At 43.4% G+C, this 72,089-nt stretch overlaps 2 long non-coding RNA genes and 1 pseudogene across 5 annotated transcripts; 2 read left to right on the top strand and 1 right to left on the bottom strand.

Annotated features, from left to right (window-relative positions):
- Positions 1-16,825: 16,825 nt before the first annotated feature.
- Positions 16,826-46,113, top strand: LOC105464857 (uncharacterized). 2 transcript variants are annotated; one of them, XR_003014180.2, is made up of 4 exons: positions 16,826-18,012; positions 43,233-43,458; positions 44,450-44,536; positions 45,039-46,113. It is a non-coding gene; the product is annotated as an uncharacterized lncRNA (long non-coding RNA). The 2 variants fall into 2 exon arrangements; XR_977087.2 differs by having other exon boundaries at positions 16,827-18,012; positions 44,450-44,541.
- A 3,801-nt stretch (positions 46,114-49,914) lies between these two features.
- On the top strand, positions 49,915-57,341 carry LOC105464858 (uncharacterized). 3 transcript variants are annotated; one of them, XR_011611622.1, is made up of 4 exons: positions 49,915-54,321; positions 54,547-54,658; positions 55,715-56,080; positions 56,643-57,341. It is a non-coding gene; the product is annotated as an uncharacterized lncRNA (long non-coding RNA). The 3 variants fall into 3 exon arrangements; XR_011611620.1 differs by having other exon boundaries at positions 50,236-54,321; positions 57,059-57,341; XR_011611621.1 differs by lacking the exon at positions 54,547-54,658 and having other exon boundaries at positions 50,373-54,321; positions 57,059-57,341.
- Positions 57,342-65,426: 8,085 nt separating this feature from the next.
- On the bottom strand, positions 65,427-66,606 carry LOC139357817 (serine-threonine kinase receptor-associated protein pseudogene; annotated as a pseudogene).
- Between the last annotated feature and the right edge of the window lie 5,483 nt (positions 66,607-72,089).

The raw sequence follows: 72,089 nt of genomic DNA, 5'->3' as shown, positions 1-72,089 counted from the left end.
TCAGCCTGGGTGACAAGAGCGAGACTCTGTCTAAAAAAAAAAAAAAGGCTGGGCGCAGTGGCTCAAGTCTGTAATCCTAGCACTTTGGGAGGCCGAGATGGGCGGATCACGAGGTCAGGAGATGGAGACCACCCTGGCTAACATGGTGAAACCCCGTCTCTACTAAAAAATACAAAAAAACTAGCCAGACGAGGTGGTGGGCGCCTGTAGTCCCAGCTACTCGGGAGGCTGAGGCAGGAGAATGATGTGAACCCGGGAGGCAGAGCTTGCAGTGAGCCGAGATCCGGCCACCGCACTCCAGCCTGGGCGACAGAGCAAGACTCCGTCTCAAAAAAAACCAAAAAACCCAAAAAACCCAAAGGGGTAAGTGGTACTAGAGTTACCTTCTTGGCTACAGATTCATCTGAAAGTTCCAAGCAAACATTTTTGATGCAATTTTTCACTGCCTTCTTAGCAATTATGTATACAGTTGTAGTGTGACTAACCTGATGTATTCATTTTTATGTAGCAGCAAAGCACTGATGTTTAAATGAGAAATTCTGAGCATTTGCTTCTGTTAGTTCGCTGACTCAATATTCTTTTTTTCAAATAATTGCTTTGACTTTAAACTTCTAAAAAATTTCTCACCTGTAAATGCCACTTAAGTTCAGATGGTTTTATTACATTATTAGCCAGTACTTCTCTGCAACTAACACTATAGTTTTAGCACCTCATCTTCAATCTGGTTACAAAATTTATAGAGATTATACTTCAGACTAAAACGACATGAGGACCTTTGATTTTTGTTTCTTTGGAATCACTTCCATTGTTATCATCTGGTTTATCACTACTGCCACATTCAGCACACTTTACTGAATGTCCTTTACAGGACATATATATCTATGTATAGAAAACAGCATTTGGCAAGTGTATTGTTAGATTCTAGGAAACTGGCATTTTTTATATTTTCCAAATTTTCTACAATAATCATGTATTTCTTGAATCAGAAATTGTGATCAATTTCTTAAAAAAATACAGCCTGGAAAACTTATTTCACTGCTTATCAATTAGGGTAAAAAATAGTACAAATTTAACTTCTTTAATTTAGTGAACAACATTAGCTATAAATTACATAATAGGCTTGACTAAAAAGTAAAATGATAATGAAAATAGCAAGTTAAAATACCCAAATGCTGATTTTCTGAAAACTTTATGCATTGTTGGCTTCTTGTTGACTGCTTGTTCTCCCTCCCACATCTAGCACACAGCTCGCGCCTGCTGTGACTCAGCGTGCGAGTGCGACAGCAGGTGAACACGTCTCCTCCCTGTTTCACGGGATGGCTCCATAGACCACATGCTTGGATGTTACAACAACGTCAAATTGCCATAAAAGTGTCTGAACAGTTACTCTCAATTTCCAACTTATCAGACAGTGCAGGGGAAAAGGGTTCTGCAGGACATCCGTTGATAGCGCTGACCTGTATGGATTTACGCTCCCTCATCCTGGGACAAGCACACCCTTACTAAATATTCTTTTACCTGGCTGAATGTTTCTGAGACACCCAACCTCCTCCCGCTCCCACCACACCCCAAGGTTGCAGGAGTGGGGGGTATGAAGGAGAAGCTTGTGGTCTCACCTGCCCCGTCGGCTTCTTTCTCTTTCCTACACCTTCCTGGGACTAAATAGACTTTCCTCTCACCTCTTTTTATTTCCTATATAGACTTTTGTGGTCCCGTCTGGATTCTTATATATTAAAGCAGGAGATCAAAGCATTTGGAAGAACTTTTTCTCTCTGAATAATGCCTAGTTTTCAAGTTTAGTGTTTTGCTACAACATCCTATCCTATCCTGAATAACTGTTAGCCAAAATACAATTTTTTTCCACTTTGCATTTCTACTGTAACAATACAAGAGACAGATGATGAGGGGGAAGAAAACGTACCCCCGAGAATGTAAAAAGAAAAGTACATTGACATTTTTTCGGGTCCTTTCTTTAGAGGGCTCTATCAGTTGACTTCTACAGAAGGTTGTGCAGGGCACTCCATGACTCGCAGTGTTCCTGAATGCTGTACCGGCACCAGCCGTGCAGTGTGGTGGCTGGCGGCTCTCCGAGGACTCTGTCTGGGTTGTCCGTCATGATCAGTGTTTCCCTCATTAAGGCTCCAGCTACAGTAGTTCTGGGCTTTGATCTTTAATCTCTTCCTGCCCGTTGCCACCAGGGACACTCTCACCTACCACAGGAAGTCTCCAATTCATAAATGGTCTATGTTCTGAATGTCTGTAAGTGTAGCGCTTGAAACCCAGAACTCATTTTTCTGCAAACAGAATGTTATAAGTGTGTGTTGGGTCTCCAGGTCAACCCACAAAGGCCCATTCAACTTCTACTACAGGTAATGAATTTTCCCTTTGCTCCTTTTATATATCGTAGAAATATGGAATGTCAGGGCTGGAAGAGAATTTAGAACATCAGGCTACACAGTGGTAACAGGGCTGTCTTCCACTGTATTCTATTACAAGTGCCCCACGTTCCGTCTACGTGAGACATTAGGTAGGGTCCTGTGGTCTAGCCTGGAAACCCAGTCACCTTTCACAACATTGTAAATCAAATAGTCATGAACAGAAATAGTCTTCCACAAAGAACTTCATCTTAGCTACTTTTCTTTATGCATTTGAAGCACACTGCAAGGAGCAGGTTTTTATCAATGAGGTCTCTCCATCTATGTGCAGGCATGGCCAATACTTACGCACCTAAAATCAGTATCATCACAGGAGCCACCATTAAGAAAACCAAAGGGCTCAGGTGTGGGAGTAGAGGTGAGAAGAGACCCCTCTTGGCTTTTATTGAGTCAAGCATACTTCCATCCCAGGGGATCTGTTTCCTGTCCTTTCTGTCTGAGATGCTTTTGTCCGGGCATCCCTACAGTACACTCTCAGTTCATCTGCCCTGTGCTCAAGAATTACTGCTCGGTGAGGCCCTTAATGACTGCTCTATCCAAACCAGCACCTCCTGGCACTTCTGCTCTCCTGCCTTTCTTTAACCTTTCTCTGTAGCACTGTTCATTTGCTTACTTGTTGAATTTCCGGCCTGCCATTCTGCACCTCCTGCAACCCCCATGTAAGTTTCATGAGGGTAGGATTTTGTCTCTCGTTTGCTGTCGCTCCATTAGTGGCTAGAACATTGTCTATGTGGCACATAGCAGGAGCTCTGGAAATATATTTTTGAGTGAAAGAATGAGGTGAGTAAGCACTATGCTAAGTGTTCTGTATATGTTAGTTTATTTAATACTCAAAACACTTCTGTGAGGTGTTTTTTTTTTTTTTTTCCCCAGATGAGGGATGTAAGAGGGACATAGCACTCTCAGGTTTTTTTGTTTCATTGTGTTTTGTGTTTTTAGAGATGGGGGGTCTCACTCTGTTACCCAGGCTGGAGTACAGTGACTTGATCATAGCTCAAGCTGATAGCTCATCATTGCAGCCTCAGACTCTTGAGCCACCATACCCAACCAGCACCCTTGGTTTAAAAAGCAACTTTAAGGCCACACACAGTGGCTCACACCTGTAATCCCAGCACTTTGGGAAACTGAGGTGAGTGGATCTCTTGAAGTCAGGAGTTCGAGACCAGCCTGGCCAATGTGGCAAAACCCCATCTCTACTAAACATAACAAAAATTAGCATGGCGTGGTGGTGCCTGTAATCTCAGCTACTTAGGAGGCTGAAGCAGGAGAGTTGCTTGAACCCAGGAGATGGAAGTTGCAGTGAGCTGAGATCATGCCACTGCACACCAGCCTGGGAGAAAGAGCGAGACTCCATCTCAAATAAAAATAAAAGCCACCTTAGCAATACAATTTTGTGACTTATATATACATTTTATCTGTTTATAAGTGTTACTATTGTTGAATCTCAAGAAAATCTTAAATTCTCTAGAGAAGAAATTTGAATTTTAAAAATGCTCTTTGGATTTAGTTTAGGGGAAAGACTGGCACTCTAAAGTGGGCTGTCTTTAAAGAAGTATCTTGAGGGCAACGTCTAGTCAACTTGATTCAACTGTAGTCAGTAAATCTCAAATGGATAATCACTACATGCTGGTGTAGGGAGAATTTACGGTCCTTGTCTTCAAAGGCCTTGTGAAGACCTCATCTCTTCATACTGGGAAAATAATACGTAATCACTTTTCATTCATCCATTCATTCATTTATCAAGCATGACTTGTGCCCTTGAGGAATTCTATTCCAGAAACAGAGACAGCTTTGTTAAAAAAAAAAAAAGAAAGAAAGAAAAAAAGAAAGAAAGAAGAAAAGAAAAGAAAAGAAAAAACAAAACTATGATGACATGGCAGGTAACAGTAACAGAGAATTCTGTATAAAATGCTGTGAGGGCTGTAAATCATAACCCAAGATGAAAAGCTTTATCATCCTTTTCATCTTGGGTTATGATCAGGGTTGCATGTAAAATCCTGAGTCTTCCTGAGGTTACTTTCTTAAATATAGCATGGTTAGGCAAACTTGGCACATCCCTACAATGAGCTACACACATCAGACCACAAAGGCTGGAGCCCATATAAATATATGAAAAGCAGATCTTCACCAGTGGGCCTAAAGTGAACATTCACAGATATGTATCAGAAGGGGATTCATAGCCATGCTCTGTGAGACAGCAGAAACGATAACAACTTTGAAATCAGATGGAAAATTGGACTTAAAAATGCTTCTCATTTAGTTGCATAATCTTGGACACAGTACTTGCTAGCTCAGAGCCTCTCCAGCTCACAGGATTGCTATGAAGCAAGCCCCCGGCAGAGGCTGATATCTAGCGTGTGCTCCATAAATGTCATATAACCATAGAGGCCTTGATCTGCTAGCTTTGGGGTAAACTTTACATATATTATTTAATCAACAACCTTCTCAGTATAATTGTTCATATTTTGCAGATGAAAAGACTGAGGGTAAGAGAAATCACGTGGCTATTAAGTGGTTTAGCTGAAATTCACCCCATTTTTATCCTCTTCCAAAGTTAGTGCTCTTAAGAATTACATAAATGATTATATATTAAGTTCATTTTATTCTCCCTATAAGCTGCTTATAGAATACAATAATATAAGATGAAAATATGTGTACTTGAACCTATATTTATCAGTAAGTACTGGGGTATAAAATTGTCTTTCCCTCATTAAGCCCTAATGTTCATTGACGTAACAATGCGTCACGATTTCATTTCTTGACAGTAGATGGCGCCGGTGATTGTCAAAAGAGACAGATTTTCCCACACCCCTCTCCTTTCCTTAGCCATTGAAAAACAAAACAAAGAGCAGGTGAAAAAAAAAAAAAGCAAAAATTTTCATTGTAATGAAGGGTTGAAATTAAAAATTTGGAACTGTCATGTGATTAAGCAGAATGTGTAAATGATCCACACACATTTTACTTGGAACTCTAGGGAAAATCTCCTGAGCTATTTGTAAAATTTCATTCTCAGGATTAAAACAAAATATAGTAAAATTTGATTATCCAGACAAACGATGGATTTGTCTACTAGACAGATTTTATTTCTGCACCTTAATTTTAGCAAGAGATGAATATTAAGATAACTATGAATTTAGTTGACAAAAAACTCACATATATCTGACTTCCAGAGTCCTGAAGGTGGTATAGAGGAGTATGGTGGGGAAGATAAAAACAAAACAAATTATTATGTGACCTTTGAGTACATCACTTAATGTCTCAGGACAGAAGTTTTCTCGTTTGTAAAACTGAAATATTTCTTGCCTAACTGACATGACAGTTGTAAGGATCAAATACAGTAAAGTAGTATAAATACCTTGAGAATTGTCATGTTCTTTCCAAATATGCCTTTTTTCATCTTTACCATACAATCAACCCAACCTTTTATTGGTAAAATCATAACACAAGGAAAACTGGAATTCAGAATAAAATACTTGAGCATTAAATTTCCTCATTGGTTCAAAAGCACTTTAATAGGCTTTGGTGAATTAGATTCATGCAAGAAAAGGGACTAATGTATTTTCAACCGTAAAAGGAGTGTTTAGCTTAATAATCAGCTACCCAGATAATGAAACAGAAAAACACTTGAATCCAAAGCACTGAAGTGAATTGAAGCGGCCTCCACCATCCTCCCCTAACTGTCCGCAATGCCTGTCCTCTGTGGGAGTGTCCTTGTGTGTGTGCGTGGAGGTTGTGGATGCACATGTCTAGGGTTACAGATGCTCTACAGACTTAACTCAGTATAGTGAAGCTGCAGAGATGGTCATAGCCCTAAAGACGCCTATCTGGGAGCTTTCCTTTGGGTTTTATGAGAGACATAGATATTTATTCCGCTCTTCTTTTAACAAAAGACTCCCAAATATTTGCTGACGATGTCGAGTATTGCCATTTCTGCTTCCAAAGCTCTGAGCCTCTCACGGCACCTGTTGCTGCTGCCCTAAGAGCGGAACACACCCTCCATACCAGCGGCCCCGGGGCCACATTCGGCTTCTCAGTGACACGCTTCCATGCTCCACGATGTGCTCTGGGCTTTGGGGACCTAAAACATCGCAGCCATGGCATAACAGAGATGGGTCAGCTTTTAAAAGCATAGTGGGCAGATTCTAGAACCCTGACTCTCTCTCCTCCTGTTACAGATTCTATTGGCCTCTGGAGATTCAGAGAAGTCCTTCCTCAGGAAGGAACCTCTGCCTGGCCTTCAGCAGGGCCACCATCATGTGCGATATTCACTTAGAGCCTTATCACATTTGTGGCTGTAGAGGTATTTGCGTGATTTGTTTAATTTATCCCACTAGACTGCAAGCTCAATGGGGATGGGGGATAAGTCTGATTTTTTTTTTTTTCTAATACTGTGTCCCCATGCCGGGCACAGACCTAGCACAGAGTAGGTGCTTGGCAAAGCGCTTTTCAGTGAATGAATGACTGGCTGTAGTCTTCCTCGGAAAGGGCTGGCAGGCATGAAAGTGTTAAACCAACCACTAAGCATCCAGGCTGACCAGCCTTCTCCTTACCTCCCAGGCCTTTCAAACGGAGCCTGGGGAGGACAGACTGGCAGAGGAGGGAGGGGGTTTCTCGCTGAGAGAGACTGTGGCTGTGGGCCTGCGGCCCACCCCTCTTCAAGCTCTGCAGAGCCCTTCCTGCAAAATCAGCCCCTACAAGTGAGTATCTGCGGCCCCCTCCCTCCTCTTTCCCTTATTGCTCCCTGTGGGGATGGGGCTGGCACGGAGCTTGATCCTAAGTAAAAGTCTGTTCTAACAGGAAGCAAATAATGTTCCTCCCCTGACGGAGGTGTTTCCTTCTCAAAGAAGTTACAAAGGGCTCTTTTCAGAGAGAAGGGGGCCGGGAATAGTGTGTGGCCTCACTGCTGTCTGCCTTGGGTGGAGCCAGCACGTTCTGGAATCCAGGGGCTTCCTCTTCTAAAGAGGCACCGGGCCATGCACTGAAATGGGGTGGCCCAGCCTCTGGGAGCCCAGTCCCTTTACCTGCTTGATACAAGCATCCTCTGGAAGTCCACAGGGTCATTGCCAAGGCCTCTGTTTTCTTTCCTTGGCTTCCAGGATGCCGCAGTCTGTGTTCTTCCTCCCGCCCTGCAGTTCCCTAGCTGGATTCTCTTCCTCGTTGTGATCTCTTCATTCCTGGTTCCCCAGCACTCTGTCCTGAGCCCCCTTCTCAAACCACACTCTCGTCTGAGTGAGCATATTGACTTTCATGGCTATACATTTCCTCCCTGTGCTGAGGAATCCCACACATTTAGTTCCAGTGCCCGCCTCGCCCCAACTCATCCAGGTCCTTACATCCCCCTGCAGACTCTGTCTCCACTCCATCTCAGTGTTTCCCACTCACTAGATCTAAAGCTAAACTCTTGATCCTGACTTCTCCTCCCGCCAGCTTGCCTTTCTCTTCATCTTCCCCGTCTCAGAAAACGGCTCAGTCGCGAACCGTCTCTTTCCTTCACACCCCACATCTAACCCACAGCAAGGCTTCTCAGCTCCACCTTCCCTCCTCTTTCTTCTTCCCACCACCACCACTCAAACGCCCTCGGCCTAGGGAGATCAGAGCCATACTACTGGCTCCTGGACCTCTGCAAGAGTCTCTGATCTTTCTGCTTCCACTCCTGTCCTGCTACAGACGATTCTCCTGACAGCAGTCGGGGTGATCTTTTCAACGACCAGTCGCCTTGCTTAAAACCAGCTGGGGCTTCCCTCACATGCAGCATGACACTCAGACTCCACACGACGATCTAACCAGCCTCACTGGCTGTGGTCCTGGCTTGTCCTTCTGACTTAGCTTCTGTCTCAGCTCGGGCCACACTGGCCTTCTTGGTATTCATCAGCCCCTCAGCTTGTCGCTGCCCAGCCTTTGCACTGTGTCCTCTCTCTGGAGTTCTTTCCCTCAGTCTTCAGGTCGCCTTGCTCTCCGGCTTTCTGGAGAGACTTAAAAGCCATATCCACGGAGAGGCTGGGTTTGGCCACCTACCTAAGGTAGCCTCTCATCACTCTCCATCCCTCTGTTTGGCTTTGCTTTTGATTGAGCACTTGTTACTCTTTGTGTTCAGTTCTTAGATGAGAGCACAGGAAATTCTGGCGGGTTTAAGTAGAAGGAGGATTTATCTGTAGACTTTGACAGCTCCAGGAATGTTTGGGAAGGTTTAGTGGTTTATAGCCAAGAAAAGTGCACGCATTGCACCAATTGGTGGGATCTCTGCTGCCCTAGCTGCCACTGGTTATGTCACCAATGCTACTGTCCTAGACACTAACACTGCTGCAACCCGCTGTCACCAGCACCCCTGGAATCCCCATCTTTCTGCAGCTGCTGCCATCACCTATGAGGGCTTTCTGCAGTCTCTTTGTGCTTGAGTCATTGGTTCCTAACTCAGATTGTGGGCCAGTGTGTCTGGCTGGTGGAGCCTCGGCCACAGGCCTTGGCTCCTTCTACAAGGGAGGCGAATAAAACCACTATCAGGCATTTTCGATTGCTATGTAATGGACCATGGGCTCTGCTTATCCACCAGATTCTATGAGGTAGGGAATCTCAGACATAAGATGGAGGTTCAGATTCTGGGTAACCAAAAAACAACGATAAGCATGCTCCTGACTAGCTGGCTTTCTAGTATACGTTTATGTGTCTATTGCCTTGCTACTCCATTAGAATGAAAGCTAGATGAGGTCAGGCACTTTGTCCTTTTCCCTCTGTATTCCCACAATCCAGAACAGTGGCTGCACAGAAGTGACCCTTGATAACTACTGAATGAATATCAGATACTGTATTGAAGGTATTGGCAATTAGAAAGATTAAACAGTCTCATTGTTGCTACCATTCCTTCTTTCTTTAGGTGGCTGATGCTCCTGTCCCTCTTCTGGTCTGGTTGCTCCCTCTCCTGACCCCTAAGGCAAAAGCCAGCCAACTTGGCAGATATAGTTTGCCAGTAAAAGAGACAAGTAGAACACGGTCAGGTGCTCCATGCCAGGAAAGGAAGCCAGTTAGTGACAAAGGAGAATCCCAGGGCACTTCAGGGAGGGAAGACATCACTACTGAAGGGCACAGGGCCAGGGCATGTGCAAATTATATTGTTGAGACAGTGAGAATGCCCTACCTTGCCTGTCACTTCTTTGAGGAGAAGAGAGTAGAGTCGCAGGGATGAAGGCTCCTTTTAGCTATCCTGTGCCTTCAGACTCAGGGAGTCCGATGAAGGTGGTGGGGTTGGGGAAGGGAGTACAGTGGTTGGAGAGCTGGCGTCAGGAAACAGAGGGCATGGTGGAAAAAGTTCCCATTCTACCTCCTTAAGTTTCAGAAACTTGTTGTTTTCCAAGCCCGGTGACTGCCTCTGACATGTAGCCTGCAGGGATGGAAGGCATCTGAGTGTGTGTGTGTGTGTGTGTGTGTGTGTGTGTGTAGGGTTGGGAGGAGAGCAAGTGAAAAGAATGAAAGCATGCCAGGCTAGGTAGGGAGGAGGAGACGATACTCTTGCACTGCGAGGGAGTCACAGTGCTGTCCCATTACTGCTCCAGGCTCTACTTCAAATGCTCAGTAGCTTTATCCTCTCTCTTTTAACATTCAGCCTTTAAGTATTTTGAACATGCATGTAATTGGGGATGGGAATGGCTGTCATGGCTGTCTTGCTGCAGGTCTGGATGCATTATATGTAGCAGGTGCATTATAAGAGCTCAGGCCACTTGCCCAGCCATCCTTACTGTCCTGGATGAGGGATCAGAGCTAGGGGGTTAACGCTCTGCTGGGATCTAGGCCTCCTGACCAGCTGGTCCCTCTATCCATTCTCCACCCCTTGCCCAGCCTTACCCTTCCCCCACTAGAGTATAGGCATCATAGGAAAGGAACATCCGGTGTAGTTCCCAGCACCCTTCTCCCATCCCAGCTAGGCACTGACCACCTAGATTCTCAGCAGATCCCAGCAGGACTGGGGAGCAGGGACAGCTGGGATGTCCTATACGGAGTCTTTAAGAAAAAGGACATGGGTTTGTGGAATGCTCGCCATGGGGCTCGGGGAGAATCAGATGCAAACTTATTTTCTTTTAATGGGAAAGAGAGAAGAATTGAGGGTGAAAAGCAATGTCTGGGCGGGACAGTCTGCAGGGGAGGGATGAGTGGAGGAAGGAGAAAAGGAGTGGGGAGTGAGGAAGGAAAAGCAAAGAAGAGGACACATTGCGGGGAGACTCAGACTGAACATGATGTTGGGGAAATGCTGAACATTATATTTATAGATTCTAGAGAACTTCTAAGAAGAGGCACTGTGAGTTGGCTTAGCTGTGTTAAAAGATGACTAATTATAGTCATTTATGGAAACTGCTGCTTAGCATTTCTAGCTAATCATCACGCAGGCTGGATTACTCATGTTGTGAATATCTGTCAGAGCATCTTTTGTTGAGAATTGTATTTGATTGCAACACCTGCTCATGAAAAACCACTTTATCCTCATGCAGCATAGTTACCTACTCAGGACTAAAACAAAACAATCCAGAAAGAATGCTTTCTAAGAATAAAGAAAAACAAAACAAACGCCTGTAAGTATACCACGTGATTTTCAAAAATTTGATGTGAAGGTTGGTAAGAGAAGGTTAACAAAACACTAAGAATATTTTTAAAATTCTTGAAGCTTGCCATACCCCCACTCCCTATCCTCACCATCATCCCCCCCACACACACACCCACACACTGTCCTTTAAACATGAGATCCATGGCAGTTTCAGAAATTGTATCATCTAATCTGCAAATCTATTCATTATGGTGCTTCACAGATGAACAGAAATTGCTTTTCCCTTTTTACAGAAAAATAGAAAAAGGATAAAAAGGCCAAAGTGTCTGTTACTAATGATGCCTGGGTCACTCAGGAAGTCTGTATCATATCAAGCAACATGGAGTTTGGATTAAAACAAAAGAAGGTTAGGTTAAATCCAAGCAAAAACATCTTGACTTTTAACTTAAAAACGTGTGTCACTCTGTGCATTAGATTCACAGTGTTGAAAAGTAACCTTCCCAAACGCATTCTGTGGGTGTATGTAAACACATAACCCGTGGAGCAGTTTGGAAAGAAGCAGGTCAACATGGCCCCGATGTGTGGCCCCGATGTGCAGCCCCTATGCCTGCAACCCCCATCTCTGTGTGAAGGTGATAAACCAGGGCAGTGGACCAGGGCTTCTGTGCCAACAGTTGGAATGCAGACAGAGAATTGCATCTATAGAAAAGGAAAGCAGATTTGAATCACTTAGTTCCTGTATAAATTCATCCACTTCTCTCCAAAAACATTTGGCATAATCACTGGGGATCAGTCTTTACAGGCCTGTTGTTCAGATGAAGACATTACAGAACGCAAAAGGCATGTCAAGTCCTCCAACACAGCGGCAGGCCCGAGAGAAAAACCAGACTCCGGAGTCAGAGTGGGAACAAACTACAGTGTTTAAAAATGTTACTTACTGTTTAAAAAAAGAGGAAAGAATAGGAATCAGAAAATAAAAGGCAAGATTTAGAAGAATGCATCAAGCGTTTTCTCCTTTAAAATGTTACTTTTGGGCTGGGCACGGTGGCTCACGCCTGTAATCCCAGCACTTTGGGAGGCCAAGGTGGGTGCATCACCTGAGGTCAGGAGTTCAAGACCAGACTGGCCAATATAGTAAACTCTGTCTCTACTAAAAATACAAAAAATTAGCTTGGTGTGGTGGCAGATGCCTGTAATTCCAGCTACTCGGGAGGCTGAGGCAGCGGAATCTCTTGATCCTGGAAGTTGGAGGTTGCAGTGAGCCAAGATTGCACCACTGCACTCCAGCCTGGGTGACACAGTGAGACTCCATCTCAAAAATAAAATTTAAAAAAAAAGTTACTTTCACGTGAAGTTGTGATTTGGCCCTTAGTACCTTCCCCACCAATAACCTGGTTACTGGATAAGAACAGAATAATGAACTTAGAAGCCATCTATTGCAATCTCCTCTGCTATTTGACTCCCCTCTTTGTCAAATAGCAGCATGTCATCCTGCTTCTGCCTCAGTACTTTAAATGGCAGCAAGCTTCTTGCCTGTTGGAGCAACCCATCGGTCTTTAGATCATGCAACTGAGAAATGAAGCACCCTGTTACCATGTCACCCTCTACAGAGTCCTAATGTTGAACGCTGGAGACACACAAGACAGGTCTAAGTTCTCTTCCATGTGCAAGCTCTCGCTCATTAGGAAACCTCAATCATGTGTCTTTTAAAACTATCCTTATGTCCTCCAGTCTATGAACACCCTGGACTCACAATGTCAGACTCCTGCATCATCCCTGCCATCTCTGTCCTGGCTCCAGTTTGCTTACATTCCTCCTAAGTGTGGAACTGGCAACAGAACTCATGGTATGACCCGAGGTTTGGCTAGGTTTTGCAGCTATTCGTCATGCTTTTGGCCACCTATTAACTTTTGTTTTGTTTCTTGAGATGGAATCTCACTCTGTCACCCAGGCTGGAGTGCAATGTTGAGATCGTAGCTTACTGGAGTCTCAACCTCCCAGGCTCAAGTGATCCTCCTGCCTCAGCCTCAGGAGTAAGCTGGGACTACAGCTGCGCCACCATGCTCAGCTATTTTTTTTTTTTTAATTTTTTTGTAGAGATGTGGTCTCACTCTGTTGCCCAGGCTAGTGTTGAACTCCCGGGCTCAAGTAACCCTCCTGCCTCAGCCTCCTAAAGTGTTGGGGTTACAGGCATGAGCCACTGTGCCTGGCCCCTATCAACTTTTGAACACCCACCCCCCACCCCGGCCCCAGCCACCTCCCAGCATCATGAGCCTGCTTGCTCCTAAGGAAGAAGTCAAAACTTGTTCTCTGGGCCACTCTTATAGCTGAGGTTTGGGCATACGATCCAGACACCCTGATCACATACAACTCTGTAAGACTCTGATTTGGAACCTATGGACGTGAAGCAGCAGGCCTGGGCTGCAGACATTCTGGTGAGGGTGGATGCAGCAGTGACAGCCAGCATTTCAGAGACAAAGAGAGGTGAGGTCCTTCAAGGAGGTCCCTGAGACCAGAGTTTGAGAGAGAAGCTACAGTACTGTGTGGAAGAATAATGAGCTCCCAAAGATGTCAATGTCTCAATTGTTGGAACCTGAATATGAATGCATTAACTCACATGGCAGAGAGGATTTTGCAGATGGAATCAAGTTAAGGATCTTGAGATGGAGAGATGGTCTTAGATTATCTGGGTGAGCTCAATGTAATCACAAGGGTTCTTATAAGGGATGAGGTGGGAGGTTCAGAATCAGAGAAGGTGATGTGAGGATGGAAGCAGAGGGAGAGGAAGAGACACGGTAATGAAAGCAGAAGTAAGAGAGAAAGATTTGAAGCCACACTGCTGGCTGTGAAGATGGAGGAGGGGCCATGAGCCAAGGATGCAGGTGGCCTCCAGAAGTTGGAAAAGGCAAGGAAAATCACACTCCCCTAGAACCTCTAGAAAGGAAAGCAACCCTGCCACACCTTGATTTTAGCCCAGCAAGGCCCATTTTGAACTTCTGCCCTCCAGAACTGTAAGAGAATATATGGTATTGTTTTAATCTACGTGTGTGTTAATTTGTTATAACTGCAGAAAGAAATGCATACCTGGGCACCAGTTCCAAAGCCCAGTGAAGGCAGCGGCAGGGTCTCCATCAAGAGCAGTTCCATGTAATTCTGGCCCTTCTTTTAACCCCGACACTTCCAAAACTGATTCTCTGGCTCTCCCAAAGATTCCATACATTCCCTCAGATCACTTAGCAAGTTCATTTTCTTCTAAAACTGACTTGAATGCATAGGTTCTGTGGCTTGTAACAAAGAGCTCGGGTAATTCGTGCCCCAGGGCTCCTCTGTCCTTTCCATTTTATTTCTGAATTGTCTCTCAAATCCATCTTTGCTGCTCTATCACCCCTTCCTTGTTTCAGGTCCTTGCTATTTCTTGCCTAGACTATTTTCATGCCCTCTTATTTTTCCTGTCTCTTGTGTCTTCTTGTTCTAGCCCTTCCTTCACATTCCTGCCATATCATTATATTTCAAAACTTAGCCGGAGTGCTTCATTGCCCTATTGGAAACATGTTGATGGTGTCCCATTGCCAACAGGATGAAGATCAAAGTCTCTACATGGCATGGAAGGACCCTAACTACCTTGCATGAACCTGCTTAGACAATCATCAAGAGCAAAGGATTTGATGCTAGTGACATCTGATGAGCTCTAGGGCCATGGGTAAATCCCTGAATCACAGGGAGTACCATCTGTAAATCAGTGACAATGATACCTTTTTTTCATTTGTAAAGTGATGATTTAAAAAAATATCCTACCTGTAATCCCAGCACTTTGGGAGGCCGAGACGGGCGGATCACGAGGTTAGGAGATCAAGACCATCCTGGCTAACATGGTGAAACCCAGTCTCTACTAAAAATACAAAAAAAAAAAATTAGCCGGGCGTGGTGGCGGGCACCTATAGTCCCAGCTACACGGGAGGCTGAGGCAGGAGAATGGCGTGAACCCAGAGGACGGAGCTTTCAGTGAGCAGAGATTGTGCCACTGCACTCCTGCCTGGGCAACAGAGCGAGACTCTGTCTCAAAAAAAAAAAATATATATATATATATCCTACCTCATAGTATCTTCATGAAAATGAAACAAGATAATGAATGAAAAACACACTTGTCTGTCCAGTGCTTGGTATATAGTAGGCATTTAATTATATGTGTGTGAGTGTGCGTATGTTCTATGAATTACCACTCCCCATCTTGCATCACCAAGTACATCTCATATCATCCCTGCATTTTTACGCCAATATTTCTTTAACCTCAAAGCCCTTTCCTCCTTCTCTTTGGCTTGGCAAACTAGTATAGGTTTGAGCTCAAATATCATCTTTTCATGGAGATTTTTCTGACTCCGTCAGTCAAGGGGGTCAGTGCTTCTTCTGGGTGCCTCTCTGGTGGCAAACATCTGACTCTACTGCAATGACTTGCTTACATAGCCACCCCCTTCATTGAAGGTCTTTTTCATTTTGAAATCTGCAAGGTCTCGCATGGTGCTTACAAGCCAGGAGAACCTAAATAAATGTCAGACAAATGAATGAAGTAATGGGGAAAAAGGAAGGGTGGAACTGCCACCCACTTGTTCTGGTAAGTGAGGCTTGGTTGAAAGTACCAAAGTTCAAACCTGAAGCTTCACATGATTGGAGAGCAAATCTATGTAAGTGTTCTAAGTAGGCTTTTAAGAAAATTACTTTAAGAAATGTGGAGATTATGTGGTGGGTGAATAAGAGTAATTGTTTTACAAAGGATTTCTAGACACAAAAAGATCATTTTCCAAAAATATTTTCTTTAAAGAGGAAGTTGACCAGTTGCTATAAGCAATTAGTTATTTAATTAAGAGTTTCAGTTCTATCTAAAATTAAGACAAAGCACCTCATTCAGAATGAGCGTCACCAGGGAAAAATCATTGAGTCTGCACGCAGCTGTTTACCTTTTAGTACACAGTGAAGTACACCTGAGCGATATTTGTTTTTCTTTTCACAAAGGTCAACAAAAAAGTTTCAAATCATCTAATGTATCTAAATTTTTAATATCAAATCACAACTTTGTAACTAAAATCTCCAAAAAAGGGTTATCCTATGAGTTACCTTGACTTTCAAAGCAAATTCACAAAAGTAAAGAGAGCCTTCCTATTGCTCCTTCAGGATCTTATGAACTTGGCTATACAAATGTCATTCACAATCCATTTGACCTCTCATATCTACCTCCCTAGAAACATTTTTCACAGGTGGAAATTGCAACTAGAGCCAGTGGTCAGCTCTCCCACTCACCCTGCCAACATTAGCAGCAGAGCCACATCCAAAAGTCTAGAGGCAATGTGAAACTTGGCTGGAGTCACTACAGCCACGGAACCTGGTTAAGAACAAGAAGCAAAAGGTTACGACCTCAGTTGCATCTAAAGTAAAGACATTCCTGCTTTAGATTATAAACTGGTTTGGATGGAAACCAGCTGATGTGTGGACACTCTGATGGTTTCAATAGGCTTTTCAGCCCTTGTAATTATCTCTCTGCTAAAGTAAATGTTAGTGTAACCATTGACATTTGATAAGTCACTCTGTGCTATCCAAGGCAGAAGATAGATAAACTTTAGTCATTGTTTGGGGTAATCAATATGCATTTCTTATCATAGAACACTATGCTTTTTTTTTTTGACTTTACGTATAGAATATATTCACATAAATGTGCACTTAAGTTGACATAATTGCACATGTATGCAAGGTTTTCTGCTTTTTAGTACATGCGTAGTTTTGAAACATGACACTTCTAGAGATCAAATGGTGACTTTCTTTTGCAAGTTTGAAGATCGGGCAGTGGTAATGGAGAGGCAGGAATGAGAACCTACTGAGAAAACACAGCAAATTAAAGATGAAGTGGTTCTGCTGGGACCACAGGCTTCTGGGAGTGTGTTTTTGCTAAGACAGATTACATATTGTCCTTTTCCAGCATCATGCATGGCATCCCTTCTCAGATTAGTGAGAATAATCTTTCTCAAAAGATAAGAAACATGCCATTTCTCAATAAGGAGACAACCTGTCAAAATTATGCATAAATAAAACCATAACTCAAGGGCCTTAGTCATTTATAGCCATTAATTTCTTCCATCTTCTTTGAAATAGCCCCAACGGAAGAAGCAAGTGTCAAGCAGTTCACACACAGAGACATGGCATACCAGGGACTCCTGCCAGCTCTACAGGATCCAAAATAGTTTTTTGGCATCTGAGCACGGAATGGGTTCCAGGCTTGAGACAACTGTGCACATCAGAGGAATGGGTTCCCTCCCTCCAGCTGGGGCCCCAGCGAATCCTGCGGTCTTCCTGAGCAGGCGGTTCTGCTTTGAGGGCAGCCAATGCTTGATAAAAGCCAGCTGGGAGCAGCTCAGACCAAGCCCATGCCCATACACTGCTATAAAATGTTTTAGAGACCCCATTACATCTTATTTACTCTCCTTAGCAAGAGAAAGTATCAATGTCCTCCCCACTCCTTCCAAAATAGGCAATATTGACCTCCCTTTGGGGGTTCTTCAAAGACCCATTAATGAGAGTTCCTTCCCTGGGCATTACCAACTTGCACGTGAGTTGATGGAGATCAGTTTATTTCACATTCAACAAATATTTCCTGAACATTCACTATGTTCAGGCACTGTGCTCTGTCTAAGGGAAAAGTTCATGGAGGAGTAATAATCATCATGAAAAAAATAACAGCTCAGGGAGGAGTAATAAAAATAATAAGAATAATAAGAGCTCCAACATACTGTGCTTCCTACTATGTGTCAGGCCCCATGGTATACATGGTACAAGGTCGTCTTGCTTGATCCTTAAAAACAATACTGTAAGATGGATATTGTCATTCCTATTTTACAGGTAAGGAAGCTGGGACTCAGAGAAATTAAGGGACTTGGTGAAGCAGAGAATGTCAAGGGAATTGATTCAGTAGTGGACAGGGAGTCCTTGAAGATTGTTAAGCAGTGAAGAGACCTGATCAAATACTAAAAAAGTACATTCAACGGTAAGAAGATCAACTAAGAGGTAGGAAAATTAGCCAGGAGATCAGGTAACATTCAATGAAAAATGTGACGAAAGTTGACATGCAAATCTAAACAATATGCATATCTGCATATATGTTTTAAGAACACAGACAACTGCAATAAAAACTATAAAGAAAAGCAAGGGAATTGTAAATGCAAAAATTCAGACCAGTAGTCAGTTCTGGAAGGATGGGCAGGTGCAGATGATGTAATTAGGGATGGAATATCAGAGGGCTTCCACGGTATTTAAGTGCTCTATTCCTGAGTTGCATTGTAGGAACCTGGGTGGCCACTGTATTTTTAGAAACCTAGATACCTGAGTTTCACAAACTCTCTCAGATCATAATGCCCTTAGCGTCTCCAGAAATTTTTCAGTGTCCTGAGACAAAACTAAATACCTGGGTAGGTTAAGTCCCCAGATCTTAAAAGTCGTAGATCGTGTATTGTCCCTTGCAAATTAATATACGCTGTGAAGCTCTGTGGTTTCACCGTGGTGTCCTGGGTGCCTCAGCACAGAGACTGGGAACCATGACAGTGTAACATTTATGTTCATGTATGAAATGTTTCATGATATATTTATGTGTGTTAAATATATAATTTATTAAATATATTATATGACACAGTTATATATATTTATGTAATAAATTAATATTTAAATATATAAATATGTTATATAATATTATAAATAAAAGATAGAAATATATGAATATATAAAATTTAATAAATTATTATACATTATATAACATATATTTAAATATAATAAATGTATTTATACATTATATAGAAAATATATTTGAACATAATAAGGGCTTGTTCAATGGTGAGGCCAGTGGAAACAGGAGGGGGTCTGTCTTCTTGGATTTCCTTGGCTCGGTGACTGACTGGAGGTGGGGATGGGGGAGTCAAAGACCGCATAAAATGTTCAGGCAGAACACGAGAAAAAGTGCGAAGTCAGTGGTGGTAGGATCTGTTGAGGGATTATGGGAAGGAATAAGTGTCGTTTGGGGTACAGAGGTTTGTGGCAGCAGAAGGTATTGGATTTCCAGCTGGTTGAATATTTGGGACCAGCTTGTTGTCCCCAAGGCTTGGAGCAGGGGACGGATCCAGAGAGTGCTACACAGAGATGGGACAGGAGGGGAGAGACGACAGAAAGGCCAAGTGCAGGGATTACGTGGTGAGGGCTGAGGGCAGAGAGTAGGAGACCCCTATGTATTTGCACAGGAGAAGAGAGAGAGGAGCCAGGAAGTAAGCCATGGAGGAGATTTTGGAGAGAATACGGGGCAGAGAGCAATAGAGCACAACCTCACAGAAATTGAGGGAGACATTTCCAGAAAGAGGGTGGGGTTGGGGAGGCTGTTAATGGAGACCAATGCTGGGACAGTCACAGACAAGAAAGGTGGATCAAAGCCACTGGAATGGACAATCATGATACCATGAAAAACAGATGGTGGGTTACTCTTGCTCTTTGAATACGTTTGAAGGTCAAGAGAGGGGGTCAAAGAGGTCGAAGGACTTTTTCTTGTTGCCTTGTGAGCAATGGAGCACCTGTGCGCACTTCTAAGTAGAGAGAACAAAGCCAAGGGAGAGGGAAGCTTTAAAACAAAAAAGCAGAAGGGATGATGATTGGAGCGAAGTTACAGTTTCTTGTTACAGGACAAGAAAGATGAGTGTGTCATCCTCAGAGACAAGAGGGAAAAATGAATGAGTGAAGCTTCAAAAGAAGAGACATGGAGAAAGGTCATGTCCATGGCTTGGTGTCTCAGGAGAGTGAGAGGACAACCTGAGGGAATGAGGCTTGGTTGGGGACTTGAGGAGAATGGGAAAGACTTAGGGAGCCAATCTGCGAGATGCCTGAAAATTCATGAATCTTGTCCAAAGGATTGTCCAGCAGCTGTGACGGTCACCTGCAGGCTTGATGGCCCGTGTCGGTGGCTTCAGTCAGCACAGCCCTGCGGCTGTTCTCCTCAGTGTTTGGCAGCTCAAGAGAGAGGCCAGAGAGGGTTGGGGCAGCAAGGACAGTGCTGATGCAGTGGAGGTCAGGGTCAGGAGGGAATGGTAGAGATGTCTGACGGTCATCTGGGAGGGCCAGGGGCCTGCCAGGATGAGGAGAAGGGAGGTGTGGGCAGGGAGGCAGCTGTGTAGGAGAAGGATGTGCTGCCTGCCTGCCTGCTAGTGCCACTAGATTTATTCTTGTTCTTTCCAGGGCCTCTCTCCTTCCAGCCTTCAGGCAGTATACACCAATGTGGGGCCCTGAGGGAGCACTGAGGGTGCAGAGAGGGAGAATCATGGTCATTTCTCGCCTTCTTCCCCCTTCCTGTGGCATCATTGGCAGTGGCTGTGTTTCCTCCTTGGCTGTGGATCCTGCAGGGAAACCCTTTCCTCCATGATCCCAGCTCCCACTAAGCAGCCACTACCCCATAGCCCTGACAACCAGACTCTGGTCACACTACCTCCTCCCCATGTTCCTCCAGTCTCACTAGTGGTCCTGGGTTGCTAAAGATGCTAATCTCTCTATAATCTGTGAAGTGATTCCCTGGTTGAAATATCTAGAGTGGTTTCTGTCTTCCTCAGAGGACTTTAACTGATATACTGGAATAGAATCAAAAACAAATATATCTCTCTTGATCTGCTCCCATCTCCTTTTTATACCTTTGCCTCCAAACAAGTGGGGAACAATAATATATAGTTTAAAAGTTATCCAAAGCAGCAAAATAAAAGAATGAGCAAGTAAGTATACAAATATCTTCTGAATGGAGAAAAGATGGGGCATGATGGCCTTGGGTTAACTGGAAGAGCCATCCCAAGCTTCTTTGCCACTTTCCAGAGATGAAAGTGATGTGAACACAGAGCCAGGTTTGAGTACGCCGTCATCTACATGGCCCTCTGCCCTCTGATAGGTTTGGTACCTGAGATTCCTCTATTCCTGATATATATATATATATATATATATTTTTTTTTTTTTCTATTTGAGTCCAGTTACTTTTCAGCTCCAGGAAGTTTCTACTGAAATAGAATAAGCAATATAAGAAAGCCACTCTATTAGACCAGGATGGGCTGGCTCTCCAGCTGGAGAGGCTTTAGGGTATAGAACCATAATAGAACTTGGGTTTGAATAGACAGAGAGAAACAGGGGGAGGATTTGTAGGGACAAGCCAGGTGGAGGATGGCCATGAGGACCAATGGACAGAGAGGGCAGGTTTGCTGGGAATAGACAGTGAGCACCTCTACCTGGCTCACACTTTAAGCAATGGAGGGAGAGGAGGTTGGGCAGGTGGGCTGGAACCCGAGGACCTAAACTGCCAGACTGAGGATCTGGACTTGTCCCAGAAGGCAGTGGGAAGCAGAACTCTGCACAGAGCTAGAGCATGTCATAAGTGGCATGTTAGGACAAAGAAAGCTCTAAGTCCAGTGGCATCGTGGAGCACGGATCAAAGGCAAAGGGAAACTAGAGACAAGAAGACTGACGAGGAGGTCGTTGCAATAATCCAGGCACGATGTGATGAGGACCTGGACTAGAATAGTGGCAGGAGACCAGGGAAATAAAGGATGTGAGAGATATTAGGGAGGGACTATTCCACGGGATTAGGCTGGTTGGATAGGAGAGTTCTAGCAGATGGATGAGATTCAAGCAAGGTTGATTTGTTGGAAGTACTTCCAAAATATGCACTTTATTACTTATTCTCAGATATTTATGACTTCTCCAGTGTCATTACCTAACTCACTTACAATCTGAAAACTCATATCCACTTTATCCATCACAGGGGAGTCACTCCTATTCTGTGTTTTCACAAATAGATTAGCTTGACCCTTTAAAAAAGTCTTTTATAACGTAACATGTAATTAATTTTTTTAAACCAAGGCTTACAGAATCCCAGAACCCCCAAATCCAGGCTTGATCAAGAATGATTAGAAAAGCTTGGAAGTGGTAATTAAGGATTAACTTAGTTTGCCCAAATGGGGGACAGACTGTACCTCTCCGATGGCCAACTCAGGTCATGTGACAGCTCAAAGCCCAACTGCCTTATCCAGGAATCACTCCAGTGCAGTATAAGTTGCCCCCGTTATGGAGGAGGGTCACGTCCACCAGAAAAGACGACATCCTGTCACTAGAGAAATGGTTTATTTTGAGTTTAATTTGGCAGTAAATAGAGTCCTTTCTAGAATTTTCCTTTGAGGTTCAATAGATAATTCAAGGCATTTAGATTCTAAGTTTGAGTTAAATAGATCATACTGGGTGTATAAATATAAGGATATATTGGGAAATAGACAATATAAATGATAATGGAGGAGAACACTAGTTTGATCCAATCCATGTAAGAACTGGAAATTCTATTGCCTTTGATAAAAGGTTTTCTTCTATGAGCTATATAAGATAAGGATGCTATGATGGTCGCTGTTACTTTTTTCCAGAGAATAATTTCCCCACTAGTAGCTATGACTGTCCTCAAAAGCAAAATTTCTACCTTAAGACTATAAAGTGGTTGAAGACCTACGAGCAGCAGTAAATTTTCAGCCCGGCAAGTTTCCTTGAAGCCACTACACTTATTCCCCACAGTAGATGCTGGCCCCACCTCTGTGAAAGCCCCTGGAAGACCCTTTTAATTCACTGACCTAGTTCTCAACAGCCTGCCTCAACCCACTATATTCCCCTCTCCATGTACTACTTCTGAGTGTTCAGGTCATCAACTTCATTCTGTCATTTCTGTCCTTCCTCCCACAGGACTCAATGTACAATATTCCATTCCAGCTTTGAATTTGGGGTCAATGGATGACATTTAGATGCTCTACTCTTGCCATGCTCTCTACTTTCATGAGAACTTTGATTTATTCTATGTTAAAATTAACTAAGTTAATTTTAATCAATCCCTACCCTTGACTTAAATGTACACTTCTGGCAAGGTCCTGGTTTGGGGCAGTTTGTTCATTTAACAAAGGTTTAGCAAGCACCTGCTAGTTTCAAGCACAGTGCTAAATGCTGAGATACCAAAGTAAAAATTGTGTTCCCTCCAGGAGCTCTTAGGCTGGAGGGGGCAGAAAATTATTACATACAAGCACAGATGACTCATAAGAATCTATGCTGATTTGGATAGAAATTTTCTGCCCTTGGAATTTGGTATCTAATCCCTAAATAAAACACTTTAAAGAATGCCAATCAGAAGGAATAGGCAAGACTAAAATCAGTTGTTGTGTTTGTGGATTAGGGATGATTTATATTTTGATTTAAAATTTCCTTTAATGATAAAATAATATTTAGACAATCAATACAAATGTAAATTTTGGATAATGTCACTGTGACTCATAAACTCACTACCCACCTGCCACATCCGGTGAAGACATCTGACCAATGAGGTTAGAACAAGGGGCTGCCTCAGAATCCCACACAGGAGCTGTGGACAGTGTCTGCCGCACCTCTCTGGACACTGAACTGCATGGTTTTGGGCGTTTTCACATCCAAAAGTTGCCTTTTGGCACACGGCACCTTCCCAATTCTGTACCCATATGAACCCCAAACCCCTGGCTCCACAAGGGGATGAACAGAAGAACAGAAGAGCAGCAGAATGGCACAGCAGAGAGAAGAGAAGGAGTGTCTAAACACCAAGAGTCATTCTGTTGGAGGTGGTCAGAGAGGAGGTCAATTGCTGAATGGGCACACCCCATGGGAAGATCATCTTCCCACTCCATCCCCTTTCTAGCTCCCCATCCATCTTGCGGAGAGCCACCTCCACCACTCAAGTCCCACATTCACCTTCCTCAAGTCCATGTGCAACCTCATGCTTCCTGGATGCTGGACAAGGACCTGGGTATCAAGAGGGCACTGATCTGTTTAACAGTTGTCTAAGTCATCTGTGGACAGCAAGGCTAAAAGAGTGCACTGTAACACATGCCTATTTGGGCTTCAGGAGTTGCAAGCTGCCACCCCTGAACACTACCATGGGGCTGGAACCCAGGGGCACTCACCCTGGCTTCTGCACACACCTCTCTGCATGCTCCCCCTCCCATAAGAGGTTTGAGCATGCCCAGTGGCCATACATATGAGCCACCCCCCATCACAGGTCCTTTGGGGTTGTGGGGGGGCAGTCAGGGAACTCTCCTGTCTCACTTGTCTACCTTGAGCCCAGCAGTGTATTGTATCAGGACAGTTGCAAAGAAAATGAAGTTTCCACCTTCCTGGACTGCCCCAATGTGAGATTTCAGGCACTGCCACTGCTGTGAGAGTGTGGGGGAAAGTGGAAAAAACTGGCAGATGATAGGACTAATGCAGGATGTCTATATGGTATAAAGCCTGTCTGTCAGTGTCACCGAGAGGCTCAGGAGATGGTTGATCAAGAAACTTCATCGTTTTCTAGAACAGTGCCAGTCAAAAGAGGAGTCATAATCTGCATGTTTCCCAGACCAGAGCAGTTATCAAATCCCAGGTCTGCTGGTTGCTAGCACCTCCCAGAGGACACCTCCATCCAGGGAGACTGCTTGAAAACATTAGCACCAGGCTAGATCCCTGAATAGGCACAGCTTCAGTGAACAGGGAGTAGGCTGGACCCAGAGCCTCATTCTTTGCTCAATTCAGGAGCCTTGGGAGGCTGGTGGAGGGGTGAACTGAGGTGCCAGCTGTGTAACCAGGGCTAGGACTGTCTCTCAGGGAGTTCATAGCAGGACACTCCTTTGCTTACTGTCGAGGTTTGCTCTCTGGTGACTTCCAAATTAGGAATTCAAGCTAGCCTGGAAACTCAGGAATGCAGGAGGAGAAAAAGGCATGTCCCAAAGAGGGGACTGAGCTGATCTTGGCTCACCGCCTGAAAGGAAAGGCCACAAGCTCTCTATCCACCCGGCATTCTGATCACCCCCTCCTCAATGGCACTTTTATTCCCCAAAACTCATTTGGTTGAACTTCTGACAATAGGTATAATTATCTTTATTAAAAGCATCAGAAAAGAACATTTGCAGCTTTATTATTTCTACTTCCATCCATAGTCTGTGATAGAAGATGATGCTCTTTGGCTTGTTACCAATGCCAACAAACAAATCATAATGTGTTTGACTTTCATTTGGTGCCGGGGACCCAGGCTCGGGTAATACTGGCCAATGATGATTATTTATGGTAGAATATAAAATGGAACTTTGATTTATGAATCAAGTATTTGCTATGTGGTCTTAAAATGTGCACCTACGTATTTTTACAGGGAGGCTCAAAGACAGACAGGTGCTGGTCTCTTGGTTTACACTTTATGGTGATTAGCAGGTCAGGAGGGGTGAGGAGCAGGCAGGCAGGCCAGCACCCGATGCATCCTGAGGCCAGATGGGAAAAGAGGCAGCTTCATGGATCACAGGCCCGGGGGGAAAATGTGTTGGCATTCTCAGCTCATCCCTCTGCCATCCCTCTGTTTCCCTCTGTGTCCTGGGCATGTGTCTCAGGCCCCAGGCACTGTGGGAGCAGAGTTACTCTTCTCTATACTGTGGGTCCCTGAGAAATGGACAATTGCACCCCTGAAGTAAGAAGAAGTACCACACTTCCAGGAAACCTCCTTTCTTCCCTGGCCCTACCCCGGGGGGTGACCCCGGCCAGGCTGTTTTCTAGACCATATTTTCTTCCTTGACTGACCCGCTGCACACCCACCAGACTCAGACCTCCACTGCATGTAACAGCTGCTCAGATTAGGATGCAAGACCACAGGCAGAGGCGAGGGGCAGAGCCCCAGAGCATCACCCCCACCACCCACTAATGGTTGGAGGAAACCTTCAAGGTTGGCCTGGGGCAACTGTCCCAATTACCTTTTGGGGCCTTTTGTTATTTATTTATTTATTTATTTATTTATTTATTTTGAGGCAGTGTCTCACTCTGGTACCCAGGCTGGAATGCAACCTCCACCTTCTGGGTTCAGGGTTCAAACAATTCTCCTGCCTCAGCCTCCTGAGTAGCTGGGATTACAGGTGTGCCCCACCACACCCAGCTAATTTTTATATTTTCAGGAGAGACGGGGTTTCGCCACATTGATCAGACTGGTCTCGAACTCCCGACCTCAGGTGATCTGCCTGCTTCAGCCTCCCAAAGTGCTGGGATTCCGAGCGTGAGCCACTGTGCTCAGCCTGTTAGTTAATTAATCTTTAATTTCTTTTGCGTAACACATATTTGTTGAGCATTTGTTCAGTGCCAGACCAATGGTGAAGTAACTGACATTGTACCTTGTGGTGCTTACTGTCTAGCTGGGAACAGAGCTGAGCACCAGGCGATTGCTCTGTAGTGTGGTGAAGGGGCTGATTATGGGAGCTCTGGGCACTGTCAGAGGGGTGCCTTGGCTTTGCTTGGCTTGGGAACTGGGGTGGAGGAGGACAGACAGGGAAGAATGAGTGAAGGTCGGACAGGCAGTCTGAGTTTGGGAGTCGGGGTGAGGAAAAGATGCTGGTGAGGATGCTCCCAGCAGAGGGGACAAAGCTCAAAGGAGCTGCATGCAGACAGGAGGAAGCATGGTGGATTCTGAGAGCTGGCAGAGGCTGGATCAGCCTGGAGGCCTGGGCGTGAGGTGGCAGGCATGGAGAGGTACCTGAGAGAGAACCAGGGGACTGATCGTGAGGACTTCAAAGCCATATTGGAGGTTCAGGCTGAGAGTCTCATGGCCAGGCCATCACTCTCACTGCCAGGATCATGGTCAAATGTTCTCTGACCCCACCCCACCCAAGCCTGGCCAGTGCTGTGGGCTAGGACCAGAGGAAGGGAAGAGAGAGAACAGGACATCGTGATGGAGGGGAGCAGAGCAGCTTCCCCAAGGGCTGTGTTCTTGTCCTGCTCCCTTGGGTCACCCAGCTTTGGCAGACAGCCCTGTGGGCCGGGGTGGGGAGGCTCTTGCCACTTATTTTTAATTTCCAGGATGCCTTAATAAATGTCATTCTTATCTCAGGAAATGAGTTTGAAATTTTGCAGACACACCATGCCCAGCATGGCAGAAAAACTCTTGCTGCCTCTGCAAGGGCTGCTCTGTAATCCTGATGGCCAGAGACCTACTGCTGGCGTCTGTTGGTAGACTCAGGCTCTCCCTGGCCATGGCGCCTTAGCCAAGTCATTGAACCTGGACACTATTTGTCCAACAGATTTGTTTTCCTGTTTCAGACTCTAAGGAGGAATTGCTTTTGCTCCTCCTGGCTCTGTCATCTGCCCTCCCTGGACCTAAGCCCGCTCTTTTCTCTTCTGTGGTTCCTGGCCTCAGACAGGCTGCCCGCCATCCCACCCTGACTTCTGGCTGTGTAGCAGGAATGGTGTGCACTGGACATGGCAGGTCAGAGCGGAAATGCCTTGGCAGAGAGGCAGGAGGCAGCTTTCCTGGCCCTCAGTTCTGCTGCACCGGCTTCGGGCCAACATTTCTTTTCCTTCCTTTTACAAATAGTCTGTTCACCCACAAGACTGGATCAGAAGATAACCACCCATTTACACAGTGAAGATTCGGGTGACAGAGGTGAGAGGCCAGTCTTGGGAGCTCCTGCTACCATGTGTGGCTTCTGACATGAACCTTGGGAACGCCTTCACTGGTCCGGCCCATGAGCAGCCAACCTAGCCGCTCCAACAATAGGCTTCACTCCTGCCAAGGGAAGCTGGCTGAGCCCCTGGAGAGCAACACCCGGCTGCTTTCACTTCCCTGGCAGGAGCTACAGTAAAGACGAGAGCCCTGGAACCCACAACAGGCCCACTGAGCATTCACTGATTTCCTAGGGGTTTGCCGTTCCCTTGGCTCTTGTCTCAACATGCTGGCTTAAGCAGGATAAGACACTCTGCAATCCAATTCTGAACTGTGTATACAAGCTGTAGTGCTCAGAAGAATGCTGAGAAAGGGAAGGTGACATGGGCTGGAAGGTCATGTAGGAGTGCTGAGCCTCTTGGCCACTGTGTGTGGAGAGTTTTAGGTCTGTACCAAAATGCAATTCTTTTGCCTCTTTCTCACCACTAGTTAGCGGGATCTAAGGCAGGTGGTATGCGTGGCATGTTCACTGCCTATCCACCTGGTCACTGAGCAGACACTTACAGGACATTAAGTTTATTCCCTTCCCTGGTCAGATGGTGAGGAAGTACAAGGGTGAAGGGTAGGCTGCTGTCCCCAGGGAGCTCACAGTGGGGCTCAAGGCTTTGAGGTTTAGGGTCATAGGTGCTTGCTGAGCTGTACCCCAATGCAAAGCTTACAGGTAACCAATCTGATGACCAAGGTTAAGCCCACTAAAATGTTCTAATGACCCCTTGCATAGAGAACAAGGACTTACAATAGAACAGGATGACACCGGGTGCATTTTTTTCACAATCTGTTGACAGCAAGCTTTATCTGAAATCTTTTCCATTATGAAAGGCTAAGGAAGCCCCATTCATTCCAGTTACCACCACCTAGGAACCATATCCTGTGACACAGGCTAATTAGAGGACCTGGGTTTGAGTTCTGACTCTTATCTCTTCCTATCTTGGGCAGGTCACTACTGCTCCATGCCTCAGTTCCACCAAGGAGAAATAAAATATAACAACAACAACAAAAAACCACCAAACTAGTAAAAACAAAATTATCTACCATAATAGTAAGGTATTAAGTTCTATTAGTATCATTATATGGCAGAATCTGGTATAAACTTAATAAAGCTAGAGGATAATTCAGTTGTAGTATTCAGTTTCCAGCCATATGATAAATAACTGAAGAATATTGATTTCTGCTTTTCCTCAACCCAAAAGCTGCTCAGTAAATTCCCACAAAACCACCTTAGATCTTAGGTGAGGACCAGCTTTCTCTTCATAAGTGCTGTGGCTGTGCTCCCAGTGAAGCAGCCTCTGAGATGAAGTTTAGCACTCAGGATGTTTTGGGGGAGGTTTTATTTTATTTTATGTTTTGATCAACACCTGTTGAGGGGAGGGAAAGCAAGTGGGAGTGGCCAGGGGAGGAAGTTGAGCTGCATGCAAACCCGTGATGGCCTCAACAGACCACCCAGGCTCAGCCCTGGAGCTCTTCACAATTATCCCACCCTGGGCCAGGATGGCTAGCCCATCATAGCCCTGCACCAATCTAATGTTTGGTTTTGTTTTTGTTATATTTTACTTCCAGCTGGGGAAACTGAGGTGTAAAGCAAGGGTGGCCTGCCCAATATTGGAAGAAGTAGAACCAGGACTCAAAATCTAGGCCTTGTATATCCTGTGTCACAGGACATGGGGAGTTGGAGGTGGTAGATGAGATGAATGGCTAAAAGGGGCTCTGTGTGGCCCAGGACAATGTCCACCACACAGTGCAGTAATCCTTCACTTTATCCACTCATTTGTTCAACTCATATTTCATATGCTTAGTTTTCTACAGGCACTGGTGGTTAAAAAATGAGTAAAGTGGCTGGTCGCAGTGGCTCACGCCTGTAATCCCAGAACTTTGGGAGGCTGAGGTGGGCGGATCACGAGGTCAGGAGATTGAGACCATCCTGGCTAACACGGTGAAACCCCGTCTCTACTAAAAATAGAAAAAATTACCTGGGCATGGTGGCGGGCACCTGTAATCCCAGTTACTCAGGAGGCTGAGGCAGGAGAATGGCGTGAACCCAGGAGGTGGAGCTTGTAGTGAGCCGAGATTCCACCACTGCACTCCAGCCTGGGCGACAGAGGGAGACTCCTCAAAAAAAATAAAATAAAAAATAAAAAATAAAAAATGAGTGAAGCATCATTCTTCTCCTCCATGAGCTCATATTTGCCAGGCTTATTTTTCTACAAAGTTTATTTTGAGCATCTACAAAATCAGCAAGTGCACCTCATCCTTCACTAGGCTTGTGACTCTTGTGGGCTTTTGTGAACATGCAGTTTCTGAGTCGGTAGGTCTGGCATGGCTCTGCGGCTTTGCATCAGAAATGTAATGCTGTGGGTCCTGGCCCACTTTGAGGAGCAAAGGTCTGCTCTTCAGAGGCTGGTTTGGGTTTTTTGTTTGTCTGTTTGTTTTTTAGAGATGGAGGTCTCGCTCTGTCACCCAGGCTGGAGTGGCATGATCTCAGCTCACTGTAGCCTTGACCTCCTGGGCTCAAGAGATCCTCCTGCCTCAGCCTCCCAAGTAGCTGGGGTCACAGACATGTGCCACCATACCTGGCTAACTTTTCAAAAAAATTTTGTAGAGACAAGTTCTCACTACGTTGCCCAGGCTGGTCTTAAACTCCTGGGCCTAAGCGATCCTCCCACCTTGGCCTCCCAAAGTGTTGGGATTACAGGCTGGAGCCACTGGACCCCGCCCAGAGACAGTTGCTACCTGGGTCTCTCTAAGTCAGTCCCACCATGTCCTCTCCCATTGGACATATCTGGAGGATGCTTCTAAAGGGACCAATGCCACGAGAAATGGCTGTGCTTACTGAATGGCCTTCTGGATTCAGTGCTTCTGAGAAACCATCTTGGACTAGATGGGGCCTCTTGGGAACCCAGCCAGGGGTGCATAAGGGGCTTTCTGAGCCCTTTCTCTAGATTCCACGAGGGTTCCACATGTCACTGCCTTCACTTCACTGTCAGAGAAGTGACTTTATGGTGCTTTGTCTGTGGAAAGTACTTAGCTCTGGAAAAACCACACTTGTTCATGTGAAACCTGACTAATGACAGGAACTGGACATGAGCTGGCCATTGAATTTGCTCAGGATGGTAGGATTTTCACCAGGGAGCATCCCAATGGAATCCATTCATTTCACTGGGCCAAAGTCAACAAGAAAATGAGAAAATTTTCCCAAATTAGGGCACAGCTCTTTCCTGATGCTGTTGATGTGACTTGCCCACCACTGTTTAAATGCAATTTTTTTTTTCAGTTCAGCAGTTACTACTGATACTGCTAAATTATAGTTTGTGTACACGCACGTTTTATTCCACATGTGTAGGTGTCAAACATTTCACTAACCCAACATTTGGTGTGTCTCCCGGCACATTGAGACTAAGAACGGGGAGGATACACAGTACCGGGGAATGGTTGACATTAATTCATAGGTTGCTTTGCTTTTGTCTCAGTAAGGAACAGGCTGCTATAGTAACACATTTTTGGGGTTTTATCTCATGGGGAAAGCAGAAAATTGCCTGTGTGAATAGCTCCACCCAGTAATTATTCAGAGAACTTCAGGTATTGAAACTTACCACTTCTGTGGTTTATATTAATGGCTTCTGTTAAAAAAAAAAATCAAAATACCTTTCACTTTCACTCTGCCAAAGCAAGCAAACAGCCACAGGAAGGACCAAACTAAGTAGATAATTTATTTCAGATTCTTTAAATAAAGGAAAAGAACATGCATATTCAAGGCCCTGGAACCTTCAGGAACAAGATTTAACACATTTAAGAGGTACAAATTGAAAGGCACTGGAAATACAAGAGGGAGAAAACAGAGAGGGGCCTGACCTCGGGTAATATAACAGGGGGCAGCACAGAGATAAGGAACAACTTCACAAGTAAGTTAATTACTAAGCTCACGTCCTGATTAGGACTGCAGAGGAAATAACAGGAAATGTGCTAAAGAATAAAACAGGACACCACCTTCTTTGGGTAGGGTGGCCAAGACAGACCTCCCTGAGAAAGTGACATTTAAGCTGAGATGTGTAGGAGGAAAAAGAACAAGAGGGCATGTTCTCTTTCTCTAGCCATGTAGTTAATGTCTACAAAAGAGTAGAATAGATAATTTACTACTTCTCTGTCTGAGCCAACTTCCCACCTACTTCTCGGTGCCAGGGAACTAACATTTAAGGGTTTTGTGCAGGAACTTTCTTAACCTGCAATGCTGTGAGATGGGTTGATCTTCAGAATAGGAAGGCAGTTCAGGAGGTTAAAGAATTTGGCCAGGGTTGTACAGAAAGTATAACAGGCTTGGTTGAGAAATGTGCCACATCAGGAAAAGACAAGCACTGGCTGCTTTTGTACTTCCAAATAATGAATATCAACATTTTTTGACCAGTGTCTACCTTAGACACACTAGCTGGAGGGGGGAAAATGTAAAACTGAGTTTTAACCGTGTCTCAGGTGTGGTGGCTTACGCCTGTAATCCCAGCACTTTAGGAGGCTGAGGGGGGTGGATCACCTTAGATCAGGGAACCCCGACAAGCCTGACCAACATGGTAGAACCCCATCTCTACTAGAAATACAAAAATTAGCTGGACGTGGTGGCAGGTGCCTGTAATCCTAGCTACTTGGGATGCTGAGGCAGGAGAATCGCTTGAACCCAGGAGGTGGAGGTTGCAGTGAGCTGAGATTACGCCACTGCACTCCAGCCTGGGTGACAGAGTGAGACTCTCTCTCAATAAATAAATAAATAAATAAATAAATAAATAATAAAATAAAGTAAATAAAGGTATCTCAGTGCATCAAATACATTTAGCGTGACTCAGTGATTTGTAGTCTTGTCTGATTGTTACAGTTTTGGTCTCATCTCTCTCCATCCTATCTATGTCTTAGGCCTAGCAGCACTGATGTTGGTGCCTGGGGCGGGTGATAAAGGAGTTACCTGTGTGTTTGCCTCTTTGTCAGTGGTGGGCAGATTGTTTTGGCTCAGTCTCCTATTGTTTGACCCACAGAAGATGTCCTACCTCTTGGTTCCATAGGTGGACTTTCCTCTGGGTTCGTGGATTGATTCTTTGGCTGGTAGTGGTGAAGAAGGGAACTCACTGAAGCTCCTCTCCACCCTCACTGCACATGTGAAGTACACCCCTCAGTCCATTCCACCACCGTCTCTTTTCAGCATCCTTGGTGGATGGGTTTTGCAGTGACCATATCATGATGGCCTAGGTCTCAGCTACTTTCTACACTATCTTCTTGATTGACCTACATGGAGAAAGTTTCTATCTTTGTTCCTACATTGAGTGGTAAGAGGCCAGGCTGTCTTCCCCGACCCCTCAACCTCCCACTCACCCTTTCTGCTCCACTTTCTCCCATACCCTTGCATCAGCAGGCTATCTGTCAGTTCAGTGGTTTAGTGCTAAGTTGAGCCAGTACCTGACTAAGATGGGAGGGTGAGGGAAGTGGTGGTGGTGGTGGTGGCAGGGGTGCAAGTCAGGAGTCACTGATTGCACAGGAAGGGAACTTTCTATTCTTTTCTCTCATCTCCTTAATAAAGATGAGAGAAAAGTCATCATAAAGGTGCTGTTGGTTCACTCCCTGTTAGAAACTCTGTGGCAGGGTGTGGCACCTTCTCTTCTTAGCTATGGGCAATCTGTCCATCCTTGCATTGGGTTGGATTGGTGAGGAGAAGGGGCTCCCCAATCTGTACCTCACATTCTTATGTTCTAGAGAGTAGGTGGCAAAGCCAGGATTTAAATCCAGGCTATGTAGCCCCAAAGCCCATGTCCTTTTCCCTATGTAGTGCCATCTCCACTGTGTACCATATTTTAGAGTGGAGCATGCTTTGAAAAAAAATTAAATTCCCAAGTCAAGAAAAAGAATACAAAGGAGTGTGGGAATAGGGGTAAGGTGGGTGGATATTTTTTAAGTCTTTGCACAAAATTTAGGCAGAAGAAACCAAATGGGGTGGGTCTGAAGGATCTGAAGTTAAAATATCTAAATTTCTGAAACCAATACCATGAGTTTTGCCTGGGGAAACTGTACTAATCACTTCCTCAAGAGAATGAAAGCTTGGCCACATCCTACTTCTACTCATGGTAGATGGCTCCAGTGTGTATATTATTTTCGTATGCCTACAAAGTGTGGGCTTGCAATAAGAGCAGAGATCTGTTCACGACTGCAGAAGGAATGAAGCTGCCAGGACTTGAAGCTATGTTGACCTGACTGTATCCAACACACAGAACTCAAACATCACACTGTTCATAAAGCAGAGCGAAGCATAAGGTTTGGATTCTGAGAGCAGACACGGGGAGGAGCCATATTAGACGTTGGGAAAGAAGGAGAAAGGGCTGCCACCAACAAAAGTGAGTGTCCTGTCCTCTTTCCACTCAGAAGATTATCCTTCTCACACTTGTCATTCAATATCTCCCCGTCCAGAACACCCTCTTCCCTATTAACCACGTCCAACTGACTTACTCAGATTCCTTACAACTTCTTTTTACAGGCTGTTTAAGCCCTGGGTGACTGCCTCTGACTGAATTAGTAAACTGTTGGGCATAAGTTGTGTTATCGGAGTAAGGGTATCTTGAATCAGCTGTGACTGGAGGTTGGACTCACTCAATCGTTTTGTATTTTAAGTCATTCTCTGAGGAAGTTCAGAGGCTCACTCCATCCTATTTGAATTAGATTGGGTCTTTAATTTACGGGCATTTAACTCAACAAGTGAAAAGAGTCATTTCTGACTATTTCATTTTATAATAAGTGGGAAATGAATTGAAATAAAACAGACAAAATAAATAGCATTTTCCACACTATTCACTATTATCTTTCCCTTTGGCAATCAAAAAGTACGTGGCTAATAGTAGTGTGTAGCCAGGTACTTTTCTATTACCAAAGGGGAAGATAATCTTATGTGACTCACTCCCTGCCCTCAAAGGCAAGGAAATAAGATTGTATGTCTGCAACACAAGCAAGACCATGACTTTAAAAATTAAGAGATGTGAGAATTGAACTAATCTTTCCAGAATGATGATGATGATAATGATGAAGATGACTGACACTATTTAGTGTCTGTTATGTGCAGGGCACTATGCTGTTTTACATGCTGAGGAGCATTTACACATGCAAGGTAGGGCACTTGTATTGCAAGCAGATGGAGCAGCAAGAGCAAAAGCATGCAGAGGGAATGCTCAGGACCCATGTGCAAACAGAGCAATGTGGTTAGAAGGTGGGGTACATGAAGCACGCTGGGGGGTAATAAAGCAGAACAGGTAGTTAGGGGCATGTTATGGAAGATTCTCATTCTGTAGATAATGAGGAGGCACACATAGATTTTGAGTGATTTCTATAATTGCTCCCACCCTCCCTGGTAGAATTTATCATTTTTTATCCTGTGCCCGTTGTATTCTGTTAAGTGTTATAGAAACATCTGTATCCTGTAGATATTTCCAAGTATGTGTGTATGTGTTTTTTTCTTGATTGCAAGCCTCCTTGAGAGCAAGGTGTGGTGCAGAATAGGCTCTTACATGTTGTTCAAAAGAGTCATCATCGCTGTTACCATCAGTCTGGCTGCAGTGAACAGAATGGACAGAGGGGGAGGCAGCCCAAAGGCCAAGAGACAGGCAATGAGACACAACATAGGAGAGGAAGTGTGGACTGGGATGGGGGTAACATGAATTGAGAGCGGGAAGCCTGTGAGAGACAATTTGGAAGTTAATGTTGGTGAAACAGAGCAACTGCGATTTAATCTGTGTTGGCAGGTAGAATGGGGTGGAATTGGGGTCCAGGGATTATGAAAGGCTCCCAGAAGACATATTGCCAGGGTAAGCAGAAAGAGTCCTACTCTAGGGGAAGGCAGAGCTAACTGTGAAGATGTGGGTCTTGCTCAGTTGCTCCTTCTGCCTAGAATTCCCACTTACCCCCACCTTAAGTAATCCAATCATACACAACCTTCAGGAACACCTCAGAAGCCTGTGCCTTCCAGATTCCCATCAGAATCTCTATCTCTAGGCATTAGCTCTCCTGCCTTTCAACCCATAGAGCATTTTATGCTTCCCATTTGGCATGTCCACTTTCATGTCACACTTATTTATTCTCTTACCCCTTCCTAACAGAACATAGGCTCCCTTTGTTCTGTGTTCATACCATTTTATTAATTTGAGTGGAACAACTACCCTGATTCCAGAGCTTTATTTTCAGATCCAAGGTGAGGGGAAGAAGTCAACAGTGACTCCAAGGTTTTTGCCTGAACTATCAGAAGGATGGAGCTGCCATTAACTAAGATGGGGAAGAGCATGATTGATAGGAAATAGCAGGATGTCATTTTTGGACAAGATATATTTGAAAAATCTACACAGTCCACTGGAGATGTTGTGTGGACAGTTTGATATATAAATTTGAAACTCAGGAGTGAGATACAAGCTACAGGTATACATTTGGGAGTTGTTAACCTACAAAAGGCATTTAAACACTTCAGACTGGATGGGATCATCAGTAAACTGAATAGGGCTAGAAAAGAGAAGACATCCAAGGACTAAACTCTGAGGTACTCCAGAGTTTGGGGAGAAAAGGAACAAATAGCAAATGAGACTGAGAAGTGGCTGATATGAAAGAAGGTAAACAAAATGTAGAGTCCTAAACGGAGCAAGATTAAAGGATTTCCAGGGGAAGGGAATCATCTATTACCTCACATTATGCTATTAGGTCAAGTAAGATAATGACCGAGAATTGAATTAGCAATGTGGAGGTCACTGGCGACCTTGAAGAGAGTACTTTTGGTGGAATGAGGAGGACAAAGGTTTGATTGGAATGGGTGTAAAAGAGGAATGAAGGAGTGGAATTAGAGGCAAAAACTTTGAGAAGTTTTTGTAACGAGAGAAGTGGGGCAGTAGATGGGTGGAAAGATAAATTGAGGTTTCTTTTTTTTCTTTTCCTTCTTTCTTTTCTTTTTTTTTTTTTTAGGAAAAAAAAAAGATAATAGAAATACCAGCATGCTGATAGGAGTAATCCAAGAAGAAGAGGAAAATTAGTGCGAGAGAGAGAGAGAGACAGGGAGAGGAGAAAGAGGAGAAAGAGAGAGGCAGACAGAGAGAGGAGAAAGAGAGAGGGAGAGGAGAAAGAGAGAGAGACAGAGGAGAAAGAGAAACAGGGAGAGGAGAAAGAGAGAGACAGAGAGAGGAGAAAGAGAGAGATAGAGGAGAAAGAGAGAGAGAGACAGGGAGCGCAGAGAGGAGAAAGAGAGAGAGAGGAGAAAGAGAGAGAGACAGGGAGAGGAGAAAGAGAGAGATAGAGGAGAAAGAGAGAGAGAGACAGGGAGCGCAGAGAGGAGAGAGAGAGAGAGGAGAAAGAGAGAGACAGGGAGAGGAGAAAGAGAGAGACAGAGAGAGGAGAAAGAGGGAGAGAGAGAGACAGGGAGGGGAGAGAGACAGAGGAGAAAGAGAGAGGGAGAGGAGAAAGAGAGAGGGAGAGGAGAAAGAGAGAGAGAGAGAGAGAGGAGAAAGAGAGACAGGGAGAGGAGAAAGAGAGAGACAGGGAGAGCAGAGAGAGAGAGACAGAGAGGAGAAAGAGAGAGAGAGAGAGACAGGGAGAGAGAGAGAAGTACAACAGTGGTGTCTTTGAACAGGTGAGAGGGAATGGGAGCTGGTGTACAAGTGGAGGGAATGGCCCTACAGGCACAGATGGTTCATCCATAGTAATGAGAGGAAAGATAGAGCACAGTTGTGGCAGGTGAGTAGATATGAAATGGAACATTGTGGAAGTTCTTTTATTTCTGCTTCAATTTTCAGGAAAGAATGGGAAATACCTGGGTGCCAAAAGTAAAAAGAAAATTCAAACTAGGAAAGCAAGCTTCCTAGTGTGGGGAGGTGTCAGGAATTGGTCAGATACTTTCCTGGCTTGGATTTTAATGGCTGTGGAGGGACAGAGACAAGATTGTGGGTCTACAAAAGGTGCTGAGATGGCTACGTAAAGCCTGGACTCTCAAAGGACACCACTGAAAGGTTAGACTAGAAACCATTTTGCCTGCTGGGCGTGGTGGCTCATGCCTGTAATCCTAGTACTTTAGGAGGTTGAGGTGGGCAGATTGCCTGAGGTCAGGAGTTCGAGACCAGTCTGGCCAACATGGTGAAGCACCGTCTCTACTAAAAATACAAAAAAATTAGCTGGGCATGGTGGTGTGTGACTGTAATGCCAGCTACTCAGAAGGCTGAGGCAGGGAAATCGTTTGAACCAGGGAGGTGGAGGTTGCAGTGAGCTGATATCACACCACTGCACTCCAGCCTGGGTGACAGAGCAAGACTCGGTCTCAAAACAAAACAAAACAAAAAACAAAACAAAACCAAAACACAGAAAACATTTTGCCAGTGGCCCAGATGATCATAGGGAAACTCATCTAGCTATGAGTGAATCAAAGCATCCTGCAAAATGCAAATCCCAGGCCTAAGCTTCTCTCAAATTAGTGGTTCAAATATATGTTACCCCAGGAACCTCAAGGCCAGAGCCAGTGATGTCCATGGGACGCCTGTAGGAACAAATGAAAAATCCAAGGATGGATGCTCCCATAGCTGCAGGGGATTCTTGCATGAAAACAAGCCCCACTGAGGATGAACTGATGGTCAAAGTTATAAAACAGAGGAAGTTTAAAAAAATCCAACATAAGTGAAAATAAGCAGACCCAGCTAATGTGAGGATTGGAGGTGCAAATATGTGAGATAATGGAACAACTGACTAGAGACTCTAAATTATGTGTATGTAAATCAGAAGCATAAGAAAGTAACAACAAAATGAAAATATAATTTCTAGAAGTACAATAAGAAATCAATTAGTATTAAGAACTCAATGACTCAATAAAATGGTAGAGAAGATAAAGATAAAGAAAGAATCAGCAAATTAGAAGATCTATCTAAAGAGCTATCCAGAATTATCATAGAGATAGAGACTGAAACTAATAAATAGACATTAAAAGCATGGTGGAAAAATTAAGATGGCTAACCTATGCCTAATAGGAGTTTCAGAATAGGAAAAGGAAAAGGAATGGGGGAAAGTTAAGATTTAAAAGACTAATGAGGCCAGGCATGGTGGGTCATGCCTGTAATCCCAGCACTTTGGGAGACCAAGGCAGAAGGATTGCTTGAGGTCAGGAGTTTGCGACTAGCCTGGGCAACATAGTGACAGGAGTTGGAAGGCACAGAACTATGATAGCACCACTTCACTCTAGTCTGAGCAACACAGTGAGATCTTGTCTCTAAAAAAACAAACAAACCCGAATGACTGGGAATTTCCATAATTGATGACTTGAGCCCTGAGACAAGAAGCACAAGTCCCAAAGAGGAAAAATAAAGTTAAATTCACACCTAGATGCTTTAGAGTGGGAATGCAGACCACTAATAAGAAAGAGGAGAACTTAAAAGCAACCCAAGATAAGAGACAATTTATCTATAATAGGAATATGTAGACTTATCATAGACTTCTTCACAGCCGCCATACAGACCAGATGACAATGGACTAATACATCAATGTGCTGAGCAAAAACTAAAAATCATATTAGAAATACTAGAAAAAATCATACTAGAAATATACGGCCAATTAAATTATTCAAGAGTGAGGGTAAAATATAGGTATTTTGGGGAAAAACTAAGAGACATTAAATAGAGTATTGTTGAAACACCTACTAAAGGATATACTCCAGAAAAAAAGATGTGGAGTAAAAGAAGCAATGGTGCCTGTTTTATTGTTTTCTGTATATTTCTGTTTTTCTGGCATGTTTCAAAAGTAAAATAAAAAATTAAAATCCCCTACTTACATATTTCAATCTATCTAAAGAAGCATAGCTTCCAAATATTGCCTATATCATTGACCTTTTCCAAAAAATTAAGTCTTAGACTTGAGTAAATTCTAAAGATAGTTTTCCTACTTCATAGAAGGATTGGTTTCAATCAAAAGGGCCTGAGAAATGTTCTTAAAAAGAAAAAAAAAATGAAAAGGAAAAGGAGAAGCAGAGCCTGGCATTAGATCTCCAGAAAATTATTCTCTGGTCAAAGTTTGCGAGTCTCAAAAATTTAGAAAGATATCCTTCCATAGGCCACTTCTGGCTGAAAACCAAGGACTGTTACCAAAAAATTATTGAAATTCTCCATAAGCAGGTGAATCATCTATTTAAAAGGCAGCTAAAGGCTCAGGAGACCTTGCAAATGTAGACGAATGAGCAGAAAAGAATGCTGGCCTTTAGTTCACATATTTTATTTCCCTGACTAGATACTTCCCTGGGGGTAGAGGGAAGGACCTTTGTAGGAGAGTTTGTAAACACATGAAATTAATGAGACATTCCTAAGGGACGTATAAGGAAGAATTTTTGTGTGGAAAAAGGGAAGAGGGGCTGCTAAAATGATGGATGCTGGGAAACATGTTTAAAAACCTATAAGGAATAAAAAAGGTACAAATGAAGAGAACAGTACTATACTGGGAGATTAAATGCAACAGTAAAAAAAATGTCTATTTAGGAAGGGAGCTTTCCAAGGAGAAAGTCTGTAATTCTATCATTTGGCAAAGGTTGGAGCCCCTTTTTGGGGTTGCCAGGAAAGATGCTTAAATTACAATTTTTATAGTTTCCTTCAATGGAACTTCAGGAAATTGGCCAAATATGTATGACTCAATATGGATCCAAATCTGACAGGCTGAGTCGTGCACTATATTAAGATTTGAATCCTCAATTTGGCCCCTTCCTTAGGCTCTTGGGCCATTGTTCATCCAGGGAAGATTTATTGAGCCTGACTCCGAGCCAGGCAGTGTGCAAGGTGTCCAGAGGTCCTAATTCATTTCTTTAGGCCATCGTTCTCCTTAGCAATTAGTTCACAACTCTTCTCTGTCCTCAGCCTCCCAATCTTTTATTCATCCTCCTCTCTCTCCGCTGATGACCTTTCTCTTCAACTCACTGAAAAATAGAAGTTAACAGAAGAACACTTTCACAGGCTCTACCAACTATATCTACACTTCCCTACTTGGCCTGCCCTCTAGTTAAAATGAATTGACTGAGCTTTTGCCTGGGGCCAACCTCTCCACAGGGTCACTGGATCCCTTCTCTCATCCACTCAGATATGTCTCCAGCCAGTTCTCTCTCTCTCTTTAAACACCATCTCTCCAATAAGAATTTTCAAATTCATGAATCCAAACTGATCTTTCTCTTGAACTCCAGACTTCATTCAGTTGCCCACTTGATTTCTCCACTTTGAATGTCTAATATAAATGTCAAACCTTACATTTCCAACCCAGTGTGGTGGCTTACGCCTGTAATCCCAACACTTTGGGAAGCTGAGGCAGGAGAATTGCTTAAGCCCTGGCATTTGAGACCAGCCTGGACAACGTGGCAAAACCCTATCTCTACAAAAACAAACAAACAAACAAACAAAAACCAATTAGGCACACACCTGTAGTCCCAGGTATTTGGGAGGCTGAGGTGGAAGGAATTATCTGAGTCTGGGAGGCAGAGGTTGCAGTGAGCGGTGTTCACACCACTGCACTCTAGCCTGAGCAAGAGTGAAACCCTGTCTCAAACAAAGAAATGACCCAAAAAAACAAAAACTAAACTTACATTTCCAAATGCTAACTCTTGTCTCATTCACAGCTCCACACTCAGTTTGCCTCTCCTTCTGCCCTCCCCATCTCAGTTAGCAAAGACTCCTTTCTATTCATTGTTTAGGTCAAAAATCTTGGAGTCATCTTGGATTTCCTCCCACCTTTCAACCCACTTTCAGTTTGTTGGCAAATTCTATTGGTTGGCAAATATATCCTAAATATGATCGCTTCTTACCACTTCTGGTATACTCACCCAGTCAAAATTGCCATTATCCTTTGCCTGAACTTATCACTGGTCTGCCCTGTACACTCACTCCCCCACCACTTATTCTCCATAGAAGTCATCCTTCTAAAATGTAAATCAGATTACTTGCCTCTTTTGCTTTTACCTACCATGACTTGCATCTCATTTATGTAACATATTAAATGTTTACCAAGGTTCTGTATTTCCTGGCATATAATGGGGATGTTGAGTCTCTGAGCTCTCCTCTCACTCTTCCCTTACTCCACCCCAGGCATGATGGCCTGAGTACACGGTGCCTTTGCCTTTGCCTACTATGTTCTCACTGCCTGAATGTTCTTTCCAAGATACTTTCATTGCTGACTCTCCTCCTTCTTTAAGTCTTTACTTAAATGTTACTCCCTCCAAGACACCATCACAGACCACCCTATATAAGATGCACCCACTCCCTATGATTATCACTCCCCTTCCTGTATTCTCACACCCTAAGGACACAAAGGTTTCTCTGAATTTCAAGATAGTGTTTATGCTCAATTATTTGAAAATGTAAAAGCAATTCAAGAGTCATTGATTTGGGACTCTGATAATTCCAGGTGTGGTTAAAATGATGTATGTTTTTTGCATCATTTACTTTTCTGCCCCCTAAGTAAGCGCAAACAAGATGCAAGGGGCTATTGTATTTGGTGGAAAAAAAAAACTGGACTGAGATGTAAATGAGCTGGATTCTAGTCTAGGTCCACCACCCAAGACTGTGCCCACGGGCCTGTGGGCTCACCTCCCTGGGGTGAGCTCACCCTCCTTCCCAGTTCCTACCTCGTAAAATGGGGATGTTCAATGGGTCTGCCATTGGGAAATCAACCTAATGAGGAATTGTAAGTGGTTACAATTAACTCTGTTCCATTCCATCCAATAAATATACGTCAAACATTTACCATGTCCAAGGCACTATGTTAATGGTAATATGAAATAAAAGGTACTTCTTGCCCATAGTTCAAAGATAGTAGAGGAGAAAAGACCTTATATCATAGAATTAAAATAACTGTATTTAAAAAAATGATGTAGTATAGTTTTACACCCTACCCTTATCTTTAGATGAAGAAGCTGAGCTGAAGTTCAGAGAAGTGAAGTGACTAATTAAAGAATAAACAATTAATAATAGTTGTGGAGTCAGGGCTCTCCAAAGAGGCTAACAAGTTTGATTACTCTAAAGATAGAATTCAATTCATTCCCTAACATTTGTGACTTTTAAAAAAATCAGAATATAGATTCTAATCAGTATAGAAGCTGGATTCTTTTTTATTTTGTTAACCTTTTAGAAGCTGTATGAGAGGGCTCATTGGGAGATGATCCTCATATTTTTGCAGCTTGATCGTCTGTCTATACCAATATGCAAAAGCAGTCAGGATTTAAACGCCTAAAGATGAATAGCCTGTTCACCTGTGTACACAATCCAGTGTTTGGACAGGATGATCTGTTATTAATTTAAATCAATAACTGAAAAACAATGCCTATCACCACTCCACCCATCTCATAAGAAAGAAAGAGAGCTGGGATCATAAAACTCACAAAGCGTACCTGAAACACGCCATAGAAAACAGTCATGGTTAATGCCTGGGTCAACACAATCCACCTTTGGTTTAATTTACTAAAACACTATGAGAGAGAATGCCATGGGGGCCTCAACACACCCATCATAACTATGAACTAATGTCTCCCAGATGATCAGGGAATCCTTTCCTGAGGAATTCAGTTCCCTGAACTTGACCTTGTTCAGTGACTTTAGAGTAAAGAAGAAAATGACTGCCAGATTAAAAGAGAAATATTTTATTCTTTGGCCAGATTCTGATTAGCTGAGAAATAAGATAATGATGCCTGTTAAATGAGCAACCCTCAGAGCCTTCCCTCCATCTACAGCTACAGGGAATGGGAAGTAGCCATGAGAAGCCCTGGAGCTGCTGGATACTCTGCAAGGCCATCCTCCTGTAACTAAGGTCACTCTATTGCACCGTCAAATCCAAATATATCTTAGCTGGAAGGATCTGCGCATCACCTATCAACCCTTCACTTCATAAACGTGTCTTCATGGTTCACAAAGACTGGTTCCAGCATCATCACACGGACACTTGTGACGCTCTAGAAGGTAGGGCAGGCATCAGTATTTCCATTTCGGGTGAGACAGTGAACTCAGACCCTATTCAGTGTTTCACCCAAGGTCACAGACAGCTCGTTTGTCAGGGAGAAGGAGCCTGAACCCTGGTTGTATCCTCTGAGTTTGGTAACTGACCATTGCCAATCTTACAAAGCAGGACATGAAACTCATCAAGGCAAGGTAGCTTCTCATGGTTACCTAGCGGATGAGTACCAGGGTTGAGACTTGAGAGTGCAGAACACTGATTATTTAGCAGTGCCAAGGTGAGCAACCTTTGCTCAAGACATGGATGGACATTTATTGCCCAGGAAAGCATCCTGCTTCCTTCCTTCCTGTCCCTGAACATCCTAGGGATTTAACCATCTCCCTTTTTCCATTGCACCCACCTATTTTCCAACTTGGATTCCACTGAAGGAGATGCCACAAAACCTTCTTTCTCCTCACTTTCATCCTGGGAATCAGGATCAGCCTTTCAGTTTTATGGGTTTATTACTGTTGTTTTGTTTTCAAATTTAATAACCATGGGGAAAAATGTTAATGAGGTACCAATGCTTCCAGTTACTAGATAATTTAGAAATGATAACAATCATTTTCTAATATGGTAATGATTAACTCTTACTTAACTGCTTAGCAGAGGACCTTATCTACTAATTACTGATTTGGTGGTAGATATCCTTATCATTATTATAAATACTCTTGGCCACCCAGCTAATTAGAAGCAGAACCAATACTTGAACCTAGGCCTTCAGATTCCTTGCCCAGTGCTCTACTAGGGCTGCCTCACAGGGTTGGGATGCTTGAATTAAGCAGCATAGATAAGGGAGGCTATGAACTTAGGGAAGGGGGCTGTGGGGATAACGAAAATGAGACCAATTACAACTTATCAGTTATTCAGGAAGGGTCATCTAGGGCCAGTTCCTGCAAGGGTGCTGGGAAATGCAGGTCTAAAAGTCAATGTGTATATTGCTTGGTTCGTTGACAGGACTACAAAAGCTAAAGGATTTATCAGCCAGAGAGGAAGACTGATGAGAGATGGGGACAGAAACTAGTTGTGCTGCCTGCTTTGCCAGTACGGTAAAAAATTTATTCCTTTGGGTGCAGGGCAAAATAAGGAGATGATGAGAGAGGAAGATTTTGGGAACCCAGAAAGAATTGGAGGCCTTAGTTTTGGACTGCTTCTAGACTAACTGTATCCGTCTTCTAGACTGGCCAAGAAATTGCTTGACTCCCCCTCCTCCCCTAGCTATCCTCTCCTCCCTGGCACCCAAGCACTACCTCACGCTCATGTGTTTATTCCCGTTTCTGTCCTAGACCACTGCAAAGCCTAGTGAATCCCTGTTTCCTCAGCTCCTCCCCAAGAAGCCTTTTCCAAGACTCCCCTCCCCAGGGGAACACCCGCCCTCCCCCAGGCTGGCCATGTGGAGTCTGTCTTGTTCCCCCCATCTTGTTACACTTGTATATTTGGTCTTTGACGCAGAGGCTGACCCCACATGTTACATCATCCTGTGCAGAGCACATTCAGCAGGCGAATGACTTACAGCACATGCTCTGTCTTCTGTTCTTTCTATTAGGGGCGTGATTTAGAAGATGAATGTTTATAACATGACCTAAGGAATTTCATCCTTCTCTGGAAAACTGTGTAGGAGAGAATCCTGATGGACAAAGAATAATGTGTTCTGGGCTCCAGCCAAATATTTGGACTTGTTTGAAAAGGCCTCGGTGCTCACCTTCTGCTGTTTATTGCAAACTCATCACCTCATGATTGTCCCTAGCTGGCTCAGAAGGGAGTGGTGACAAATGAGCATCTCCTTTGTTTTCATGCAGAAACCACTTTGCAGTGATGATGTGTTAATTCTTTATTAAGTGACTTCCTGACCAAACACCTTAAAAGGCCATGTAACTCTCCCCTCCTGCATTGCATTTGTAGGGGAAAGTAGAGGGTATGGAGCATGAAAGGCAAATCAGATCTATGTACTGGGGGTATCTAGGCAGAAAAGCAGTTCCTTGTGAATGGAAAACAGCTCAGCAGTGTCTGTCCCCTGCCAGGTTCTTGGGAGGTGGTTTGCTATAGTGGAACACCAGATTTGTTGTTGATCTTGGTTAAATCACATAGGGAAGTGATATAACCTCTTTGAACCTCAGTTTCTTCTTCTGCAAAAAGAACCGTGCAAGCTATCACAGAGATTAAATTAGTTAAATTATGTGTAAAAAGAATAATTTTAAAATACTTCCTGCTGTGTTTTTCTTTGATGATTTCTTGCTACCATTATGACCTTAGAGCAGGAAAAAAGTAAATGCTGCTTCAGGAAGGAAAAGGGAGTTATGTAGACAGGAAGAAGAATTGAAACTCCAGAAAGGATTCTAAGAAGTAAGATACCATTAAAGAAATCTAAAGCAGAGAGGTTTTCCTGAGAAGAGAGAGTAAAAATGTTTTTTTAAATTTATTTATTATTATTATTATACTTTAAGTTCTAGGGTACATGTGCATAATGTGCAGGTTTGTTACATATGTATACTTGTGCCATGTTGCTGTGCTGCACCCATCAACTCGTCAGCACCCATCAACTCGTCATTTACATCAGGTATAACTCCCAGTGCAATCCCTCCCCCCTCCCCCCTCCCCATGATAGGCCCCGGTGTGTGATGTTCCCCTTCCCGAGTCCAAGTGATCTCATTGTTCAGTTCCCACCTATGAGTGAGAACATGCGGTGTTTGGTTTTCTGTTCTTGTGATAGTTTGCTAAGAATGATGGTTTCCAGCTGCATCCATGTCCCTACAAAGGACACAAACTCATCCTTTTTTATGGCTGCATAGTATTCCATGGTGTATATGTGCCACATTTTCTTAATCCAGTCGAGACAGTAAAAATGTTAAGTCTCTTTGAAGAATTCCTGCATTGACATCTTTTAGGTAGTAATTGGCAAAGGCAAGGTGGTAGCACAATTATCTGGGATAGGGCATAGATTTTCTTCAAAAATGAGGTTAGTGTGGCAATTCCTAGGTTTCCTGGGGCCTAGACAAGATTCTACCAGCCCCAGGGAGAGCTGCTCCATGGAGAAAAAGAGCCCCCAACAATGGTTATGAAGTAGACCCTATCTAGGTGTTGGGGAGGGAGAAGGTCATGCCTCTGTAGTACCAGGAAACTCTGCGGTGGCTGTCTAGCTAGTTGTCCAAAGACCAGTGAACATTCTGCATGGTAGAGCCAGCAATTAGATGCCACCAACAACCAGACCAGATCATTTGAAGTGACCAGCAGCTGAAGCCAGCAAAGAACAGACCATGAGTTTTATTGGCCATGAACTTTGGCCACGTGTTTCAGACACGTGCCCAGGGTACAGACCTTGCTGACCACATTGGGTCAGAAACCCAACTGGTAGAACAGAGTTTACCCTGTCACTGTGAGGATACGTGAGTTTCTCTCTTCAGCCAGATGCCATCTTGGTTGGGAGGAGAATCTAAATGATTAAACATTTTCCCAAAGATACTTAGGTTACTCTAAAGAATCAAGTTAAACTTCAAGACACTGTTTTGAATCCAAAGACCTTTATCAATGAAAGATTTCCCTTCCGCAATCCTCCCACAATCCTGTGTCCCAGTAGGATGGTTACTTATGAGAATTAGTTGCAGGGATTAGTTGCAGAGAAATAAAAAGGCCCAAGTAACTTGTAGGTCATTGTATTTTAATTCAACTCTGTATTTAATATCACCACAGGCTGGGCGTGGTGGCTGACGCCTGTAATCCCAGCGCTTTGGGAGGCAGAGATGGGTGGATCACGACCTCAGGAGATCGAGACCATCCTGGTTAATCTGGTGAAACTCCATCTCTACTAAAAATACAAAAAATTAGCTGGGCATCGTGGTGGGTGCCTGAAGTTCCAGCTACTTGGGAAGCTGAGGCAGGAGAATGGCATGAACTCAGGAGGCGGAGCTTGCAGTGAGCCGAGATCATGACACTGCACTCCAGCCTGGGCGACAGAGCAAGACTCCATCTCAAAAAAAAAAAAAAAAAAAAAAAAAAAAAAAAATAGCACCACATATAGGAGACAATGCATGTGAGTTCTCTTAAATGTAATGGAAATATCATATTGGATGGAATCCTCCAATATGACAAGCTTCTCACTCTTGGTATACTAAGTACTGCTAACACAGAGTAGGAAGGAAGTTCGTACATATTTACTGGCCACAAGTTGATTTTATTTACAGCACTGAAAGTAAAGAAAAATGGAAATAGTCCATTATGTTTTAGTTAATTACTTATGTTGAACATAGTTAAGACTTTTTTCCTGGGACTCCACAGTGTGAGGGGAGTGATAACATCCTAACAATATTCCTTTTTCTAAAGCAATGACATTTGCCTCACTTGTGGTGGTCTTCATCCTTCTCCTTCCTAGTGCTCTAGGGTTTGGGTCACCATCTTAGCCAACTGCCAATAGATTTTCACTACTATCTCTTTCCCACTTTATTCCAGATTTCTCCAAATTATTTTGTCATTCTTCTTCATTTAATTACCACAAATGCCTTCTATGAAAGATATTATTAACTTCATTTTGCAGATAAAGAAACAATGAATCCACAGAGTTAAGAGAAGATATTTCTAAATATTTATTGCACATAAAAATGACGAGAAGTGGCCAGGTGCGGTGGCTCATGCCTGTAATTCTAGCACTTTGGGAGGCCGAGGTGGTTGGATTGCCTGAGCTCAGGAGTTTGAGACCAGCCTGGGCAACACAGTGAAACCCCATCTCTACCAAAAATACAAAAATTAGGCGTGGGTGTGGTGGTGCACACCTGTAATCTCAGTTACGCAGGAGACTGAAGCAGGAGAATCCCTTGAACATGGGAGGCGGAGGTTGCAGTGAGCCGAGATCGCGACACTCCACTCCACTCCACTCCACTCCAGCCTGGGCAACAGACCCCGTCTCAAAACAAAACAAAAACAAAACAAAACAAAAAAGTTAGCCAGGCATGGCGGTGTGTGCCTGTAGTCCCAGTTGCTTGGGAGGCTGAGTCAGGAGAATTGCTTGAACCTGGGAAGCAGAGGTTGCAGTGAGCCGAGATCGTTGTGACAGAGCAAGACTCTGTCTCTTAAAAAAAAAAAAATTATGAGAAGTTTGATTTTAGCCACAATCCTTATGAAAAGTGTGATTCTTAAAGGAGGTCTGTCCAGCACAACTACAACATACTGGTCAAGGTAGATGCCAGAGTGCCCCATCCTGGTCTCTCCAGTCACATGGGACTCTGAGAATCAAGCAGAGAGGTGGAGAAAGGAAACAGTCAACATAATCTCCAAATTATGTTGCTGGTACTTGGAGATGGGGCCTTTGTGGGAGGTGATTAGGGTTAGATGAGGTCATGTGAGTGGGGGGCCCATGATGGGATTAGTGGCTTTATAAGAAGAGGAAGAGAGACTTGGGCTGGCACACTCCTTCTCTCTCACCATATGATGCCCTCTGCCAGATTATGACACCAGAAGAAGGCCTTTGCCAGGTGCCGGCACCTTGATATTGGACTTCCCAGGCTCTGAAGCTGTGGGAAATAAATTTTCTTTATAAATTACCCAGACTGTGGTATTCTGTTATAGCAACGCAAAACAAAGACAGACAGTGCCCTTTTTTCTGCCGTCGAAACAGAAGATGAGGGTAGGAGTTCTCAAGGGACTCTCCCCAAATCTGAAGGAAATCACAGACCTGCAGTGCTGCTTTGAAGGTGTCCATCAAGACCCTGGGTTTACTCTAGCTCTGAATTCCATTTCCACTGTGTGTGTTTGGGGCTTGACAGGGATAGAGAGGGTGATGGTGATGATGGTGTGGTCGCTTTCTCTTTAATCCACGGCTGTTGAAGTTCAGACCACATTTGGGCCAAATGTGGAAATTAACCTTTTTTTTTTTTTTTTTTTGTTGAGACAGAGTCTTGCTTTGTCACCCAGGCTGGAGTGCAATGGCATGATCTCAGCTCACTGCAACCTCCGCCTCCCAGGTTCAAGCAATTCTGGTGCCTCAGCCTCCCAAGTAGCTGGGAGTACAGGCACATGCCACCACGCCCAGCTAATTTTTGTATTTTTAGTAGAGATGGGGTTTTGCCATGTTGACCAGGCTGGACTCAAACTCCTGACCTCAGATAATCTGCCTGCCTTGGCCTCGCAAGTGCCAGGATTACAGGCGTGAGCCACTGTGCCTGGTGACCCTCTTTTTAAATATACTTCACCTAGAAATCCATTTTCTGAGACAAAACATGAAAGTGATCATACTCCCTGCCAGTCTGATGTGACCAGAGCGCGGCTTAACTTATGATTTCTAAACTTTTTATTCACAAAGGAAATATTACAGGGAGGGCCAGTACATACAACAGGGAAAGGCTGACAGCTCCAGGGGCAACTGAGGGCTGACAGGAGCCCCGCCCTCCACTCTTGCTCTTCCTGCTCCCCCCACACATCCTGGGAGCATCCCTTCAGAACCCCACAGGCTCCACAGGGTGTAGTTGGAAATCACTGCATACATAGAAAATATGAGCAGGAAAACCACACATAAAGAATTATTACTAAGGGCTGCCATAAGCATCATGCTTGTCCTTTGGGGAATTATGATTCATTCACCGAATAAGAACTTACCACCATTTCTTCTAGCGTGCTTTATCCACTGTGTGCACAGAAGAGATTGATTCTATTGCCACAGTGGCCATTTTAAATTTTAATAGATGCTGTCCCTTTGCTTTGGTTCTCCTTAAATATTCAAATTAGATTCATTTTTATGGTCCCAGAAATGTGCTAGATTTAACAGGAGTCATTAAAATGTCTAAAAACGTATATTTCAGGGAACTCCCAACATAGACAGTATGAAGAAACACACAGGCGTGCGCGCGCGAACACACACACACACATATATAGTTCACTTATATAAAGTGAAATGAGTAACAATTCGTGACAAGTGAAGTGATATTATAGGACAATGTATGATTAAAAACCAAGCCTGTTGCTCAGAACATAACTGCCCTAGGAATTCAGTACTAAGATTACCTTGTATCACAGTAGCATCCTAATTATGGTATGTAGAAAAATGAAAGAGGTTGAATTCTGCTCTCCTGGGCCCTGGTCAGGTCTCACCCAAAATGTTGACTTAGCTCTGAGCACCTCACTTTCAGAAAAACGTGGTCAAAGCACAATGGGCTCTGATGTGAGATCATGTCCTGCGAAGAAGTGTTGGTAGAGTTGGTAGAGTTGTAGCTGTTTTGTTTGGGGAAGGTAGTACACTGGTATGATCCTTACTTCACCAGGGATTTTCATGGAAAAGAATACGTCCAGCCTCTCTACAGCACTTCTTCCCCTCTGTCCTCCCTATTCACCTCTCCAGTGGGGTGGACACCAGGGGGTGCCACTGACACAGATTATAGTGTGAACTGTGTCCCTTTGAGCTGTGCAAAACAGTGGCCCAGTCACTGCCTTTACAGAAAGGGATTTGAGTTTTTCCATGTGCTTTCAAAAAGTGGGTACAAATTAAAAGGCCAGAAAACAAGGGTAGTGAGATTTTGGCTTAAGATAAGGACATTCTAACAGTGGGAGAAGATAGAATGAGTGGCTGTAGATGTAAGTGTTTGGAAAGGAGTTTTATTTAGAAGGAAGTCTGTGCCTCTAAAATTGATAATAATGATAGTATCCAGTGAATCGCATTTTCATGACGTGAGTGGCCTTGTAGTATTTTATGTTTTTCACAAGTGGTCTCCTTCTTAATCACTACACCATTACTTCTAGGTAGGAATTATAATGATCTTTATTTTATAGATGAAGAAACTGAAGTTTGGACAAATTGCATTACTTTCCTAAGGTCACAGAGAGAACAAATTTCTAATTTCAGAATTAGTCTCTCTAATTTCAGAATGCAAACCCTTAACCATTATGCCACATTGCCTTTCAACAATGAGTTACAAAATCCCATCTTTCTTAGCGTGTTCAAATGCTCAATTGTTGTGAAACTTGATCTACGAATAAAATTAGATCTTGACCTTGTACCTCAAGGGGTAAAATCATTTTTATGGAACAAGGGTAGGTGAGATGGATTTGTCTTACTCTCACTACTCACTGATACCTATGTCTGGGACTCAGGGGTGAACCTGCACACCTGGACTCCAGATGGGGAAAGCTGTTCTACACATAGCATATGCCTCCAGATCCAATTCTATCATCTCAGGCACCCAATGCATGAAAGATGTGCAAAGGCTCATGCTGGATATTTTGATTTTGTCATTTCCCAAATGCCCTCTCCAAAAATCACCTTAAGGAGGCAACATGTGGTCTTACATGAAACTTCAGAGCTGCTGGTGGGAGCAGAAAGGAACAGAGCCCATTGGAGAACACTCGGTGCTCACCGTCATGTTGGAAACACTGAGATAAAAAGGAGAGGCAAAGTCTTTAACTATGTATGCATCCAACAGCTGCAGCTCTCTTAATGCTTGTGCTATGTCTGCGAAGTGAAGGCCATGGTGAGACCCTCACTGAGGCTCTGTTAGTGTTAAAACAGATGTTCCTTCAACACTCGCATCTTAGGTGGCCACTTTCACGGGGTGGAAAAGGATAATCTAAACCTTCCTGTTCTTGCCAAAATAACCAGGTCTTTGTTCTGCACGTCTCTGGAACACACAGATAGATTTCCAAGCAGTAGGAACCTCCTGTCCTGTTCAGTTGTTGGACAAACTCTTGTTCTGCCCATTTCACCCTAGTTTCCTGAAATCCTGGCAGTAGGGCTCCCATGACTGGAGCCTGTGAGAGCCTCCTTTGTCAGGAGAGTTTTCACACCTAAAGCCATCAAGGCTGGCAGTGAAGGACACTGGGCTTCAAGCCCATTACAGCGATGACAGGTATTGTCTTGGCTGCCCAAGCTGAGTGGTCGTCCCTCTGCAGGTCTGTCTGGCTCCATCCCAGGGAAGAAGGCAGTGGAAGGCACCCATGGACTGCAGTTGGCTCTGCCTGGCCATGGGGGAGGATGGCAGAGGACTGACCTGTTGCTGCTTCAGAAGTGTGGAAATTGTTTTGCCCTTTAAACTGATAGAGAAACAAGCTGGAACAATAAAACTAATCCTCCAAAGCAATCTAAGCATGGAAACCAGAAATGTATACTCAAATATTTTCTCCATTTTCTTTCTTCATAAATTTGGAACATTTGTGGCAGAAAGAGAAATCAGAATAAAATGGATTTAGAAAAGAGAGAGAAGTAGTTTAGAGGGTTGTATAGGGAGGCAACATGATAAAGACGGAAGAAAAATGGACTTGGAGAGAGAACAGTCAAATCTGGGCCTGCCTCTGAGTGCCTGTGTGGCCCTAGGCAAGTTTCCCTTCGACTTGAAGACCTGGGTCTCTATGATCCCTTTCAGTTGTAAGATTAAGACCTAAGAGTTCTTGCTTATATAAACAGAATTCTTCCAAGGCCATAATTATTCCCATAATCAAGAACTATTTATTAACTAGGCAGCAGTGTGTGATTTTCTCAAGATAAGAGCAAGAAGAAATGGTCCTTACAGGCTAGATAGCTGTGACATGGACCAACAACTAAGCATATCTAAAAACTCAACTAATTCATAATATGAATTCAAAATATGAATTGAATAAGCAAAAAAAAAAAATTATACCATGAGAGTTGAATATTTTGGCAGGGGAAATCCAGCCCCTGACTTTAGGATGGTACTTTCTGTTTTGATTGAGCCTGAGTCACACTGGACTCTCTGGCATGGGCATAACCCAAGCATCTGCATGGCAGAGTTCTGGCTCATTGCCATTTGCAACAGACACGAAGGGTGAGATCAAACAAAAGGAACCTTCTCGGGTTGACCATCATAAATGCTGAAGACCAAGTCTTCAACTCACTTACTGGAGTGGATTTCCTTTTATGGATGGACTTGGTCACCCTGGGGAGACTAAGAATGTTAAGTAACTTAACCAACACGCAGTAAGGAGTGGGATCAGGATTCTTCTCCAGAGCTAACAGTTTTAACTGTCATTCTACATTGCCTGCCTGAGACAGCTGCCAACCTAGGCTTCTGTAACTGTCACTCCATGCTTCTCAAGCCGGGTTGCACGTTAGACTCATCTGGAGAGCTTTGTGAAGCCATCCATGTCCAGGCTCATCCACACAGTCCTCAGTTTTCTTGGTTTGAGGAGGGGCCTGGGAGTACAATCAAGGTGTGAATCACTGATGTCCATAATGAAAAATGTCAGACTCCAAAGCAAACTCAGGTGAAGGACTGCCTTCATGGTATGGATCCCTAGCAGATTTGAGCCTTAGAGGATTGGACTAGCAGCTTGTGGAATCGGATGCAAATCTTCCAATCCTCTAAGGGCGGATAAGCCTCTAGACTCATGAGAACGCTGGTCTTGGTGAAAATCCCCTGCATACCACAGGCCTCCCTTGGAGGAATCACCTAAAGAAACACCATGAAGAATTCGTTCTGGCCTCAAATAGTTACATGGATGTTTGTTGCAGGAAGATACATTTAACCATTGAAGTTCCTACTCATTGAGTGAACCCTGTCTCCCTCCTCTCTGGTTTCCAGAAACAAGGATTTTTTCTAAACTCCACTTACTTCTTGCCTCATGGCTAATGCCCATGGAGGTGGGGTGAGTGACCTGCTGGTGACCAAGGGAAATGAATCTGCACAGGAAGCCCAGGCCCTCCCTCCCTCCCTTTTCATTAGAAGCCAGCTTCCCCTGGAAAACAGCCACATTCTGCTCTACTTTGTCATGTCAATGGGCCCCTCCCTCAGTGGGAAGGCTTAAGTTTTGTAAGATTGACCAGAAGTGTGGTGATATTTCCTAATTCCAGGGAATGGAGCTAGTCATGCCACACATCTTTGCTGTTCTCACGAACTGAGGTATTTATTTATTTATTTATTTATTTATTTATTTATTTATTTAGAGGAAGGGTCTTACTCTGTCACCCAGGCTGTGGTGTAGTTGTGTGATCACAGTTCACTACAGGCTTGACCTCCTGGGCTTAGGTGATCCTCCCACCCTAGCCTCTCATGTAGCTGGGACTATAGGTATGTGCCACCTCACCTCCTTTTCTTTTCTTTTCTTTTTCTTTTTCTTTTTTGGAGAGAGAGAGTCTTCTTATGTTGCCATTTTGAACTCTTGCACTCAAATGATCCTCCTGCCTTGGCCTTCCAAAGTGCTGGGATTACAGGTGTGAGCCACTGTGCCCTGCCCAAGGCAATATTTTGACCTTCCTTTACCTTATTCTTTGTCCATCTCTGAATTAGTTTATAACTTAGATGGGAAAAAAGAGGTGTGTAAATAAATAAATAAATACACAAATTTATTTATTTATTTAAATAAATCCCATCAGTTCCCCCATAGAATGCCATTTCCCCCTAGCTGTCTATTCAAGTAACAAAACGAACAAGAAAACACTACAAATTCTCTCCCTATTTATACTATCCCACCATTATGTTATAACTCTCATTATAATGTTTTAGTTTTTCCTTGAAATAATAATCATCAACCCATTTGTAAAACATATGTTTCTACCCACAAGTGACAACCAGAATTTCAGAATTAATTGCAAGAGCCATAAAGAGCTTTTTGGACATTTCCCTAAGAGCCTCCACGAATAGTAACAAGGGCGAATAGTAACCCCCGGCTCCAGCTGTTCCCACTGCTGTGGCAGGTTATGATACTTTCTTTCTTTAAGTAAAGGCCAAGAGAGATGGCTTTTCAGGACTTCCAGAGTCTGTATGACATGAAAAGCTTATTCCAGTAAAGGGAACAAGACCCTTGTCATCTGACACCAATGAGATGCCCTTCCCTTGACTGGCAGGGATCTGGAGGAGGAGGAGCAGATAACCTTCCGCCTAAATAAGCAATACCATCATTATTCTGGAATCTCTCTGAAGCATGGCTGGTTACAGTGCGGAATTCCACAGGGCACGTGTCTCTCTTGGACTCTATCCAAGGGAGTAATTTATCAGAAGGACCTCATTATAACAGGGGCTCCAGGGACAGTGCCAGTCAGCAGGCTTCAAGGTAGTTGGTAAAATTCTGGTGCTGGTCTGTTTAATCACTGCATGCTTGTTAGTACAGTCAAGCCTCAGTTACAACAGAATCAACAGCCCAGTTTGTCACTCATCCATTCCTTGTTCCGTCATCACCTGGTTGAGTTTCTGGCTTGTTTATTGGACAACTCTGGGTGTTGGGCAAAATGAGTGCCTCTTGTTTGAAATGCCTAATCTAGAGGCTTTTCACCTACGTGTTGTTTTCTCTCACCAGCACCTCTGCTCCGTGCCATGCTCTTGGCTAATTGAAGTTGTGAAAGGCATGAGGATTCTGGTCATGGACTCAGCTCTCCCACAGGGGTCTGACACCAAAGTAATGGTCACAACAATGAAAGGAAGAATCCATCTGGCCAGGCTCAGGTGGTTCAAGGCCTTCAGAATCTGCCTTGAGACTCTCCAGTGACAGTCTTTAGACTGAAAACCATCTTGGCCCCCATCCATCCCTGTAAGCAATTTAACAACAGCTTGCAAAGCACCGAGCTTTAACAGAAAGAAGAGATGAGCACAGCACAAGAACTTGGACTCCAGAAGAGCTGCCTAACAGATTATTTTTCTGTGGTATTTCATGAGAACAAACAAAGTAAGAATTTTCCTTTTGTCTGTCTGGCCTTTGGCATTGTTTACTTTCTTTTTATTCTTCTGAACTGTACTTTGAGCCCTGGCAGCATTTCTGTCCTAAAATCTTATTGTCAGAGGTTTTTCAGCTGTTTCAAATCGTATCTGATAGAGTGAGTGTGCTGCCTGGACTCATCACTTTACTTCAGAAGAAATACAGCTCACCCTTTAAATGACAATGGTGATTGTCCACAGCTTTATGTTTTCTACACTGAAGCGGCAGGCTTCATTTAAAAATAGTGTTTTCCCTCATCAAAAAAGAACTAGGGTAGAACCCTCAACTCTGCTGATGTCCAGGTAGTGACCTAACACCCATGTTTTGGACAATCACTGCCTTAAATCAGGTTTTCATTGCATGTAGGATAATTCTTTGTCAATGGTGGTTTTGTCAACTGTGAAGTGAGGTAATGAGGTTTTCTACTTTTGCTGGAAATTTTGAAAATATGCAAGCTTTTAACATTTGCAAAGTTGGATTCTGTTTTCTTTACAAAGCAACCTGATTTGCCGATGTTCTCTCCATCTGTCAGGGTATGCGTGATGTGGTGCGGACTTAATGTGCTGCCCTTCTGGAACATGGACAGAGTAGCAGCACAGAAAAATGAGCATTTCAGCTCTGTGATGATTTGTGAAAAAATTTCAGATCACTGAGCAGGCATTTTGCTGACACCTGTGAAAAGTAACCACATCAGAGAGCGTGGCGTGATGGTCGGAGGCCACATGCTGGAGTTGGACTGCTTGAGTCAAATCCCAGCTGCTCAGCTGTAGTGAACTGAATGGTGGTCCCCAAAGGATATGTGTATCTCCTAATCCCTGGTACCTGTGAATGTGACCAAAGACCCTTAAAGGGTCTTTGCAGATGTAATTACATTGAGGCTCTCAGAGATGAGAACATCCTGAATTATCAGGGTGGGTCCTATATCCAATGACAAGTATCTCCTTATAGGAGACAGAAGAAGATGCAGACCCAGAAGAGATTAAGTAAAGATGGAAGCAGAGACTGGAGTGAGGCTGCCACAGGCCAAAGAATACCTGGTGCCAGCAGAATCTGGAAGAGGCAAGGAAGGACACTTCCCTGGGGCTTTCGGATGGAGCACAGCCCTGCTGATGCCTTGGTGTTGGACATCTGGGCTATGGGACTATGAGAACCTTCTGTTGTTTTAAGCCACCCAGTTTGTGGTACTCTGTTATGGCTGCCACAGGAAACTAATACACCCTTTACCACCTGAGTGACCTTGGCCAGCTTACTTAACTTCCACGAATCAGTCCCCTCAAAGGAACACCCTCCCCCCAGGCTCACTGTGATGATAAAATACTTTGGCATAGGTGACTAGTTTAGACCAGGGCCTGCTACCTAGCACGTGCTATGCCAGTGTTTCTATCATGGCAAGAGCAGATGCAGCGGAGCTTAGATTTCAACTGTGTCCATGCTGGTTAGAAAAGTCACAGTCTGGGACATGGGACACTTCAGGAAGAATCTCCCTCACTGGATCCCAGTGTTCCAGCAATGTTTTCCAAGCAGCTGAAGAACAGGAAGCAGGAACAGGGTTCCCTACAAGAGCCATTATTCAGATGCCTCTACATCTGACTGGTGTTGAAGAAGTGTGACTTCTGGAGGTTTATGTGCTGGGACTTTAACAGCATACATACTAAAAACAACATTTATTTTCCTCAGACGCTGGGCTCTCTATGAGCCTTGACCTCCCTGAGAAGATTAGAGGCAGGTGCCTAATCTGATCAGTCAACTCAGTGAAACAACTGCATTGATTAAAGCCATAAGATGTTAGGATTCTCTGCTCTTGGTGGCCTAAAAGGTCCCATTCCTTTCCCAAAGTGCTTAGCTTGATCCCATCCCAGGGAACAATTTTGGGTGGACGAGAACCTGGCCACAGAGCATGAGATCATATATGACTAAGTCTACTTGCCTTCATGGAAAGATACATGGAGTTTTGGGCAATTTCTTTGAACCCCTCTAGAGGCTTCTAAAGATTGTTTAGCACCATCTGGTTTTTAATCCTGGATGCCAAACTTGTTGATTTTTGCCCTGGACCATCTGTTTTTCAACTTCCCATGGAACCTTTCTTTGGGCCAAGTAGGGAAAGAAATAACTATATTTTTAATTATTTTTGTTTTGCCTTCTCATCCCAGTCACAGCATTAGAAAGGGAAAATCAACTGTCTGACAAAGCTCTGAAAGATTGGACATGAAGTGCTGGCCTTGCTATCTGCAGGGCATCTCCCTATATAGATTGGATACCTTTTCCTTCACTCCCTGATAAAAAGTGAGACAGACTGAGCATAGTCTTGTGACCATTTAATGCCTGTGCCCAGAATACGGGTCTGTACCACTTACAGCAGTCACAGTGGGGAGGAGCAGGGACCCTGGGGTCTCCTGCCTGTGTCTGAATTCCAGCTGAGCCCACTCCTAGACCAGTGCCTGGGAAAGCTATCTGACCTCTGAGATCCAGTCTACTAGCCTCACAAGTGAGATTGTGACAACACTTACCTCAATGAGGCATTGGACATCATCTCATTTAATCCTCAACGTGCCTCAGTGTCTAGCATTTAACAAGCTCCCATAAACATTAGTTATTATTATTCCTTAATATGAATAGCATTTAAAATAATAAAGTGGGAGACAGCAATGCTGCGTGCCCTACCACTGGCCAGAGAGCTTGCAGCAGGAAGAATGCTTAGGTGGAACGCACAGGCCTTTTCTGAGTTCATCCCATTCCAAAGGATTTGGTGTTGCCATATATGGAACATTAAGATTAGAAATGGCCATTTCCAAACTGGTGAATCCCTTGGTGCCTTTTTCTCCACTGTGATTCATCTGGGGTACCCTCAGTTTTCAGTGGTCATGGTCATTCCAAACCAACCATGAGCTGGGGGAACATTGTACTGTGGTAAACCCAGGGTCACCTGACCAGAGCTCCAATTTTATAAACCCAAGTTGTAGGTGGGATGATGGATGTGGGCTTCTCTGGCAAATGCTTCCTGAGCATCGTGGACACTGTCACTTCTAGGGGGCTGCAGTTGCCTCATTGTATAATTCGGGTCATCAGAAAGGAGGCAGTCATGGATGAGCTGCCCTTCTGGACAAAATGACATCTCTCTTATTGAAAAAGGTTAAGAGGCTACTTTCTTTCCCCCCCGCCTCACAACCACTATTTATTGCATGAGATTTCAGAATGATGATGATAAAAAAGCAAGTTTATAGACACATCATGAGGTTGTATGAATAAAATAAAGTAATATCTGGGACAGATATATCAAAGAAAATTGAACCCAAAATGTCTAACTTTGCAGTCCATACTCAGCCAGAACTCCCAATGAATTAAAACACAGACTGCATAATTATGTACACAAAATGCCTTTAAAGTTGCTCCATAAATTTGAAGAAAAAAGGATAGTCTGTTTAAAGCTACTAGGGCAAAATTCCTTACTGTGGGTTTATAGGCACTAGTACAAGTGGTTCCCAAATCCCCCTTTTTATTTTTTAATTATAAATAAGAAAGAACAGAGTCTCCCCTTGCAACTTCCACTTCATCGCAGCCTCCAGGCACAGAGGACAGAGTTCCTGGAAAAAAGGAAGGCTTAATTCCAGGTCTCTAATAGCAAATTATAGTCAGACTGAACATTGATTATATTTAAACCTACCATATTTTTCTTTTGAAAACCATATATTATTTAACATCTTGAATGTTTTACATTGAATTTGTTGAAAAATTCTCCCTGTGTTTTCAGGCCTTTATCATAATTTTGTTTTTATTTCTTAATTTTTCTTTTCAAATAAGTGAGAGAATTAAGTTAAATGAGCAATAATATATAAGTCATTCAGTTAATATAGAAATTTTGGGCCAGCCATGGAGGCTTATGGCTGTAATCTCAGCATTTTGGGAGGCCGAGGCAGACAGATCACTTGAGCCCAGGAGTTCGAGACCAGCCTGGGTAACCTGGAGAAACTCTGTCTTTCCCCCAAAATACAAAAATTAGTCAGGAATGGTGGCATGTGCCTCTAGTTCCAGCTACTCGGGAGGCTGAGGCATGAGAATAGCTTGAGCCTGGGAGGCAGAGGTTGCAGTGAGGCAGGATCTCACCACTGCACTCCAGCCCAGGCAACAGCAAGACCTTGTCAAAAAAGAAAAGAAAAGAAAAGAAAAGAGAAAAGGAAAGGAAAGGAAAGGACAGGAAAGGAAAGGAAAGGAAAGGAAAGGAAAGGAAGAAGAATTCTGGGAATTCTAGCTTTCTCTTGGTGCATGCTCTCATTCTGTTGAAATCAAGCCGTTTCTACATGAGGCAGACAAGTTCCTAGGGTATTCAGAAAGGGGCAATATCTTGGTTCTTGCCTCAAGAGAGCTAACTGCTGCTGGGACCTACTGTTGAGCAATGACTCAGGGACCTGGCTGGTAAAGAGGAAGGAAGTGGCTATGGAAAGTTGCTGTTAAGTAACTGGAGCCCCAGAGTAACATAAAATTGACCAAGTCATCCCACCCCCAACACCTACCATTACTGAGAGTAACAATGTGGAGATAACCATGCAGGCTGCTGGGTCCATTTGTCACTTTTTTGAGTTCCCTTCATTACAGCTCTTAATGCTACTGAACTCTAATTACATGACATGCCCTCAACTCCATGTCCCATGAGAGATTGATTTGTCTTTATATAAATAGCTATCAACTAAATTGAGATCATAAGAGTTTTATCTTTGAATATACCATATAATTGCATTCATAAGAGGTATTCAAAATAACCATTTCATAAATTTTTCCAATATCCCTATGAGTAGGGTTGTTTTTCTCATTTTACCAATGAGGAGTCTCAGTACTAAATGTCGGAAAAGTACTTAATGTGAGTAGCATGATAAAAAGTACACATTAAAACAAGAAGACATATTTTGACCATCAAACTAGCAAGGATATATAAATCATAAAATTAGCAACGTTTAAAAAATAATGCTTTATGCTGGCAAGGTTATGCTGACACTGAAATGAAAATTCTGTTTCTGCTGATAAAAGTACATGTTGGTTAAGCCTCTCTGAAGAGCAATTTGCAATGTGTCTCAGGAAAATTATTCATACATTTAGATGCAGTAATTTTATTTCTGAGATTTCCTTCTAAGGAATGTAGACAAATTTTGTATGCAAATATGTTTCTCACAATGTTTTTTGTAATGGTAAGAACTTGGATATAACAAATATTTAACCACAGGAAGTGGTTATGATACTCCTACACAATGGAATATTATGGAGCCCCTAAAATTATATTTTTGAAAACTTTTAATGACATGAGAAAACATTCAGAATGTACTGTTAAGTGAAAAAAGCAGTATAAAAACTTACATAATAGTATGATCATGGTAATATAAAAACATATGTGTAAATCCATTCAAACTAGACTGGAAGAAATAGAACTTAGTTACTTGTTCAAGGTCAAATACCTGCCAAGCAGCGGAGCCAGCACCTAAACACAGTTCTTCTGACACTAATCCCAATGTCTCCTTCCCCATACCATGATGTCTCAGAAAATATTCAGTTTGAGTAATACATTGTTGTTCGTTTTATTAGAAAACAAGCCATTCATGGAATTATGCTAAAATCCATTACTACTTTGATTAGATTCAGGAATTCAAGTAAGTTTTGGGGTGTTGCTCAATTTCCACAGTTTTGCAAGTTGCTGAAACCACACCCACATTTACAACACCCAAGTATGCTAAGCCCACTGCTAGGACTCAGTTTCCAAAGTGTGTTACCTGCACTATATTTGTAACCCCCTTTAACACAGAAAGAATAATAAAATTCAATATACAAGATGACTTGGAGAGGTTATTTTTTTTCTAGTAGTTTCCAAATTGAACTAAACAGCAACATTACCAGGGTGATTTTCTCAAAATGCAGATCCAGGTCCTATGCCAAGAGATTCTATTTTAGCAAGTTACGGTGGAGCCCTGCCCTCTGAATTTTAAATAGTACCCTGGGCAGGACCATCTTTAAACCATTCCAACCAGTGATAGAGATGTGTTTGATGAGGTCCCTACATGCACGGAGTTACATGTGGTGATTCCACTACTTCAGGTTAGAAAAACACCTCTTCAAAACCCAGATTCATTTATAAAGTGAGTATACTGGCCACTGAGTCCTGTAACTACTTGGCTCATTCTTTCAATGGTTACTGGGGAAATCACTTTATCTTCCACTGATGCTTGCACTGGTTATTTATTGTTGCTTAACAAAGGATTCTCAAACTTGGTGGCATCAGGCAACAAACATTTATCTCATGATTTCTATGGATCAAAATGCTAGGCACAGTTTAATTGGGTGCTCCTGGGTCAAGGTCTCTACTGAGGTTGCAGGCAAACTATTGGCCAGGGCTGTGGTCTCATCTGAAGGCCAGAGAGAGTGAGAAAAAGGGAGGGAATCTGTTTCCAATTTCACTTATGCAATTATTGACAGGTCCTTCTTCACTGGGCTAAATCACAACATGGTAGCTGACTTCCCGCAGAAAGAGAGAACAAAGAAAGCAGAGTGAGAAAGCGAGAGTAAGAGACAGAACAAAAGAGAGTGAGCAAGAAAATGTGCACCCATATGCACCCAAATGTGCACCGAAGATGGAAGTCACAATCTTTTTGTGATCTAATCTTGAAGTGACATCTCATCATTTTTTCACATTTATTAGAAGCAAGTCAACTTCAGCACATAACCAAGGAGAGAAAATTATACAACAGTGTGAATACCAGAATCATGGCTCATTGTGGTCCATCCTAGGGAGTATTTGATGCACTGTCCTGGGCAAATGGCAGAAATAAATTCTATACTAAACCACCCTCACCTCTATCCTTCAATTTCTACTTGGTAAGTAAGCAGAGGTGAGGCTGGAGGGAACGCTGCATATTTATGATAGTTAAACCAAGAGGACCAAGGCAGAAAGAAAATCTGCAAGTTTAGTGTGGGTCAATGCTGGTATTTTCAAACGTACAGCATGAGCTATGAGTGTCATCTTTGGTATCAATGGCGAGACTCGGTTAATAGTGTCACTCATTCTTTTTGTTCTTTAAAGAAGTGCACATTTGAAATAGCCTTGGGGACTATTGTTCTCAACTTCTTTTTTTTCTGGCGGTAACTCATGAAACCATATTCAGTTATTCTAGAAAAGATATTTGAACGTGATGGTCTGACCTCAACTGCAACTTGCTCAGGGGCCTAATACAACTATATCTTCCATTTTCTTTGAGAGGGAGACAACAAATATTGGGTAAAAGTAAATGCATTTATACATTTTTATATGTATATAAGTATACAGCTAACTGTTGAACTACACACATGGGTTTGAGCTATGCAGGTCCACTTATAGGTGGATTTTTTTCAAGCAAATGCAGATTGAGGGATGCAAAACCTGGGTATAGGGAGGGCCGACTTTTCATATACACAGTTCTGTAGGGCCTACTGTGGGACTTGAGCATGTGGGGATTTTGGTATACACTGGTGTCTGGAACCAATATCCCTCGTATACTGGGGATGACTGTGTGTGTACATGTATATATGTGTGTATATATTTATATGTGTGTCTATACATGTGTACACACATCACAACTCCTTGGGACCATCTAGAGTGTCTCAGCTTACCCCACATGTCCAGCTTAGCCTTGGTAGCAGAGCCTTCTAGTAATGTGAACAAAGTTAGGTTTCCAGACTTAACTAGTTTATCCACTAGATCTACCATGTAGAGTTAAATCCAGCTTGCCATCTGGTTGCCAGATGATGAGTGCTACAAGTATTTTCCAGCATCTCAACTTGCTATTGAGTCACAGCCACAAACAAAAGCAGCAGATACAGCTGCCTGATGGCTGCTTTTAGGATGCAGTATTTTCTGTCTCTCCCCATGAAATCACTGGTGAGGAGGGAGTCCCCTTTGTCATTTCAGCTGCCAAGACATTTCATGCTAATGAACTGTGAAGGGGAAGTCGCTAATGATATGAAATCCCTTTTTATGGCCAGGGCTGGGCCAAGGCCACCAGAGGGGTGGTAGGGAGGTTCTTAACAACAGAGGCTGATTCTTCTGTTGGTGGAAGGTGAGAGGACAGGCCAATCCATAAACAATGCCCAAGGACTCTGGGGGCATCGACCTGTTTCCATAAGCCTCTATCCCCTTCCTCTCTGACACCTCAAAATTTTAGATGGGAGCTTAAGTTAGCTAGGTTCAGAGGGAAATAGAAGGAGCAATACTTTTGGCAGATCACCTAGGAAAACTAAAAGTAATTCCCAAGGTATCTGTTTGAATTAAGGAAAGTCCCATAAAAAATTGCTATTCCATTGGAGTCCACGTCCACCCTAATTCAAGCCAGCTGATAACCTGAAGACGTGAACGAAGGGGTGGCCAAGGGAAGCATGTGTGGTACAGTGGAAAGACCCCTGCTTGGGAAACAGAGAATCTGGTCCATGCCTCACTTTGTTATTTTTGGCTGTGTGATCTTGTGTAAAACACCAGAATTTTCTGAATTTTATATCCTTATCTATGTGATATCATTAGCTACTTCAGGTGATTGTTATGAAATTAAGTGAGATTACATCCATAGAAAGAGATATTAAAATACTGTCACTATTTTTTAAACGTATATATTTTTTCCATTTTCTCCCTGTGACAGAAATTCTGCTACCCGAGAGGTATGACTCTTTGGGATAAGGGGCTGTTCTCTTGGTGACCTTCTTAAAAAGCAAATGTCTTTGAAAAAAAGTAACATGGGATTGGTGAGTGATCAATCAATAGATTTCTTTTCCCCAGTAAATGGAGATTTTTGTTTGTTTGTTTGTTTTAGAGGCATTTTATTTAGACAACTAAAAACAATTAGATGTTCAGAAGCAGTGTACAATGAAAGAGAAATCAAACCAGTTACTTTATCATGTATTCCCTCTTCTTTACAACTAAAGCAAAAAATAAAATTGAAAAAAAGCATTCTGCTTTAAGGAAAACAGTCAGAAAAATAAGCCAATATCTTCTTCTCCATAATAACATAAACAGCTACAAGAACCCTAATTGTAATAAGAGAAATTGGATGTTGGCTTGTATATAGTCATTAAAAAGATAACAGGCCACTGTACTACAAGAGGATAACTCCACCTCTCTTCATCTGATACTCTTGAGTTTTGACTTAAAGGTAACACCAAGTTAATTGTTCCAGCACTGGAGCTAATTTATTTTCCCCATTATTTACTGATCTTTCTGCCTTAAGCAGAGAGTAACTCTGGAAGGCTGATGCTTTTCTCTGCTTGCTCGTTTTAGTCCATAAGTTGGATACTAACTGCGTCATATGATTGACCCTCAGGCCTTCACATTAGGAGTTGAAGAATAGATGTAATCAGAATTCTCTGAAGCCGTTTCTTCTCGCTCCTCTTCTGTTGTCTCTGGAAAACCAATCTTTGGCTTTGCCAGCTCACCACTCTCTTCTTCAGGAAGCACACATTCCAAAGGCCATAAGTTTTTCCTACCACAGTTTGCCCTAGTCTCAATGTTCCATCTTCAGAACCACTGGCATAGTGTTCTCCATCAGGACTAAATCTCACACAGTGAGTAGGACCAAAGTGTCCCTTGTAGGATTCAAATTCTTCTCCATGGTTATAATCATACTTACAAAGTTAAAAATTTCACCACCTGCAACAAGAAATTCTTTCTCAGGATGAAGAGATGCAGAATTGATGGTTGCAGGAGCTTCAAAGGATTTAATTGGTTTCAAACTTACTGCACTATGAAAAGCAATCGATTGTCCATAAGTTATAACCAAAATTTCAGGAATATATTTTTATATCATTAACAGACATATTAAAATTTAGAGATTTCACTTCTGTCAGAGTAGCATGATCCCAAAGTCAAGCAGTTTTATCATCAGCAGAAAGAATCTGTTTATCCTCATTGCACCATAGGAGCCTTTTTTATACCAGAAGTGTGACCACTAATTTCCTTAGGTCTTGCTTCGGGTTTGTTCAAGTCATAGATGCGTAACAGTTTATCCTGTCCCTCAGTTAACAAATAATTACTATCCTGCATGAAATACACAGGATATTTATGTATTTGACAATGTATTTATGAGCTAGGGTCATCAATTCATCTCCTGAGACAGCATCCCACACTTTGGCTGTGAAATCTGCAGCTGCTGTAGCTGCTTTGGTGACATTCAGTGTTGTACCCCAAACAGCACCTTTATGACCCCAAAATGTTCCAATTCAGTCTCCTGTATCTCCCTGGCATAGCATAGGTTTACCATCTTTGCAAGCGCTGATTAATAAATACCCATAAGGCATGATGCCACTGAAGGCCAAATCAACCACAGGCCACTCGTGGCCAGAGCAGGTGAGTGGTGTCTGTCTCATTGCCATGGCGGTGGCGAACCCAGTGACCAGACTGACCAGCTGAGGGTCATTGTTGTCTTTTCTCTCCTCTGCTGCAGCGCCTTGGGCTCCTCCACGCCCCCGCCCTGACGCGGGCTGGGCTGCAAAACAGGAGAAGGAGGACAATCCGGTGGCACCGAGGTTAGGAACGGGTGAGGGAGGGGTCAGGGAGTCTGAGACAGGCAAGTAACAGTCGACCAGGGAGGGAAAGGAAGAAACTGAGTATTTTAAAGTACTGAAGGAATAGGGATGCCAGAGAAAAACGGATTTGGGAGAAACAGGACGCTGTCCTTAAAGAACAAAAATGTGCTCAGAGGTCTGATCACAGGGAGAAGGGGGCCCTCACGGCAGGGAGACCACTTGCTTAGAGTCTGATATTTGAGTTAAGTCTCTATCTCCCACTGAACAGTAAGTTCTTGTTTCCTGTTCGCCAATATTTTCCCACAGATTAGTATAGCGCTTGGTGTACAATAGTTGCTCAATGAATGTTTGTAGAATAAAAGTTGCATTTTGCTGGCTTCGCCCTTTTGCCCAGGGTCAGCTATCAATCACCTGACTAACGTGGGATTTGGGTCCGCTGCTTCTGTGTACACGCTTTTCCCTGACCTCTGACCTTCTCCTGTGTTATTTCTGAGGTGGGTACAAACCCCTACATCTCTGGCCTCCTGAATCACCAGAAGCTCCGAACAGAGGTGTATGTGGTATGGCCTCTCCTGGAGACAGGTCAATCCCTCATCCTCATCTAAGACTTCCTGGAGTCTGAATAGGCACTGATTCCAAGTGTGACATGCAGTTGTAGGTGAAGTCCCTGAGTCAGGTGCCTGGCCTAGAAGAAAAAGCAACATTGCCATCAGAGGCCAAGAAGCCGGTGGACTCCCATCTCTCTGGCCTGACCCCATGAACCCAGGCACAGGCCTCCTCACTGTTTCAGGTTTCAGTTTTTATAACTATACCTTCTCTGATCAGTTTTATGATACTTCTGTATGAAACTACATTAAACATTACAGCTCTTGTGTGATTAGAGGGCAGATAGATAGAGGCTCAGAAAAGTAACAAAACCACAAAAAACCAAACCAACCAACCAAACATAGTTTGTCCATTAACCAAGAGACTAAATTCTGGGGCCAAGAAAATCAGAAAGTGTCAAATTACTGAAGTCTCAAATTGGCTTTCGCCTAATTAAAATAGCAGCTGAAATTTCCCTTTTTATACAGGGCATTGTCAACAGATTTTTTAAGAGTGTTGGATGCCTGATCCTCAGAGCAGGCTGAAACACTCTCCCTGGGTTTTGCTGACACAAATGCAAAAGCTACCAATGCCAGGCCTTTGAGAGGAAGTGGGAGGCCCTGGCCCCCAAATGGTAAAGTTGGTGAGACTTATCTTTCAGAAAAATGCCCATTGTTGATGTTTTATCCTTTGGTCCAATATTATTATTCTCCCTTTTTTTCTCTCTAGAAATAAACTATTTACTCACTACTTACCTCCTATACCCAAGGCATGCTTGTGTTTTTTAAAGTTAATATTTAATTGAAAAAGGAATCACTGGGGGTGCAGTGGGAATTTTGTCATATCAAGGTGGTCTTCCTGGGGTCTCTCAAACCCTCCAAAGAAGCAATCACCTAATTCACATATGAACAATGACAGGATGGCCAGGGGAGATTCTGAAATTTTCAATGTTTATGAAGGAGAGTGGATATTCCTTGGAATGAATGTTTGTTGAACTCAGCAGAGATGAACTCAGACTGTGGGGGAAGCTTGATTGCAGTACTCAACCAAACCTAGAGCCCGGGGTTGCAGAAATGCACGAGGAAGAGTCCTCATGCCATGGGGTGAGCTGTCTACACCTGGGCAATGGCATTTTAGAATCAAGGGGCTGATTGATACTAAATTGAAACAATTCTTCAGTCTAGACAAGGTAAGAAAGCAGGCCGAAATGTGCTTTCAGAATTATAGGCATTATCAGAAATATATTTCAAGAAGGTTTTTTCCTCCTATAACACTCATATTATAACATGTTTTTTTGGGAAGTGTCACTTTGGTTGGAAGATGTTCCTAAACCAATTTCTGAATCTCTTTCCATACTGGCTCTAGTTCTGATGTATACAGAGCTTCCCTCAGCTTTTGGGCAGAGTCCATTTGAGACACATCGTAGGATTGGGGTCTCCACGTCTTTAGCTCCTGTTCTCATTAAAGTAGGTGAGAGTGAAGCCAAGTGTGAAAATGGCAACATAGCTCCTATTTACTAAGCACAGACTGCATGCCAGGCACACTGCTAAGTATCTTGTATATACTGCATATTTTTTGCAGGTTTATTGACATGTTATTGATGTACAATAGATTACATATGTTCAACATGTACAATTTGATTTTACATATGTATATACCAATTAAACCATCACCACAATCAAAAATGAACATATCAATCACCCCAAAGATTTCCTGATGTCCCTTTTTGATCCTTCCCTCTCACCTCTCCCTGACCCATACCCTCAACCTCAGACAACCACTCACATGCTTTCTGTCACTATAGGCTGTATTTTCTAAATTTTTATATGAATGGAATCATGCAGTGTGGCCCCTTTTTCATCTGACTTCTTCACTCACCATTATTTTGAGATTTGTTCGTGCTATTACGTATAATAAAAATAGTTCATTCCTTTATATTGGTAAGTATCTTATTGTATGGATATCCCACAGTTTACTTATCCAGTCACCAACTGACAAACATTTGAATCATTTCTGGATTTAGAGCACGTTAATTAAGCAGGTTTTAAAACTGACGTAGTCTGTTTCCTTCAATCCCTAGAATGAAGTTCCAGAAAACACACTTTCTGAAAATAGCCAGGAGTCCAGCAGTCAGATGGAACCTTCTTCAAAAGACCAACCTCTTTCTATTAGCAGTTCAGGGATCCAGATGCTTGCAAATGTCCAGCGCAGGCTGATCTCAGAACACTCCTCACAACAGATGGGTACTGATGGCTGAGTACACGGTGCCCTGGGGAAGGCTGAGCCCAAGGCACAGAAGCAGGCAGAGTCCAGTTCCCTGGTTCTCCAGCACCCTTAGGTACAAGCACAGCATCTTGCCCCAGTGTTGGAATTCTTCAGAACCAGAATTGCATCCAGGTCTCTTTTCATTAAAGCACTTCTAATTCCCTCACTCAGCCCCAGCACAGGATGGCGGGAGTAGAGGAGGTTCTGGAGTAAGTCACCTCGTGGGCATGGGCAATAGAGGGATGATGCCCGTGGGAGGTAGGGGGAATGGGAGGCAAAGCTCCACGCTGGAACTGCTGCTGAAGAGCATGGGGGGACGAGGCCTCTTCTCTGGCAGTGATCCCAGGTGCTGGTGGTGCAGGATGCTTTCACAGCAGTATTCAGGGGACCATGACACTCCACAGGTTCAGCTTAGAGGACATCACATCCTCCATGGCCTGGCCTACAATGATTGGCTTGTGGCTTTTAGTTTTTACACAGTCACACCTCAGGGTGAGCCAGCTCTGCAGTAGGATGCACAGCTTTGTCTGCAGCCTCACAGACCTGAACTGCGCTCTCATGCCCTGTGCCCCAGTGCTGGCTGGGCCTTGGTCCTATTACATCTTGAACTCAAGGTAATATGTCAGTGGCCAGGATTCACACTCAGAACCACCTTGAAAGTCTGTGCTGTCACCACCATGTCGCAGAGGTAGAAGTAGATGTCTGTATAAACAACCTTTGGGTAGCAGGTGGTCAGTTAGGCAGGAAAAATAATTCTGCTACCTTGTATGTATCAGGAGTATATTGACAGGAACATGTGTGTTGGGAATATCTATGTCAGGAATAGCATGAAGAAAGAAAGGCCTTGCCAGTTCTGAGCAAGCTGCATCACACATCTTGCTAAAGTTTTTGCTGTATGGAATTGGTCATTTTAGAGATGTCAGTTACCTAGCACGAGAATTGCAAAGAACAAGGTTGGCCATGGAAAGCCTTCCTAAGGCAGAGAACTATGTGTTTAAGAACAGGGGCTCAGCAGCAGATGCCTAAGCTACACAGGCTTGGGCAAGCCACTGCCCTCTTAGCGTCTGTTTTCTCATCTACAAAATATGAAAAATAATTGAATTTTCTTCAACACTTATGAAGATGATAAATGTTGAGAGTTTAATACTGTGCCTATTGTGGTAAGAGCTCTGCTCTTACTTTCTCTGCTTTCACACTTCAGACTGAAAAGTCACCCTCAGCAGCTTTCTGGGGACCGCAGAAGGTCAAAATGACCCCCTCTGTGGATTCCTAGAGTTTTCCAGAGGAGGGAAACCAGAAGTCAGCTCTGCTCAGACCTGCTCCCGTGAGATACCGGCATGTGGATGAAGGCTTATTTGCTTAAATCTACGGGGACAGATATGAAGGATTAGTCTGGGCTCCTGGAAATTCTCTTTATAAGAATATTTATACGGTACCCAGAACAAGGTTTTTCTTATCCCATGTGAATAGAGATTACTCTATTAACATTGAGAATCCACAAGGCAAATTAGATATAAAGTGAGGATCGCTTTGTGCTTGTTTTCCGAGAGTGAAATATTCCTCAATGGTAGGCTTAACTCCCTGGGATATTCACGGTAAACATCCACACACCCTGCCCCACGTGCACTTACACACATACCACCTAGATTTGCTAGAAGACTTCTGAGATATTCTCCAGAGAAAGAACCCAGATTTGAGTCCTTAGGACAGGGGTTCTCCCTTCACTGATAACACATTAAAATTTTAATACTCCTTTCTTACCCTCTCCCTTGTGCTACCCTGTTTGGGGAAAATGTAAATTAGTACAACTTCCATGAAAAACAGTATGGTTATTTCTCAAAGAAACATTCAATCTAGCAGTCCCAGTACTGGGTATCTACCCAAAGGAAAAGAAATCATTATATCCAAAAAATACCTGCACTTGCATGTTTACCACAGCACTATTCACAATAACAAAGAGATGGAATCAACCTAAGTGTCCATCAATAGATGATTGGATGTAGAAAATGTGATATATATATACACACTATGGAATACTACTCAGCCATAAAAAAGAATGAAATCATGTCTTTTGCAACAATGTGGATGGAACTGGAGGCCATTATCCTAAGTCCTAAGTGAAACAATTAAGACACAGAAAGACAAATACCACATATTTTCATTTATAAGTGGGATCCAAATAATGTGTACACATGGACATAGAGAGTAGAATAACAGATACTGGAGATTCGGAAGGGTGAGAGCATGGGAGGGGGTGAGGGATGAGAAATTACTTAATGGGTACAATATACACTATTCAGATGTTGGTTATGCTAAAAGTCCAGACTTCACCACCATGCAACATATCCACGTAACAAAATGGCACTTGTACCCCCTAAGACTAAGTCTAATATATATATATATATATAGAATGACTTACCAAATCACTCAGATCTCAGCAAAAGATAGAAATTGCTGGCCTTAGTGATACAATCAGATCTCACTCCCATTAATGTTGCTGGTCTTTCTTCATATTTTTGGGTGGGGAGAGAGGGCCTCATTGTTATGTTTCTGACAACTAATCACTTTCTGTGCCCTCTGCCAGCTTGGTTACAATAAGCTTCCTCTG

Source organism: Macaca nemestrina, chromosome 13 (assembly GCF_043159975.1).
Source record: "Macaca nemestrina isolate mMacNem1 chromosome 13, mMacNem.hap1, whole genome shotgun sequence".
NCBI lineage: Eukaryota > Metazoa > Chordata > Mammalia > Primates > Cercopithecidae > Macaca > Macaca nemestrina.
The sequence above is the reverse complement of the archived record's forward strand: the minus strand, read 5'-3'. Positions and strand labels throughout refer to the sequence as shown.